This window comes from Pinus tabuliformis, chromosome 6 (assembly GCF_031772625.1).
Source record: "Pinus tabuliformis cultivar Carrire ecotype Pingquan chromosome 6, CPIR1, whole genome shotgun sequence".
Classification (NCBI taxonomy): Eukaryota; Viridiplantae; Streptophyta; class Pinopsida; order Pinales; family Pinaceae; genus Pinus; species Pinus tabuliformis.
In genome coordinates, this window is record NC_142292.1 from 664,494,565 (window position 1) to 664,566,653 (window position 72,089).

General features: G+C 38.4%; 1 protein-coding gene across 1 annotated transcript; it reads right to left on the bottom strand.

The window, feature by feature from the left end:
• Positions 1-36,622: 36,622 nt before the first annotated feature.
• On the bottom strand, positions 36,623-39,888 carry LOC149260354 (indole-3-acetate O-methyltransferase 1-like). The gene is made up of 4 exons (XM_089379934.1): positions 39,595-39,888; positions 38,980-39,423; positions 37,378-37,644; positions 36,623-37,123 (listed from the first exon to the last, which is right to left on the bottom strand). The coding sequence occupies exons 1-4, from the start codon at positions 39,679-39,681 to the stop codon at positions 36,755-36,757; spliced, it is 1,167 nt and encodes a 388-aa protein (XP_089236060.1). The 5' UTR covers positions 39,682-39,888; the 3' UTR covers positions 36,623-36,754.
• Between the last annotated feature and the right edge of the window lie 32,201 nt (positions 39,889-72,089).

Sequence of the window (72,089 nt, forward strand, 5' to 3'; positions counted from 1 at the left end):
GGAAGATAGCACCCTAGTTGGGTTTCCAGGAAGCAATTGTCGAAAATTAGTCTTTCGAAAGCCATCGGTTCATTTTTTCTACTCAAGGGAGTGACAATGTGTTTCATGTATCTTTCTGAATCCACATGGATCTGATTATTTCTACCCTTATACGAAATCCATAAATGTGACTAGTCAGTAGTAGATTACCCTTGTAGCTTGCTCAACTAGTCTCTTCTCAACAACACTCCATATGCTTCCAGAATGTCCATAATCACTATGTTGATACATAGCTAGACTCTCCCATCAAACGATAACATCTTTTAGTTCACTAATTTCATGGACATGAGTTCTATCCAGCTGAATAATCTGTGCATTTGTTTTATCCCATTTTATGTTGATTTTCTTGGCAATCGATAATGGCATTGCATTCACCGATGCCCTAGAATCAACCAACCAATTTGTACATTGAAATTAAAGATTTCAAAAGTTAACATTAGAGAGGGAAATGGTGCATTTTCATCCATCATTAAAGCATTAAGTATAGATTTGACAGAACTAGAAGACTTACCATATCCATTATATGAAGAAGCATTATTACCTACGAAGGATTTCCCAAGTGCTTGTAAGAGGATGTCCCGTTGACTCGTGATCTTTGTTAACTCAAACATTGAAATGTTCACATGAACCTTCTTCATGTCATCAACTATGTTGTAGTCCACAACAAGAAGAATTGGTGAAGTGTCTAGCGATGTAAATTGGTGTGTGGCTTCGAGAGTGATGATTTTGTCCTTATTGCTTGCGGAAGCACTTTTCATTGAAACTCCTTTCTGAGACTTGCTTTGAGTGTTCTGCGCTGAGTTGACAGGTGGACTGATTTTCCTCAACTAATTTTATTTAAGTTTCTACATCATCAACTCTATGGTAGTGTCTGGCCCTTGGCTTCTCAGGTTATACTAGTTGGTTTGCTTCTAGGCCGAACTATCACTCAGAGGCTACTTGTAGGCAATACTCTTTTGGGTTCTGAATATGTAATTACACATGTTCACCATGTGCTTGAAAATTAGAGTCTCTTTAGTTGTAGCAACTTTTGGCTTTTCTTCTGTAGGCTCGGTCTACTCCTCAACCATTACTACATCAACAAGATGCGTAGCGAGCATGCTCATGGCCTGATTCTACTGTGGGCACATTTTCTCGAAATGATTTTCTTGATGGTATGAACACTATTGATCTATGCCCAAGTGTTCAATATTCAATACGACATTGGAGCTCTACACAGACTTAGTGGGTTGGTTGCCAAAGCAAGGTTCCAGTTTTGCTGCTTAGAGAATATGTTATTTTTGATAATGCGGATTAGGTTCTTATTCGTTGATTCAACAAGACCATTCCCTCAGGGATAATAATTATCTGAATGTTTCAATACAATGTCATTTTCCAATGCAAAATCCTAAAGTCTCAGTGAGGATGAGTATGTTTCATTGTCGAAAACAATTGAAGTAGGAATGTTGAACTTGGAAATGATGTTCTGCTGCAGAAAGATAATGACTTCTTGATCATTCACCTATTTGAACGGAACTTCTTTTGTCCACCACGTGAAATAATCTATTGTAGTAAGGATGTAGTGATGTTTCTTTGATGAATGAGGAAAAATTTCTCCAATAATATCCCATCCCCACTATTGAAAAGGTTCTTCCACTACAATGGGATGCAATGGGGCGACTGACTTATTATTTCTCTCAGGACATCTCTGAGAGATCAAACACTTGTGGGCATAATCATGAGCATCTCTGAATATTGTAGGCTAGTAATAGCCTGCCCACATGACCTTATGCATCGTTGTGTTTCCCACAAAGTGATCCATGACTGGTTCGTCATGGAGATCATGCAATACTTTTTTTGAATCATGTTCTTCCAAACACCTGAGAAATACTCTATTGAGGTGCTTTCTGAACAACACCTCGTGCTCCAACTGATAGGATACTACTTTAAGTCTGAGTGCCCTCTTCTGTCATGTGGAGAAGTGGGGGGAATTGTGCCATGCTCAAGGTATTGGAGCACATCAGTGCACCAATAGCTTGTACTAGTAGTGGGGGGGCTCGCTCGATGTTGTACATCTCAATTTCTTGCTCCCATCTTGAAATATCTTTTTCTTCTTCCTTTGTGTTCACTAATTTTGTCGCTAGTTGAAAAAGATCATGACCCTTGATTGTGTGGACTAGATTTATTTCTAGATCATATTCCTATAACCCAGTCATCCAATTCGCTCTCCTTTCACCCAACTCTTGTTGAACGAGAAACAATTTGAGTGTTGGGTGCAGAACAAAGATAATGCATTGATTCTTCAATAGATAGGGCCGAAGTGCTTTACTGCCTTGTATACCACATAAGCTTGTTTATCCACGGCTGGGTAGTTAAGTTTTGGTCCTTGTAGACTCGCGCTCATGAAAGAGATAGGTCGCTCATTGTGCAGTTCGTAGTTTTGGGTGAGTACAATGGTGAGAGAAGTGTCAGAAGCAAAATTGTAGAGAAAGAAATATTTATTGAAGTCTAGGTTGTACAATGCAGGTGCTTCTGCCATAACCTACCTAATACGAGAAAATGTATCCATTTCCCTTTTATTCCATTTATAAACTACATCCTTCTTTACCATATAAAGTATCTACTTAACAATCTGGGCGTAGTCGGAGATGAACTTGTGGAGGAAATTTGATTTTCCCCAATAAGGATTGCATATCCTTCTTATTCACTGGGTAGGGAATCTTCGTGATTGTTTCGACCTTGTCTATCTCTACCTTAATCCAACATTCGGAAATAATGTGGCTGAAGATATTACCCTCAGACATCGTGAATATACTTTTCTTGGGATTTAAGGATATCTCGTACTTGTGACATCACTCGATTTTTTTTCAAGTGGCATATGTGGTTTGACCTCTATTTGGAAAACATGGTTACGTCATCAATATAGACCACTACACTCCGTCCAGATAGCCTATGGAAAGCGATGTCCATAGCATGTTGAAATGTTGCACTAACATTGATTAAAACAAACATCATTTGCTTGAATGCGAACGTGCACAACTTCATGCAGAAGGTGGACTTAAGTCTGTCAGGCTCTAAAACCGGAACCTGGTTGTATCCTAAATAACTGTCTAATAGAGAAAACATTTCTGACCCCGATACTATTTGTAATATTTGTTCCATGGATGGCACGGGGTAGTTTTCCTTGTCCAAGGCATGATTGAGATTTCAAAAATTGACACACAAGTGGATTTCCTCAGACTTCTTACTCATTGGAACCAAATTTGACACCCAAGTTGAGTGCAACACTCTGTATATGATCCGAGTATCCAACAGTTTCCTTAGCTCTTTCTGAATAAGAGGCTCAAGCATTGGGTGTACTTTTCTCAAATTCATTTGGAATGGATTGACCCCTTCTTTAATTGGTATCACATGCTGGATGATTTGTGTGTCATATGTTCTAAGCACATCGTACATCCATGTGAACACATCTCGGTACTGCTTGAATAAGCGGATAAAGGCTTGCTGCTCTTGTGGTGTAAAACAAGTACCAAAATTCACATACTTAAGATCTTTTTATGTTCCCAAGATAATGTGCTAGTGTGATAGTGTGGAACTATGGGTCTTAGGATTAATAGGCCCCTTGAAGCGATTCTACAGGTCATATAACTTCTCCAATGATACCACACCCTTTGGGATGATATTTACTTTACTTGCACTAGCTGCATCCTGCAATTCCTTTTCATGCTCGTCCTCATTAATCGCTACATCTTTAAACATATCAGCATTCGCCATGAAGAACAGTATCTATTGGTCATCATAAAAAAATGTGTAAATTAGTGATTATTAGGGACAGATGGCTTATAGACAATTTCAACAGAAAAATTGTCCCTCAATGGTGACAACCTAGCAGTGAAATTTTCTAATGCATCTGCAACTGCGTTACACATTCTTGGAACAAAAATAATATTAAAAGCTTAGAAATGTGAAATCAAATACCATACCCCTTTTTGATAGCTTCTAATATGAGGTGACACACAATGTATGGTAATGTGTACCTATCACACCATAATTTTTGAGTCACCTACTACTTTCAGGATTATAACGTTGAGGTCAATGGCTCTTTGTAAGCCCAAGGTGAGTGCTTCATACTCTGCAGTGTTGTTTGTGCACTTAAATTCCAAGCAGATAGAGATAAAATGCTTTCTCTGTAGCAGGTCTATTAAAATGCAACCAGCTTCAGAGCCCTCCTGCATTTTGGAACCATCGAAGTACAAAGTCTACATATCATTTGTAGAGGGACTGGGAACTACACTAGTAATATTATTACTACTACTAACTGTACAAAGGTCATTTTCACCAGTTGGATTAGGAAGGAGCTCCAACTATTTATCTAGTGGGATTGGAGGTGGTTGTGCAAGATAGCACCCGAGTTGGGTTTCCAGGAAGACATTGTCGAAAATTAGTTTTTTGAAATCCATCGGTTCATTTTTTCTGTTCAAGGGAGTGACAATGTGTTTCATGTATCTTTCTGAATCCACATGGATCTGATTATTTCTGCCCCTATATGAAATCCAAAATGTGACTAGTCAATGGAAAAGTACCCTTGTAGCTTTCTCAACTAGTCTCTTCTCAACAACATTCCATATGCTTCCGGAATGTCCATAATCACTATGTTGATACATAGCTGGACTCTCCCGTCAGATGATAAGAGGATGATCACATCTTCGAGTTCACCAATTTCATGGACATAAGTTCTATCCAGTTGAATAATTTGTGCATCTATTTTATCCCATTTTATGTTGATTTTCTTGGCAACCAATAATGGCATTGCATCATCAATGCACCAGAATCAACCAACCAATTTGTACATTGAAATTGAAGATTTCAAAGGTTAACATTAAAGGGGGAAAGGGTGTATTTTCATCCATCATTAAATCATTAAGTAAAAATTTGATAGAACTAGAAGACTTACCATATCCATTGTGTTATGGATTAAATCTACCTTAGGCTGAGAAAGGCAGGTCTAGGGTAACATCAAACCACGCTTAACCTAGTAGCTAGCCCTACCAGGTCGGGAGAGGGCTCTTTCCTTGTCAATATCACGAAAATATGGCCAATAAACCTTGATATGGCTGATATAAAGACTAATTTTAGGCTAGGTATGTGCTCAGAGGAGTTTGATTGAGTTTTATGTTGGTTTGTTGGATCAAATGTGAAAGGCAGTTTTGGGTCCGAGGAATGAACTCAGTCTTGTAGAGGTTTCTGTGGGAAGAGGTAGGCAAGTGATTTAGTGCTTTGAATTAAGTGAAATGGAGAGTCTTAAGACTGGTGAGGACTTGGAGAGGGCATGAAAGTGTCATGAGTCCTCTTCAAACAGTAGAAAACATGTAAAGCTAAACAAACCCTAAGGTAGAGGACTGCAACATCAATGATTTCCACCTTTATACTTGATTCATTTAGTTAAGTAGAAGAGAGAGAGATAATGGCACACATAAACATATGATAACTTGAATTACATAAGGAAAAACAATACTAAATCACCTTGCCACAAGAATCCCACAAAATGCTACAAACCCTGGTTTATTTCCTTGCCAAACTGCAGAGATGAATGTACAATAATACTCAAAGCATTCACAAGAGTCCAACCTTTCAAAATGATTGAAAAAGCACATGATATAGACCTCCAAACCACCTGTGCTATCCATCAGGGGTCGAATCCATGAGAAGATGGGTGGTTTCAACCATATCTAAACTAGGAACACAAAAATAGGTAGTGGAACAACTTGCCTCTTAAACCTAGGAAACTGATTCACTCAACTCCAAACCACCTACAAATAATGTATCTACCTTATCAAGTCAATTTTTATCATTTTTACATCATATACATCAATTTACATCATGTCACATCATGAATTTGACCATAAGAGAGAAAAAGTCAAACTAGAAGAAAACTAGGCGAAAAACAGAGTTTTTAAAGCAAAATTGGCACTTTTTCATCCTGTGCGTAGCACCACTTTTTCTGTGCGTAGTGCTTTTTCCCAGCTGAATTTGGGGGCCTTCACCTTCACCAAATTTTCTCCAAGTTGGCTTGTTGGAAATTTCTGTCTGTCTACTTTCTAGGACAAGTGGAATTTTTGAATGTGGTGTCTATTTGCCCCTCCAAAAATCAGTTCTCCCAACACTGCTTCCTGTGTGGCAAAAAAGTGGCAGTAAGGGAAATTTTGAGGTATTTTTGGCCCTTTTTGAGATCCAAAACTTGTCAAAATTTCCTATTAATTCCTGGGAATGCATAACCTTTCAGAAGGAATCCAAAAATGCAAATTTTTCTTCAAAAGGAGGTCACTATCAAAAGCGAGCGCCAGGTGGCACTACGCACCTGCCAGAAAAACCTTTTTTTCTATGAAAAATTCAAAATTGCCAAAAAGTTTACCAAATTTTTTGAAATTTGGCATCAGTGATCTACATCAAGTGATATGCTGGGCCAATGAAGCTTCAGCCAAGATCTTGAGCTTATCTTACTCTTTCTTGGTCCTCAAAGTATTCCTCAACTTGGCTTTTAGGCACCTTATCCTTTTTTTGCAAATCTTGTTCCATGCCAAATAGTGATAGGCCATGTGCCGCAACATATTTTTCTCCTTGATGGATTTCTCAAGAAGCTTCTCTAAGTGCATATTCCCCCTTTCTAGCCATGATTCCCGGTCAACATCAATCTCTTGCTCAAGCGGTGTCAATTTGACTTTCCTTTTTTTTTCTACTTGCTTGTTTTCCCTTATGGTTTGCAGCTCTATGATTGTCTATTTATCCTCCAACTGCTTGTTCCATTTCTCAAGGTAATTAATGATCCACTTAGCTCTTTCAAGGTTATGAGATAAGGCATGGATGTCAGCTTCTTGTTCTTTGATGATCTCCTTGAGTCTTGAGCTTTGGGAGCCCAAATCAGTATCCTCCTCCTGAATCAAAATAAATTCTCTCTCCTGACCTTCAGAAGACCCTTCCTCATGCAATGGTTGCTTCCCTTCATCCTGTACCTACTCTGCTGAAGAATAAGGCAAATCCCCTTTCACCCCAGGTGAAGATAGCATTTGCTTGTGGTCTGATGAAGGAAACGAGACCCCTTCCACCCCAGGTGGAGATAGTACTCGTTTGACAGTTGTAAATAATCTACTTGTGCCTTTTTCATAAGTGACAAATACTGGCACACCTGTAGTTTGAGTCTCATGAACCTTTGGTTGATTTGAAGGCCCTCCTTCCTCTTGAAATACTGATGGGTTCACTTGAGGCTTTTGATAACCTCATGTGAAATGAAAGTATCCCATGAAACATTCAACAAGCTCAGCTGGTGCAACACAACAATTTTGATCAGCGAAAAATGATAAATGTTGTTGAACTATTGATGAAGAGGTTTTCTTTGCACCAATGTAGCCATTTTCTCAATATTTCTGCATATGAAATAGGAGAGGTTCATCATCCTCACTCTAGTGAAATGCATCAATAATCTAACATGATAAGTGTACAAGCGAGAAAATCTCACTTCACAGGTGAAGTATTTGATAATGAGCTTCATGAATGGAGCATAAGTGTCCTGTAGGTATTTGAAAGGAAAGACCCTATTGATTTGTTTTTGATAACTAGCCTTGATATAAGGCTCATAATTCTCTTTGCCCACAAGCTTTCCTTTGTTCCACTGTTCACCCACATTTGGAATACCTGTTGCTGCAACTATAGTTTCAGGTGTCAAAGTGAAGGAAACACCTGCTAATTTCACCTGGCCATTGTGAAGATGAAGGAAAAATAGCCTAGCAAGTTCCTGATAGTATTTCACCCTCTCCACCATCTCACAAAACTGGTAGCAAGACTGATGTTTAAAACATGTTACTGTAAGAGGACAAGCTAATAACTCTATGAGTGTGGTGGGCTCCTCTTAGATGTGTTTTCCTCCCTTATGTGGTTTTCTTGGTGCATGAATCTCTTGAGAGGAATCACTCATAGTTTCCTCATCCCTTTCATAAGCTGAATCTGTTTCCATGTTTGCCAATGTATGGTGTAAAATGATGAGTATGAAGAGATTTTCTCAAGAATATGTGAATGCTACTTTCTTCTTTGGGATTTTATGAGTGGACTAATAATATAAGTGGAAAGGAAGGTTTTGATGTTGGCTGTAGGGTTATTAGGGAGTGATAGGGTTTGGGAAATGAAGATTAGGGTTTGGGGAATAGTAGGAATTAGGTGTTAGGGTTTTAGGGTTTGGGGATAGGGGGCAGGATGAGTGTCAATGAGAGAGGGAAAGGGGAAGAAAATTAAGGAAATGTAGTGAAGAGGGATGTGATATGGGGAAATTATGCAAAGGAGTAAAAAGAAAAAAAAAACAGCAATAATGACAAAAAATGCAAACCCTAGACAGTTTTGCAATACAACAGTGCAACAATTTAGGGTTTGAATTTTCACCTTTCAAAAAACCATCAAGGATGACCAAATCTCTTTTTATGGCAAATGGGAGGGTTTACTTACTTAAAGAGATTGTATTTGCAAAATTTGGAGCTTTAGAAAGCAAATTGAATGAGTTTTGAACTTGGTTGACTGGTGCGTCGCGCCTGGCAGGTGCACCGCACCCGTTCAAAACTATGTGTAAATCTTGCACCCATTATGTCGTGCCAATGCTTAGGTACGCCGCGCCCGTTCAGAACTATGTGTAAATCCTGTGCCTAGAAAGCTGCATCAGGCAGGTGCACCGCGCCAATGCCTAGGTGCGCCGCGCCAAGAGAAATCTCGAAACTTGCTACAATTTCCCTCTTTTCACCTCAAATGCAATTTTGTCTCTTGTTTTCTCTCACTTTAGCACAAAAATGATGTCTTCAACACAAATGATCCCTTTATATACAAGTGAATTTAATTTTTCATTTAGGAAAGACCCACTTTCTAAAGTTTCCTTTTAACTTTGCTTTTTAAAAACTCTGTTTTGTAGTTTGGCTCTTTTTTGTCATTTGATGGACTAATGCTTGGATTTTCTTGTCTCTTTTTGCAAGAGCTAGAGTGCAGGAGTTTGGAAAGGTGACCCAGGGCTGCAGATGATGCTTTATTACATATGAAAACAATAAATTACATAAAATTTATACAAGAAACGAAAAAACCCTATTTTCACCTCAAAATAGAGTTTTGAGGTAAAACCCTTTATGGAGCAAATCATGAGTCAAATTTGTGATTTTATGAACTTATTGAATATCCTCATGTGACTGCTGGATGGTTGTTGAGCTTTTGAAGATCATGGTGGCAAACCCTATACCTAATGAGAATTGAAACCTTAAAATGACTTCTGCAACTGAAATGAAATAAAAATGACAGCAGATGACTTGTACATGTGAAAATATGCCAGCAGATAAAAAGCATGAGGGAAATTGATAAAGAACCACTACCATAAGATGACCAATGACCTAATGGAATGCAGCTGATCGGATGAGACAACTAAAATGCATGCAAAAAGAGAATTTTGATCATTGATGGAGGGATGAAGATACTGACACTAACACATTGTATGGAGAAGCATTATTACGTACAAAGGATTTCCAAAGTTCTTGTAAGAGGATGTCCCATTGACTCGTGATCTTTGTTAACTCAAACATTGAAATGTTCGCACGAACCTTCTTCATGTCATCAACAATGTTGTAGTCCACAATGAGAAGAATTGGTGAAGTGTCTAGGGAAGTATCTTGGTGTATGGCTTCAAGAGTGATGGTTTTGTCCTTATTACTTACGGAAGAACTTTTTATTGAAACTCCTTTCTGAGACTTGCTTTGAGTGTTCTGCATTGAGTTGATGGGTGGAAGGATTTTCCTCAACAAATTTTATTTAAGTTTCTGCATCATCAACTCTATGGTAGTGTCTGGCCCTTGGATTCTCAGTTTATACCAGTTGGTTTGCTTCTAGGCCGGACCATCACTCAAAGGCTACTTGTAGGCAATACTCTTTTGGGCTGTGAGTATGCAATTGAACATGTTCACCACGTGCTTGATAATCAGAGTCTCTTTAGTTGTAGCAACTTCTACCTTTTCTTCTGTAGGCTCTGTCTACTCCTCAACCATTACCACATCAACAAGATGCGTAGCGAGCATGCTCATGGCCTGATTCTACTATGGGCATGTTTTCTCGAAATGATTTTCTTGATGACATGAACATTATTGATCTATGCCCAAGTGTTAAATATTCAATATGACATTGGAGCTCTGTGAAAACTTAGTGGGTTGGTTGTTGCTACTTCCAAAAGTTGCAATCATTCTAAATAGGTCGAACCTAGGAGGTTTGATGCTTGCGATGGCCTCACTTGGCCTTTGTTTGAGCTCTTCCATCTCATTTGACAAAGTCTTGACAAGATGGGTCAAGATTTCAAGATCAGAAATTTATTTCTCTTTGGCCTTGCTCACGAAGGCCTGAGACCTTTTCCCTGTGCCTTTGGAGTCTTTTATTGGTTCATCGTCTGAGATGACTCTGATTGCATGCAAGTCTTTCTCAATAGTGATAGCCTCTCCATAATTTTCCATTAATGTTTGTTTCATAGTTCACTTCAAAAAATTTGCAATGCTTGCTGGCAAGGCAGAAGTGTAGTAATTTATTGTGACTGAGTCATCAGGTTTCATGTTTTCTAGAAAAAAATTCAATATGCGATTGAACCTTTAATTGAAGTGTTTCACTTTCTCCTTTTTGTCTATCTTAAGATTACCTAGATCTTTCAATAAGATGGCGGGCGTCTTATCGTCAACAAATTTTTTAAGGAATATTTTCCTAAACCCCCTCAAGTTCTGGATGGAGTTTGAGGGAAGGTTGTGATGCCATACAATTTCTCTACCATCTAAGGCACATGGAAAAATTCTACATGCAACATCATCTTGGCATGCCTTAAGTGTTTGCAGATGTAGGTAAAATTTGTCTAGACAGTCTTAAACCTTCACTATTTTGTCAGGTTCTTACTTTGTTAATAACCTCTCCGAATGCTTTGGCATCTTGTGTAGAACACCCAAAAGTGAAAGTGGGCCCTGAGACATCCAATCCAGATCTTGGTTCGCCATGTCTTCTTCTTCGCTCTCCTCCTCTTCTTTGTCAAAATTTGATGGCTCTTCTTCCTCTTCCTCTTCTCCGCCTAACCCGTAGAAAGTTGTGTCTGAGAGTACAATGTTATCTCCATCACCACCATGAAAGAGTGGAGGATCTTCTACGTTATCCATAGAGTCTGCTAATTCTTCAAGGGTGGAAAGAACCAAATCTTCAAGAGTAGAAACCACTATCCCTATGGGGGTGGTTTTGTTCTTCTTTAGAGAATATTGAAGACTGATTACTCCTGGGATCAATCCAACAACTTTTACAAACTGGCGGGTTATAGGACGAATGGCCTGAATTTGATTTCACAAGTCCATTCAGGCTTGGGTTGAGTAGAGTCACCAACTTCAGAAACACAAGTAGGGGAGGTGAAATGAATGTTGCTACCTTGACCATAAAATGAGGGATTGGGTTCGGTGGGCTTATCATCCATAAAACACGGGTTTCCATCCTTCTAGTGCCAGAAATATTGACAGTACTGGACCCACCAACATTCAAGGGATCTCCACGATGTGAAGTCCTAATTTGACCTCAAACCATTTGGTGTAGGAGTCCCATCCAGTATGAAGGCCTGGTTGCTGAATCCTTAAATATTTTCCTTGGCTCTAAATGTTAGCAAGAGAGAGGATTGCAATGGTATCTTCAAAAAGAAAGAAGGTGTGCCGGATGAGTGTTTAGTTTAAAATGTGTCAAGCTTCTTCTACTATGGAGATGGGAGAAAAGTGAGCCTCCAAGTGAGAGGTAATAGTACCACCCAAGAAAAGAAACAAATGAACCAAAAGGGTCCGTCTAACATACATCGGAATAGTCCACAGAGGATGCGACAATCCCTACAACCAAAAAATGAGGAAAGATCTATCTAATATCGTGCATAATAGTCCACAAGGATGGGACAATAATAACAACCATTAAGATACATTCTCAATAAGATAAGTACTGAATAACCGAAATAGTTCAACTATATTAACACATGTTAAAGAAAAACATGAAATACAAACATTCATATAATAGTCTTACAAACATTCATAATCCATGCATGAAGAACGTGATGGCCTTGAAGGCTTTTGTTATTAAGTAAAATTTCCAAGACACATGTTTACAATGTACATCACTAGTTCCAGTAGTGGAGCATTGGAGCCACTCCTTGCTCCTCAAAGAACTAGTTGATCTCTCTAATGCCTTGCGGGAGGAGCCAAGGTGAAAATTCCTTTGCTCATACAATGAGGAAGTATATAACCCTGGGTGACTCTTTGACTACTCTCATGAATGTTTGAATTCCTCTGACTTTTCAAATTATATGACTCTTTACATTCCATCTGTGTCCTTTGGACTTCCACTTTATAATAAATTTTAAATACAATATATATGATCCACAATAGTGATGTGGAATATGACCACTTGTTACATGACATGACATGACACTGTTGACATGGACTACTTCATGATGTGGAAATGTCAAGTCACTATTGCTACTAAGTGTTGGATGTATTTTTGAAGATGATTTCTCTTCACCTCTGCATGAATTGGTGATACAAAATCTTCAATGATCTGCATTCTTGGATAATGGTCACAAACTGATGTCCCTTCGCTTTCTCTTGATCGATCAACTTGTAATTTCAACTACAAGAGAGTATTTAAGAATGATTCCATCCTTCTTATCCTTCTCCATCATCTTTCCATGACATGATAGGGTACCTATTCCTGCAATTCACTCATGACGATATGACATCAATATGAAAACCCCCTAGTCTAAGATAATGCATTATGATCCACCAACTGAGCTCGTAACAAGAGATAGGCTGGGAAGAGGGACTCAGTGATTACACAGTGCGTAGTTCCAGCAGCTAGGGGAAATGCTTGAGCTCTAATACTACGTAGTGTGCAACCTAGGGAGGCCTGAGGGACAAGACTACATAGTTTCCACAACCAATGGGGACATGTTGAGGGAATGGACAATGGGAGAGCTAGCTATATAGTTCTGGGAGTTAAGGGAGGTTGTGATACTTCGCAGTGGCACAATTCAAGGAATTAGGGGATGCGCTTAAGGCTTAAGGATGCGAAGTGCACAATTTAAGCTGGCTGGGGACATGACTGCACAATTTTTAAGGTCAAGGTCAGGGCTTGGGCATAGGAACTACGCAGTGCAGCAGTCATGGGTGATAGGAACTAAACATTGCGTAGTGCCAAGCAACAATTTTGAAACTAGAGGACTGAGAATACGTAGTGCACAACTCAGGAGAGGCCCAAAGAGGCTTAGTTGGGAAGTTGGGAAGCTTTTACGAAAATGGCTATGTGGAATCAGCTAGATCAGTGATGGACTTTGACTCTGATTATAAACTTAGAATACTTTGACAACACTGCAATGTAGATCACGTGAATACATGAACAAAGGATTTCCCTTCGTATGATAGCTTTATGACAAGTGCGACACTTAAGATAAACTTTGGGACGATCGTAATGACACTTGTGCGACTCTGCTCAGAGCTTTGTGAATGAGTGTGACAAATGTTTACATTGTTAGAAAGAACAAATACAAACCTTTGAAACCATCAGAATAGGATTGTACACATTGTGCGACAACGAAACATGCCAAAAGATGACAGTTTACCCAACATGCAAAAGGGAACAAAACACTACAAAAAAGCTCATGAAATAAACTCTAATGTTTGCGACAACAATGTACAATACCAAGGAAGGCTCCAAGATTCAGTGAAAGCCAAAATTTTGGAGGGTGTTGCAACAACTACAACACACGTATATTGTGATAATATGGACTAATCTGTGTAGACGAGATAGCCTCCCCTAAACTTCACTAAGGTATGTTTGATTATGTTTATATTTAGTTTATTTGACATGGTATGTTTGCAAGTAGAATGGTGGATTATAGTTCAGGTGGCTCTCCTTAAAGATCATATGACTAGAATGAGGAAGATTATTCCCTTGACATAACATATACCTTGAGAAGTATAAAGGAAGAAATAATAAGTTGCATGGAAAATAATGACATGATAATGCAGTGACAGAAAAGGCTTTACAGGGCTCATGGAAAGAAATCTGAGGCCAATTCAGTCATCGTTCAATGCTTATCAAATTTGTAGAGATAAGGATAGCCAAAGATTAGTTATATTCAAGAGGACATGAATAATGGGGCATATGGTAGTAGGTCTCATGGAAGGCACATGTCAAACAATGATGACATGTCAGAGGTGGATGATGGATGGATACACCTAACAAGAGAGGTAGTGGTTATGGGTTCTATTCTAGTTTGTGATTAGAGAGGCATCATTGTCATCAGCTCTATCATCCTTACAGGAGGAGTTAGATGGGATATTTGTTAGATGAGTTCAAGAAAGCAAAGCCTCCTACATTTGATGGTGAGCTGAAGAAACCAGAAGATGTAGAAGCATGGATGCTTGGGATGAAGTTGTTTGAGTTGCATGATTATTTTGAGAACATGAAGGCCATGATAGTTATTTTTAGTCTCGAAGGGAAAGAAAACATCTGGTGGGAAGATATGAAGCATGTTAGAGGCATCATAACAAAGGAGTTGAGTTGGAATGAGTTCAAAAGACTCCTTAGGAAGAATTACTTGCCAGAGAGATACTATGATAGTAAGGCTAAGGAGTTATACAAATTCAAGGTTGGGTATATGAAAGATGAAGAGTACACAACTACTTTTATGGAGTTGTTGAGGTATGTGCCTTACCTCAAAGATGAGAATATGAAGGTTCAAAGTTTCCTTAGTGGAATACCATTAACATTAAAGGATCAAATTGAGTATGATGAGCCTCGGTCATTAGAGGAAATCATTGGGAAGTTGAATCACTATAATGAATAGTTAAAGAGAAATACTGAGGTTGAGTGTGACTCGAAAGGAAATGACAAGACCAAATGAAAATGGCCTCTAAACTGGGAAATACGTCAAGATGCAGGTGAGAAAGAAAATGTGGCCCCTTACAAGAAGTTTAGTACAATTGAGATGGGACATGGATCTCACCCTGGAGAGAAAAAAAATAAAGCCAGTGGAAGGGAACCAGTGCAGTGTTGGATTTGTGGAAAATATCCTCGTAAGAAGGATTTTCCATTGTACTAGAGTGGAAAACCTTATATCTATAGTGCTTAGGAGGCATAAATAGTTGGTGATGTTGGGAAGAGGATTCCTTGAATTTATGCAGAATTTGATAACAAGCAGGAATATTACCAGACATCCATTATCGAGATGGAAGGTAAGATCTGTGATCAAGTTGTTTCCATTTTGATTGATCCTGGATTTAATTATAGTTATGTTAATCCTAGCCTAGTGGATAAGTGTGGCTTGAGAAAAGAAGTGCATGTAAAGTCTTGGTTGGTGCAATTGTCTACATGGACCAAGAAAATAGTTCATCATTGGGGGAGATATTGTGCATTTGAGCTTAATGGTATGCATACATTAACACATCTAAATGTGATTCCTTTGGGTTCATATAGTATTATTTTGGGTATGGATTGGTTGTACCTTCACAAGACTAAGGTATATTGTTACGAGAAGGCTATTGAGTGATTGGATGATGATGGATGTAAGAGAATCTTACAGGGAAAGAAGAAGCCTACATCAGTGAGAATGGTTAGAGCTATGTAGGCAAAGTGTAGTTGCAGGAAAGGATGTGTTTTTTTTTCAATTCACGTTTCCAGTGACAAAGGGAAGGATGTTGAGGATGATTAATTCTTGAAGAAGTATCCAATTTTGTAGCAGTATCAAGATGTTTTTCCAGCAATATTTCAGAGTTACTGCCTCATAGGGAAGTGTACTTTTCTATTGAGTTGGTACCAAGAGAAGCACAAACATCAAAGACACCTTATAGGATGAGCACTTCAGAATTAGGAGGAGCATGCAAAATATATTCTAAGAATTGATATATTTGAAGAATGAGGAGGAGCATGCATAACACCTAGATGAAATGTTGAGATTGTTGAGAGAGAATTAGTTATATGCCAAGCTTAGTAAGTGCAAGTTCTTTTAGACTGAAGTTCATTACTTGGGACATGTTGTTTCTAAGGAAGGTATAACAGTGGACTTAGAAAAGATCAGAGCTATGATGGAGTGGGAAAATCCTAGGAATGTGGATGATTTTAGATCATTCACGGGACTAACAAGTTATTACAAGAGTTTCATTAGGAAATTCTCACATATTTCCTATCCTGTTAAATCTTTACAAAGGAAAGGAAAGAAGCTTGAATGGACTGAGGAGTGTGCAACTAGTTTTGATCAGTTGAAGCATACGATTACAAATGCTCGAGTCTTGAATATTGTAGATCCTGATACAGAGTTTGTGGTATGTACAGATGCTTGCAAAAAAATACTTGGTGGAGTCTTAATGTAGGAAGGACAATTGGTATGCTATGAGTCAAGGAAGTTGAATGGGCATGAGAAAAACTATGTGACTCATGATCTCGAGTTAGCATCTATCATTCATGCCTTGAATATGTGGAGGCATTATCTTCTTGGAAAGAGGTTTATTCTGATGAGTGATCTTAGTGGAATGAGGTACTTGTTTGACCACCCTAATATAAATGCCATGAAAGCTAGATGGTTGGCTAATCTCAATGAGTTTGACTTCAAGATTAGGTACATTAAGGGAAAGGAGAACAGGGTTGCAGATGCTCTTAGTAGAAGAGTGCAGGTGAATCACATTGAAATAGTGAGTTCTTATGGGACATATTTGCAGGAGCAGATCTTGCAGGCATCACAACATGATGATAGGTATCAGTAGTTGAGGCACATGTTACAATAGTAGGGTGAAGGTGATAGGGGTGAGGAGTATCATCTCATGGCTGATGGCTTGGTCAGATTCAGGAACAAGGTTTATGTACCAGATGACAGTGAGATCAGGATGATCATCTTAAGGGATTTTCATGTCAAGTCATATTCAAGTCACCCATGATATCAAAAAAAAATGATAGTTGTTAAGAAGTTTTAACATTGGATGAACTTGATGAAAGAGGTGGTTGAGATTTTTGTTAGATCATTAGGGAAATTTTGAGGTCTAAAATGGGCCTCCTAAGGAAATTATAAAATAATAGTTGAAATAATAAAATAAGATTAGATTACATCATCAAAATTTAGAGGGAAAAAAGAAAAACTATTTTTTCAGCTCGTATTTTCAACTTATCTCCCTATTGGTTTACTAAAATTTTGAGCAACACTTGTTGGATGAAAAATTTGATTCCTTATCCAAGGAGCACCCATGTTGCATACTTTCGATGAACCCTGCTACATGAAAAGTGAGAAACACATGAAAAATGTGATTGAAATCACTTTTTTCATGTATTTCTCATTTTACATGTAGCAGTGTCCATTGAATGTATGCAACATGGGTACTCCTTGGATGAAGAATCAAATTTTGCATCCAACAAGTACTCCCACTTGAACTTTGAGTAAAACCTTAGGGAGATAAGTTGAAAATACAATGTGAAAAAGTAGTTTTATTATTTTATTATTTTTTAAACTTTTTACTTTTTTACTCCAAAAATATCATAAGCATTTAGGTGGTTTATTACAACTCATTCTGATTCTAAAGTGGAAATGGGAGGTCATTTCCATGGACTTCCATTATAGGTTTGTCAAGGAAATTGATGCAACATGATTCCTTCATGGTTGTGGTTGATAGGTTGAGTAAGGTAGCTCACTTCATTGAAGTTAAGTCTACTTATTCATCAAGTGAGGCAGCTCTTATTGTCATCAAGGAGATAGCAAGGTTGCATGGTGTTCCTAAGAAGACCATCTCAGAAAGAGATGCCAAGTTCACTTCCAGGTTTTGGAAATAGTTGTTTGCAGGTTTGGGGACATAGTTGGCTTTCAATACAACTTATCATCCACAGACATTTGGATAAACAAAAAGGGTCAGCAAGAATCTTGAGGAAATGTTGAGGATGTATGTCATGCATTAATAGAGGAAGTGGAAGAGTATCTTCCATTGGTGAATTTTGCATATAATAATGGGTATCAAGAGTCCTTGAAGATGAGTCCATTCGAGGTTCTTTATGGGAAGAGTTGTAATACTCCCATAAGTTGGAGTGATCCAATGAACAAGGTATTGATTGTACTGGATATGTTAGCAGAGATGGAACATGAAATAAAGGTTATTAAGAGGAATTTTAAGGAATCATAATACATGAGGAAGAGTTATGCAGATCAACACAAGGTTTTTAAGGAGTTTAAGGTTGGGGAGCATGTGTACTCATGCATCAAGCGCAAGAGGAGATCCTTAAGGATTGGGTCATGTGATAAGATAACAACTCTATATTGTGGGCCTTTTGAAATACTTGAGAGGATTGGACCAGTGGCCTACCAACTTACACTTCCTCTTACAATGAACGTCCATGATGTTTTCCATGTTTCATTACTTAAGAGATATGTGCAGGATGCTAATCATGTGATTGAATAATCTGTATTGCATGTGCAACCAAAGGGATAATTCTAGCCATAACCACAATGCATATGTTGGCATTGTGGCACTGATTTAGAGCTATGGCACAGGTGTTGTCCTTGATGGCGACTCTCTTTGGTGACAGATCTCAATTCAAGCTTTCAGAATGAAGGAAAAGACATATACACAGGTTCACCTAGATGAAGATGTTTATACACGCGGGTTATACGTTACGAAGGTGCGTATGCATATACACGCACTTTCACGCAAGGAAAAGCGCATATATGATGGAGAACTTACTTTTGGTCCATGGTATCTAGTCCTTGGTAATTGAACCTATGGTTTTGGGCCATGGTATCTCATCAAGAGTGTTGATCCCAAGTATTGGGTCCATGGTATTGTTTGTTATGGTTTTGGACCATGGTATTGTGGAAGGCCTAAGACTATAAAAGAGGAAGGAGATCACTTGGAAAAGTATCATCGGAATTATTGAATATCTAATAGAAGGGCTAGATCTAGAATATTGGTGATTATGTTATGGTGCAGATCTGGATCTGAATGAAGGAGGAACCTGAGCGCAAAGAGAAGGATAAGTTCTATTGATGGGTCATAATCTTAAGGCTTGAATAATAATATCTTTGTATGATTTTGAGCTGTTATATGTGGCACATGCTTGATCTATAAATCTGGTAATCTGGGTTAATTAAGGTCTGAATATTTGAAATTATCCTTTATAGATATGTACACAGGTTCGGTGAAGTGAAGGCACGTATACACGCTGGTTCTGTGAGTAAAAACAACGTATACGCAGGTTGGTCCAAACACAGAAGCATATGCACGCAGGTTTCTAGTTATTGAAGTAGCGTACATCTATTGATTTGTGTTCTAGCTGCTTCTGTTTGATTGGTGTAGCGTTCTGGGTTCAGAATTTGGTGTGTGATTACTGTTACTATGTTTTGGGTACAGCTGTCAGAGAAGTATCTACTTGATTCAATTCTAATTGATGAAAAGGAGATTGTTTGATGTAGAAATTCTTTATGATTGATTGATGTTCATGGATCCAGTCTGAAAATTTATGAAACGTGGTCCCTGGAAGAAAGAGAAGGTTGTAGCCTTCTGTAGACCAGCACCTACGTACTAGTATCTTGGCTAGTGCAATAGCTAAGGGGGTTGTAGCTCCGTTCCAGGAGAAGCTGGAGAATGAGAGAGGGTTGTAGCTCTCTGCAGGTAGAAGCCTACATACTAGTATAAGACTGCACCAGTACAGAACTATTGTAAAATGAAGTTTCTTATTAAAATAAGATAGAGACGACTTGCAGCAGGTGGTTTTCACCCACATTGGGTTTCCACCTTATATCTTGTGTTCTTGTGTGTGATTGTCTTCAGCTCTGTTTTACTGTTTCTGGCTACTGTTTAGTTGATTCTGATACACAGATTAATGATCAACATCTGTAAGATAAATTAAAATTATAAGTCTGCATTGTATACATGGGTTTCCTTCTCTGTAGTTGCGTATATACGTGGTTCTATCTAACTAAAGTAGCGTATATGATCCGGGTTTAAAAAGGAAATAATTGACTTGATAATATTGATTCACCCCCCCTCTCAGTATTATTTAGAACAGCATATTGCAATGAAAACAACTCATGCTCAAAAACTGAGCAATAGAGAAAGTTATGGTGAAGTGCAAGCACTTTAGGCCCGATGAAGCTACATGGGAGATGTCTGATCAAATGTGGGCTTTATATCGTTCATTATTTGTTGGTTCGAGAAAATGATTTTTTGGTATATGTATATGAATGTTGTTGTAAATACTGAAATGAGTTGTGTTATAAGGATCCAATAAGCAGTATGATTGTTATGTTTGTCATGTTGGTCATGTTTTGTAGCAATTGTTCATTGTAAATATTGTATCGAGCTATGTTATAAAGATCCATAGGTAGTATGTTTTATTTTCAACGATTTGATGGTCATAGGTGTCATGGAACACTAAGGATGGTGTTCCCCTATTAGGAGGGTTTTGTAACAACCTTAGGTTAAAGTTAATGTAATAAAGGTTAATAAAGGAAAAATAAGACCAAGGTCATGGGATACATATTCCAAGTTGAATTTTGGGCAAAGCACTATAGTAGGCATCACTTTCAATTTATTAATGGCTAAGGAAATTGGCAAAGGAATAAAGGCATTAGTTGGCATTTATTTATGAGAAATAAAGGAAAATAGGAGAAAAGGGAGGTGAAGAGACACATATTTTCATGTTAACAAAAATAGAAGGAAAATTAAGGAAAATGATAAAAAATAGAGACATCAATAATAAAAAGGCTTCAGAGAACTAGTTCACAACTTTGGTTAGTTTTAGCCTGGGTCAAGTGAGAAAAAGAGAGAGAGAACCAAGAAGAGAAAGCATGCAAGAAAATGAAGGAAAGAGGATGAGCAAGGACAAGCAAGGAAAGCAAAGGAAATAATGGATAAGGTTGGATCAACAACTTGAGTAGGAAGATTTTTCAGGTAACATGTTGCATGTGTGATTTCCTAGCTGAGGTGTGAATGCATGGTTCATTCACGTGTGTATTTGGTTCATTTGTTGTCATTAGCATGGGATTTTACTGGTTTGACAGTGGTTTCAACCTTGCCTTTCCATTTCTTGGATAGCCATGGTGTGATGGAATTGATTTCTTGGTTAAGTTTTGGATTGTTGGAAGGTTTTCGAACCAGGTGAGGTCAGGAAAATTCTCGAGGGTTGGAGGTGGAGATGGTTTTCTCTGGGAAGCCCTCATCAAGTGGGTGGAGACAAGAAAATTCCTCAAGGTGTAACATCCTTGATGAAAATTTCATGTAATAAAAGTTAAAAACAATAACCATGGATGAATGGGACACTTATTCCAAGCTAAATTTTGGGCAAGACATCCTAGGGGGTGTTCATTTGGTTTTTTATGGCTAAGGAAATTGGTAAAGGAAATGGCTAAGGAATTAAAAGGCATTTTTGGCACATTTATTTATGAAAATAATGGAAATTAGGAGAAAACTGAGGTGAAAGGTCACAAGTTCAATGTGAGGAGGAAAATGAAGGAAAATAATGGAAAATGAAGAAAATAGAGGCCTCATTCATAAAAAGGATTTTGAGGACCAGTTGGTAACCTTTTGCCAGTTTAGCTTTGGAGCTCTCTCATTATTCTCTCTCTCTCTCTCATCCTCTTGGACACTTCGAGTTTTATTGGAGCACTTTGGCATTAGAGCGAGAAAGGAAAAGAAGGTGAGAGGAAGCAAAGATCAAGCAGGGAAAGGTAGGATCAAGAAGGGAAAGGAAGGATAAAGCAACTACATTAGACTTCATTGCAGGTATCGAATTTCTTGTCTATTTTCTTTTCTATATTTGGCATGCATGTGTTTCTTTTCTACCATGGAATGGGTTTTTCTAGGTGTGACAATATTTTCAGCCTAGCCTTTCCATTTATTGATAGCTTTGATTATATGGGTTCTCTCATGTAGTTTATGTGGGATGGACTGATTGGATTCAAAGATGAGTGGGGTGGATCTCCGAATTAACAAACACATGGTGGTAGTGGTCCCTGAACTAGACTAAGGATGCATGAATCCACTAGCCTAGTAACCCTTGAACCAGACTATGGGTTGCGGTAAAGCCAAATTGTGTGCCTTGGCGGGCCTAGGAATCCTTGTTGGTGAATGGTGGGATATACAATAAAGCCAAGAGGTGGATTTTATCTCTGTTGGGCCTAGTGATTCCAGGATGGAATGCACAGTAAATCCTGGAGAGTATGTCTCGGTGTAGGGCCTAGTGATCCCTATATCGGACTGTGGATGCACGGTAAAGCTCGAGAGGCTAGGAGGCACTCAAATTCCTCACGGTGTAGGTAGAGAACTCCAGTGGCATCCACATTGGTTGGTGTTTTTGATGTGTTCTGTGAGTCCCACATTCATGCGTGTAATATGGAACGGGGGTGACTGGATGAAGAGAGACTTGGATCAACCAATCTATGGTTGGGTGGAATGTGGTAGTCCCATCACCAGTTGGTTCATTGTATTGATTAACGAAAAAATCATTCCATTGATGTTCATGTGTAAACGTAGAGGTGTATATATGGATTTTGATGGTTGATATGTTTATTGTAATTATGTTCCTATTATGTTGGTTATATCTTCATTTTATGGTAGAAACTATGTTTGTCCCTCAACATGTATTTACTTGTATTTGAATGGATATTGTATCTATGACCTAATAAGTGATAAGGCATAAAATGACATGAGGAAACAATGGTTCATGGAGATTCTCAGATAAGTAAGATATCCCTACACTTAACTCCGTGGTTTACACATGTAAGTTACTTGTCGATGATATGTTTGATGAAATGCTTGTCATGGCTAGTAGGGGTCTGGTTAAGGCCTTGATCAACTATTTATTTCTGCATCATTATTTCCATGTACTATACTTAATTCCAAGATTTCATTCCATTCTGGGCAGTGGCTTGGGCTTTGAGCCTGAAAAAGTGGCTCAATTCCCGGAGTCGCTGGCATAAAACTGGCAAGCTTGGACCACAGTCACTGGCAGGCATGCCTATGAGAGCGATTTTAGGTCTCTGGTCGCTTCCTTGCCCATATCATGAGAATGACTAAGCCTTAAATTGTCCAGAACAATAGTAGGACCCAGGGACAAGCTATCTGAATGGCTGACTTGTCTCCTAAGGGTTCTGTTGATGGTGTTGGATGGATGTATGTGATGTTCCGTCGATTCCACTTCCTTCAGGTCACATAGGAGGTAAAATATGATCATAGTATCCTCTCGTCTCATGTTTAACCCAGTTGGCATGGTAACTTGGATGGATGTGGGAGGAGGGTGTTATAGGGAAGCCCTCAACAAGCGAGTGGAGACAAGAAAATTACTCAACGTATGGTGAATAAATTCTGAGGCATCCAAGCTTGGTTTGGTTTTGTGATCTCAAGACTAGTTTAGGTGAGATCACAGTAGTATGAGGGTGTACGTGGTTTAGCATTTGGATTCCCTTGGTTGTTTATGTATTAGTTTATCCCATGAGATCCCACATTCATGCTTGGAGTATGGAACATGGGTGATTTATTGAAAGAAATATTTGGTTCACCCTAATCTATGGTCAGGTTGTACGTAGAAGTCCCTGACTTGGTTGGATTTTGCATATGTTAATAAGAGTTATTTTCCCATTGTAATCTATGAGCGCTTGTACTTGTTACTATGCTGATTTGATGGTTGTTCTGCCATGGTTAATATTATGGTTATATGTTGGTTATAAGCATGGTTCTATAATATGTTCTAGTTGTCGATCTTGTTCATGAATTTATATGCTAATGAATGGTTTATGAATGCATGAGATATTGAGTGTTATTTTAGCTATTATGGGAGGGAAATATATCTTCTCAATGCTTTTATTTTTAGCTAAAGTACAAATATTTACATTTAGATATGCATTCATGATCTATAGCTTACATGTTTACCATATGTTTGATGAAATGTCTAGAATGTTTTAGTTAGTCTAGGTCAAGTTATGGATTCAATTTTGAATGATTAGCATTGTCGTTATGAGAAATATGATTATGGAAAGTTATAAGAAGTTCAAAGTAGTGTTCTGGAGGATAGCCTAAAAAAGTGGCTCAGATCTTAGGATTGAAGGCACATAACTAAGGATATTAGGTCATAATCGCATGGGACCAGGCTTGTGAGTGCAATTGGAGGCTCACAACTACATGTAGGTAGTTTCAAGGGTGTGGTTATAGGTCTAGGTTAGAGAAAAGGGTTCCAGCTCAAGGATTTTTCATCTGCGGTGGTTCTCACGTGGTTGTTCAACATATGAGTGATATGTGATTCCTAAGGAAGGTGAGTAAGTGTCAGTTTTATGCCCCACTTCCTTAACTCGAACTAGGAGGTTGGGTTATGTCATAATAGTTGTAACACCCTCCCCCCACATTTACCCAAGTTAATTGGTCTGTTGTGGCAAACATGTGACGAGAGGGTAATACAATCTAATTCAACCTTCCAAGTCACCTTAAGGAAGTGGAATTGAGAAAACACAACCAATCTGACCTTTTGCACATACCACAAAACCTACGGGAGCCAACCAACCCTTCCATGTGATCAACCCTTGCAAAAAATTGACACTTCACTTCCCTAGAGCCTCATTTGCTCCCATGTCATGAGAATGCATGTGATTGGGCCCCTCCAATCTCTCTCGCAGCATGGGCATGCAAGGGACTGGGGTCTTTTTCAATTATTTCTAAGCCTACGACCCAAAATTTTGTGCTAATTTTTTAGGGCTAGAAATCAGGCCAATTCCCAGAACTCCATGAAACTTTGAGGAATGAAAAGTAACATCGAAACATTGATACAAATGAAAATAATTGAACAAAGACTTGAATGTTCTCCTACTAGCAATGACATGCATTTTTTCAAACATTTCATAAAGATGCATTCTATAGGTCATAACAACATATTTGAGCATAGTGGTCTCATATTTATATTAGAATCATTAAGAAGCATTGATGTATTATCACATTAGCTACATTATCATCTATTAGGTCATATATTCCTTGTATATTCATTTACAAATCAAAACATGATGAGAGACATACATCATCACTGTCATAAATCATGCTCATAACAAACAATAACCAGCATAAATAACAAGGATACATAAGCCATAAATGCCTCATTTGAACTAGTACATTTTCTCATAGAATACCAAGGAGAAATAGCTTTCATTAATGAATGCAAAATCCAATCCGGTATGGGACTACCATGTTCCACCTGACCGTAGATTGGTTGAGCCAAGTCTCTTTTCAACCAATCACCCCCGTGCCATATTCCAAGCATGAATGTGGGACTTATAACCAAAATCAATTAGGGGTTCATGAGGCTACACCACCTCACCCTCAACAGTAGAACTAAGCTTTACTACAATCCCCATCGAATCAGTAGGCCATAAACAATAAACATACAATACCAATCTTTACCGCAATCCTCACTGGATCACTAGGCCAAAAAAAGCATGGATTCCACTGGATCTCTCCACCTACACCATGAGGAATTTTTTTGTCCGAACATCTCAGCTTTATCGTGTATCCCACCATTACTAATCAAGGGATTCCTAGGCCTACGAGGTCTCCACCCCCCGGGCTTTACCGCATATCCCATCCCGGGATTCCTAGGCCCAATAAAAGGTACTCACCACTGAGATTTATCGTGTATTCCACCATTACTGGTCAAGGGATTCCTAGGCTCAATCAAGGTTTTCACGGCGTTACCATGTATCCCATCCTGAGATTCCTAGGCCTTGTGAATAATCATGGGACCACCCCACTCAGCTTCAAGTCCATCCAATAATCCATTTCAACCACATATAAAATAACCCACCACACCATGGCTATCCGGAAATGACAAGGAAAGGATGAAGAACAATGTCACATCTAGAAAAATGCATGTCCATGACAACAAGAGAACCAAGAACACACATGCATAACCATGCATGCCAAAACTAGCAAGGAAATCACACATGCAAATCGATACCTACATATGATTCTCATTGTAGCTGCTTGATCCTTCTCTTCCTTGATTGATCCTTGCTTTCCTCTTGACTTATTTTATTTTCTTGATCCAATGCTGAAGTGATCCAATCAAACTCTAAGTGTCCAAGAGTGTGAGAGAGAGAATAAAGAGAGAGCTCCAAAACTGAACTAACCAAAAGCCATGAACTGATCCTATGAAGCTTTTTTTTTATTAATGTGGCCTCTATTTTCCTTCATTTTCCTCCTGACATGCAACTTGTGACCTTTCACCTTACTTTTCTCCTAATTTCCTTTATTTTCATAAATAAATGCCACTTTGCCTTTCCAAAGCCTTTTTCATTTCCTTTGTCAATTTCCTTAGCCATAATAATGAAAATGAACACCCACACTAGGATGTTTTTCGCAACATTCAACTTCGAATATGTGTCCCATAGTCGTGGATATTATTTTTCCTATATTAACTTTTATTGCCTAGTATTTTTACCAAGGATGTTACAGAAACCCCCCCGGGGGAACATAGTCCTCGGTGTTCAATGACACCTACAACCAACAAGACTGCTAAAATCAAAACATACTTCCCATGGACCTTTATAAATTAGCTCGATGCAGTATTTATAATGATCAACCTGTTGAGAAGAAAACCAACATGATAGCCATAATGATATGACACCCATACCGCTTATTGGAGCTTTATAACACATCTCATGGTAGTATTTACATCCATATACATATACATACACATACTAAAAACATCATACCAAACATATACAAAAAATATTTGTTCAACCAACGAATAGAGAAGGATACATAGCCTACATCTGATCTGCCATCTCCCATGTAGCTTCATCAGGCCCAAAGTGCTTCCACTGCACTGTAACCTACTCGATTTTTCGGTTCCAGAGCACGAGCATATTTCTCTGCAATATACACTGTGGTTCCGGCTGGAATTCTCCTTCCGGATCCACTTGCAATACAAACTAGTCAATCACATGATCAACATATTTAACATCTTAAGAAATGACACATGGAAAACTTCCTGGACTTTCACTGTCATAGATAGGCACATGATCTAATCTGCAAAAATCTTTTCTTTGGTTTGGTGCACAAGTACACATGTTCCCCAACCTGAAACTCCTTAAACAACCTGTTCCAATATACATAGATTTTCTATTTGTCCTGTGCTGCCTTTAGATTCTTCTTGATTACCTGCATTTCCTATTCTGTTTCTGCTAACATGTCCCATCCAATCATTACCCTGTTTACCAGGTCACTCCAACTGATGGGAGTATTATAACTCTGCCCATAGAGTGCCTCAAAGAGACTCATCCTCAAAGACTCTTGGTAACCATTATTATAAGAAAACTTGACCAATGGAATATACTCCTCCCATCTCTTCTATTGATGCATCACATACATCCTCAACATATCCTCTAATATCCAGTTGACCCTCTCTGCATGTCCATATGTCTGTGAATGATAATTTGTGCTGAAGGCCAACTCTATACCTAAATCTGCAAACAACTCTTTCCAAAATATAGAAGTGAACTTTGCATCCATGTCTGACACAATCTTCTTCGAAACACCATGAAATCTGACCACATCTCTGATGAAAACCTGTGCCACATCACTAGTTGAATAGGTGGATTTCATTGGAATGAAATGTGCTACCTTTGTCAACCTGTCCACCACAACCATGAAAGAATCATGTTGTCTAGATGTCCTTAGAAAACCTATGATGAAGTCCATAGAAATGGCCTCCCATTTCAACTATAGAATCATAATCATCTATAGTAATCCACCTAGGATCTTACACTCTACCTTCACCTACTGAAAGCCCAAGCACCTAGCCACAACTCTGCCACATCCCTCTTCATGTTTGGCCAATAATATAACTTCTTCACTTCGGTCAATGTCTTTTAATATCCTTGGTTTCCTGAATACAATTTTTCATGAAACTCCCTCAAGATAATCTTCTTGAGCTCACTACTTTCTAACACACATATCATGTCCCTTACTCTGATCAAGCCATCTGCTGAGAGATGATAGTCCACATCATATGCACCTGCACTTGTACCTGTATTATGTTGTAACCTGTGAATAAGCTCTCTATACTTGTCATCCTACTGACCTACCTGTAAAATCCTATCCTTTAAGTCTGTCCCATAAGAGATCATAATTGCTATATGATTCACCCATACTCTACTGCTAAGAGCATTTGCAATCTTATTCTCCTTACCCTTGATGTTCCTAATCTTGAAGTCAAACTTGTTGATTGTGGCCAACCATCTAACTTGTTCAGAATTAAGATTTGGCTGGTCAAACAAATATATCAACCCATCTTGATCACTCATCAATACAAACCTCCTGCCTAGAAGATAGTGCCTCCACATGTTCAATGCATGAATTATAACTGCTAACTCAATATCATGTGTCAGATAGTTCTTCTTGTGCTCATTTAGTTTCCACAACTCATAGTGTACTACCTGTCCTTCTGGAATAAGGACTCCACCAAGTACTCTCTTGCAAGCATCTGTACACACTACAAACTCTTTGTCCGAGTCTGCAATCTTTACCACTAGAGCGTTTGTCAATAACTTCTTCAACTACTCAAAACTTGTTGTGCATTCCTATTTCCACTCAAATTTCTTACCTTGCCTTTGCAATGACGTAATAATATATGCAATTCAGAAGAAGTTCCTCATGAACCTCCTATAGTAACTTGCTAACCCCATAAATGATCTTACCTCATCCACATTTCTAGGAGATGCCCACTCCATGATAACTCTTATCTTCTGTCTGAAAGAAATTGCATTTGATGAGATTAGCATACAACTGATGCTCTCTCAAAAATCTCAATACTGCTGCTAAATTCTCAACATGTTCTTCCTCATTCTTAGAATATATCAAGATGTCATCAATGAATACAATAACAAACTTGTCCAGATAAGTACACAACACACTATTCATCAAGCACATAAAGGTACTTGGAGCATTAGTCAAACCAAATGGAACTACAACAAACTCATAATGCCCATACCTGGTCTATAAAGATGTCCTGTAGATGTACTCTTCTTTAATGCGTACCTGATGATATCTAAATCTCAGATCAATCTTTGAGAACACTGATGATCCCTTTAATTGATCGAACAAGTCATCAATCCTCAAAACCGTCTACCTGTTCTTGATGGTTACCTGATTCAACTTCCTATAATCAATGCATAACGTGAGAGTACCATCTTTCTTGTTCACAAACAATACCGGTGCACCCGAAGGAGATACACTTGGTCTAATGTATCCCTTTACAATCATTTCCTTCAACTGCAACTTTAACTCTACTAACTCTGGAGTGCTCATTATGTAAGGTGCCTTTGATGCTAGTGTTGCCCCTGGTACCAACTCAATAGAAAAGTCCACTTCTCTGTGAGGCGACAACTTTGAAATCTTTGTTGGAAACACATCCTGAAATTGATGTAGAACCGAGTACCTGCTCAATACCTCCACACCCTCATCCTCATTACCTTTATCACTAGAGATACATACTGCAAATAATACACACCCTTTTCTACGGCTACACTTTGCCTGCATATTTGTCACCATCCTAACTGATGTTTCCTTCTTCTTACCCTGTAAGATTCTTTGCTCTCCATTGTCATCCAAGCACTCAATGGCTTTGTCATAAAAATCCACCTTAGTCCTATGCAGATACAACTAGTGCATACACAACAACATATTGTATGATCCCAATGGAAATACATTCAAATGTGTTGATGTAGGCATACCATTCAGTTCAAATGCACAAGATTTTACCCAATGATGAACTCTCTTCTTTATACCTGTATCCAACTGTACTAACCAAGATTTTGCATGCACTTATTTCTTCAAACCACACTTATCCACCATGTTAGGGTTAATATAACTATAATTAGTTCCAGGTTCAATCAAAATAGAAACAAAGTGATCACAAAGCTTACCTTCCATCTCAATGATATATGTATGGTGATATGCATGCATGTTATGTAGCGTCACATAGATATGAGGAATTCTTTTCCCAACATCCCCAATAGTTTACGCCTCCTGTGCACTGGAATTCTGAGGCTTACCACCCTAATACTACAGAAAATATTTCTTGAGATTCTCTTTACCACATATCCAACACTCCAACCGTTTGGTAGCTTCACCTCTATTCTGTTGTTGTGACCCATGTCCCTGTCTAGCTACATTGAACTTCTTGTATGGTGCAACATTCTCTTTCTCTTATGCATTCTAAGGTCTTGTTATTTTCGGCTGACATTTACCTTTAGATTTGTCTTTTCATTTCCAACATTGTTGAGATTTTGTCCTATATTTTGACTGTTCATAACAATGCTTTGGTTTCCTAGTAACTTCCTCCAATGACTGAGGCTCATCATACTCAATCCAATCTCTAAATGTTAATGGAAATACACTGAAAAATGTTTTAACTTTAGCCTTTTCACCTTTAAAATACAATACATACCTAAAAAAATCCAAGAACTTGGTTGTGTACACCTCATCTATCATCGATCCCACTTTTAGCTCATAGAATTCCTTGGTTTTGCTATCATAGTACCTCTACAACAAGTACTTCTTCCTGAAAAATCTCTTGAATTCATGCCAAATCAACTCTTTTGTCCTGATGTCTCTGACTCGCTTCACATCTTCCCACCATATGTATGGTTTACCTTTCAGGTTGAAAATAGCTACTCTAGCCTTCATATTATGTGGTTAATTACGAAACTCAAAGAAATTCTTCATCCCAAGTAACCAAGCCTCTGCATCCTTCGACTTATTCAAATCTACATCAAAGGTAGGTGACTTTTCTTTCTTAAACTCATCTAGAAAATATCCCCTATCACTCCTCCTATAAGGGTGATAACAATGATGATCATAGTTCCCATCAGAACTAGAACTATAATAGTACCTGTGTCCATCACCTCTCTAATCTGGAGTATCCAAGAACCTTCCATCTCTAACCGTGTCATCCATAAATGACATGTTCCCACAATTAGATCTACTTCCATATGCCCCATTAGTCCTATTCTCCTATCCATGGCTGATTTGAAGTGGTCCCTGTCTCTGCAAGTCTGACAAACTCTGAAGGATTACTGCATTGACTTTTTCTTGTTTCTCTTGTGCCTGCGCGATTATTTCATTATCTACCTTGACACTCCTTGTTTCTTCCTTCAAGCTTCTCAATGTGTCTGCTAAGTCAAAAGAGTGCCCTAAACCATGCTACTCATTTGATCCATAGGGAGAGTCTCATGAACTAAAGTCTACCATCTAGTTAGCCATCTTGACCTCTTTCCTACTAAACATTCCATGTCAGCTAACCCAAAATATAAACATAATCAACATATCTTAGTGTAGCTTGGGGAGGATATCTCATCTGCAAGATCAACTAGATTAAAAAAATACACGTACAAACATAATCATAACAACATATAGGTATAATCCTAACCATATTCGAGTCATCAATGCATGACCATATCAACCACGCATCATGACCTCATGCATGACAACTACAGCCATGTCAATGTATGCATAATCAACATATGAATGACATGCATGCATACATGATACATACAAACATTGACATGCATAACCAGGGCATACTGACCTATACTCATGGCAAACACATCCAACAACACACCATCCACTCTCACATGATGACATCACTACAACCATGACCAACACCATGCATATGCAACAAGTGCATAGACCAAAAGTATAAGTAACATATATGTGATCGACATGAATGCATGACGAACACACACTAGCCATTTAATACAAGGCATGAACGATGCTCTGATACCACTCTGTAACACCTTCCTCCCACATTTACCCAAGTTAACTGGTCTGTTGGGGTAAACATGTGACGAAAGGCTACTACAATATTATTCAACCTCCTAGGTCATGATAAGGAATTGGAACTAATAAAACACAACCAATATAACCTTCTGCAGATACCACATAACCTACAAGAGCCAACCAACCCTTCCAAGTGATCAATCCCTACAAAAACTTAACACTTCACTGCCTTAGAACCTCAGTCTCTCCCATGACATGGGTATGCATGTGACTGGGGCCCTCCAGTCACTCTCACAACAATGGGCATGTAAGCGATTGGGGTCATTTTCAGCTAGTTCTAAGCCTGCGACCCCAAATTTTGTGCCACTTTTTTAGGGCCAGGACTCAGACCACTGCCCAAAACTCCATGAAACTTTTAGGAATGAAAAGTAACATCGAATCAATGATGAAAATGGAAATACTTGAACAAATACTTGACTGGACCCCTACTAGCCATGATAGGAATTTCGTTAAACATGTCACAAAGATGCATTCTACATGTCATGACAACATATCTAAGCATAGGGGTCTCATACTTATTTGAGAATCACTAAGAAGCATTGATGCCTTATCACATTAGTTGCATTATCATATATTAGGTCATATATTCCTTGTACATTCATTTACAAATCAAAACATGATGAGAGCCATACATCATCACTATCATAAATCATGCTCATAACCAACATATAACCAACATAAATAACAAGGATACATCAGCCATAAATGCCTTATTTGAACCAATACATTTTCTCATAAAATAGCAAGGAGAAATAGTTCTCATTAATGAATGCAAAATACAATCTGGTATTGGACTACCATGTTCCACCCAACCGTAGATTGGTTGAGCCAAGTCTCTCTTCAACCAATCACCCCCTTGCCATATGTCAAGCATGAATGTGGGACTTATAATCAAAATCAACTAGGGCTTCCCGAAGCTACACCACCTCACCCTCAATAATAGAACCATGATTTACTGCAATCCCCACTCGATCACTAAGGCATAAACAATAAACATAATATATCAGGATTTACCGTAATCCTCACTGGATCACTAGGCCAAAACAAACATGGATGCCATAAGATCTCTCCACATACATCATGAGGAATTTGTCTGTCCCAACCTCTCAAATTTACCGTGTATCCCACCATTACTAGTCAAGGGATTCCTAAGCCAACGAGCTCTCCACCCTTTGGGATTTAACATGTATCCCATCTCATGATTCCTAGGCCGAATCAAGTGTACTCACCACTGAGATTTACCATGTATCCCTCCATACTGGTCAAGGGATTCCTAAGCTCAATTGAGTTGTTCACATTCAGGCTTTACTGTGTATCACATCCCAAGATTCCTATGCCTTGCGAAAAATCCTGGGACCACCCCACTGAACTTCCAGTCCATCCGGAAATCCAACTCCACCACATACAAAATAACCCACCACACCATGGTTATCCAGAAATGGAAAGGCAAGGTTGAAGAATACTGTCACACCTAGAAAAACCCATGCCCATGACATCAAGAGAACCAAGAACACACATGCATAACCATGCATGCCAAAAATAGAAAGGAAATTATACATGCAATTGATACCTACAAATAATCTCACTGTAGTTGGTTGATCCTTCTCTTCCTTGATTGATCCTTGCTTTCCTCTTGCCTTCTTTTATTTTCTTGATCCAATGTCGAAGTGCTCCAAGAAAACTCTAAGAGTCCATGAGTGAGAGAGAGAGCTCCAAAATTAAATTGACCAAAAGCTATGAATTGATCCTCAAAAGCCTTTTTATTAATGTGGCCTCTATTTTCTTCAATTTTCCATTATTTTCCTTTATTTCCTCCTCACATGAAACCTGTGACCTTTCACCTTGTTTTCTCCTAATTTCCTTTATTTTCATAAATAAATGCCAATAAATGTCACTTCGCCTTTCCAAATCCTTTGTCATTGCCTTTGCCAATTTCCTTAACCATAATCAACCAAATGAACACCCACACTAGGATGTTTTGCCCAACATTCAACTTGGAATACATGTCCCTTAACCGTGGGTATTATTTTACCTTTATTAACTTTTATTACATGGAATTTTCGCCAGGGATGTTACATAGCACCTAGGACAGTAGCAATCAGGCGTTACAACAAATCAAAATTTTATAGGTTTATAAGGTTTACTAGGTTTACTAGATTGATATATCACATTAATGAACATGTAACATTTACTAGGTTTATTGTGTTGACCATGTTTTACTAGATTTATTACATTTATTTACTTGACCTAGGTTTACTATATTGATATATCATGTTTACTAATGTTGAGATTGATGAACAAGTAATGTTTACTAGGTTTAGTAGTTCTACTTACTATGGTTTACTAGGTTGACCATGGTTGAACAAAAATCAAGATTACATTCTCACAAACAAAATCAACATCACACTTACTAAGTTTACCATGGTTTATTGGGCATACTAAGGTTGATATAGCAGGTTTACTTGGTTTACTAAGGTTGGTATATCAAGTTGGTGAACATGTATTGTTTACTATGTTAGCCATGGTTTACTAGGTTTGCAAGGTTGACCTAGGTTTTGTAGGTTTACTAGGTTGGCCGAAGCTTACAAGGTTAACTAGGTTTGCTAGGTTGACCTAGGCTGACAAAGTTGACTAGGTTAATTAGGTTTACAAGGATTACAAGGTATACTATGTTGATATTTCATGTTTATTAGGTTTACCGAGGTTGGTATATCAAGTTGATGAGCATATAACATTTACTATGTCTTCTAGGTTGACCATGATTTAATATGTTGAGCTATGTTTACTACATTTAGGTTTATCTAGGTTTACTAGGTTGATCTTAGTTTAACTAGGTTTACCTAAGTTTACATGGTTGAATATGGTTAACTATTTTTTACCACAGTTGACCATGGACAACATAGTCAACCTTGATCAAACATGAACAACTATGGTGAATCATAGTCATCCATAACCTATCATAGTCAACTATAGTTAGATGTGGACAAACATGGTCATCCATAGTCTACAACCATAATAATCCCTCCTCAACCCTAACATTAAAGTATTTAGCCATATTTAACTGCAAGCAACCATGGTCGACTAATCCTCCCCACACAATGTGATTGTATGTCAACCACCATATACACCTCTTCATGTATATCGACCACAATTATTAATTTGACTGGGATTATTTGAAAGGTTTATTAATAATTACTAACTTGATTATATTATTTAAAGCTTCATAACTTTATAATAATACATTAAGATATATATGAACACATAAATAATACATTAATTTACAAATGATAAAGCATTAATAGTCTTTTAATTTACACATTAACATATTAATCTATATATGTTATAAAAGGTGGAAAAAAACATATTAATGTGGTTGTGTTAATCTTTACATAATTTGTATCTTAAACTCCTATTTACAAATATAACAGGTATACTAATTGCTTTGAAAGATGTGCATCATATTTTTGGTATAATAATATGCACATTATATATATGCAAGCATATGAGATTCTATACAATGAAGTTTACGTATTTTATGTTTTCATTTTTTAAGTTAGAATAAGATGATATAATTTTTTATAAGATTGTGATTTTTAGTTATGTAGACTCATTTTTTAAATGTATAAATAGATTTAATACTCTAAAAAATCTATAAAAAAACTCTTATTATGCAAATTAGATACCTTAAATTTATGACTAACAAATTCTATCATATTTTAAACAAAATTGAGTAAAAAATACAACTTGAGTGGGCTTAATGGTTAAGAGCATGTGTTTCCTCCTAAGTGGTCACAGGTTCAAAACCAGAGGGGGGTAAAGTATGTATGCCTTTGTAGATTTAGCAGTCAAATCGCGCGGAGGTGGGTCCCTTGTCCCACAAACAAGGGGGTCTCATACACCAATTTGGTGTCCGGCTTGGCTGGGTCCCTTGTCCCACAAAGAAGGGGGTCTCATACACGAATTGACTGGGTCCCTTGTGCCACAAACAAGGGGGTCTCGGCTTGGCTGGGTCCCTTGTCCCACAAACAAGGGGGTCTCATACACCAATTGGCTGGGTCCCTTGTCCCACAAACAAGGGGGTCTCATACACCAATTCGGTGCCCGCTTCCCTGTGACCTTAAAAATGGATATTATTATTATTATTATAACAAAAAAAGACCAAAACTTATAAAAATTAAATTATGAAATATTATCTTTTTATCTATAGTCATATAAATTAAATGACCCATAAATAAATAAACATAAGTATCAAAACACTTACATCTTACGTTATCAAAATTAAAACACATAATATTTTTTTAATAAATATATTTATATAAAAAATTATTGGTTATAAATATAATTTTTTAACTATATTTAAAAAAATTCATTATAAAAAAAAAAGAATACCATTTACTTTTTATCCTTAATATTTTTTAAAGGAAAAATATGATAGGACATAGTATGATAGGCCAAATACTTACACGAAAATTTGTTATAATTAAATAATAATAATTACTATTTTTTGTATAGAACTACTTTTTTTTTTTTTTTTTTTTTTTAGAAAAATACATACCTTTAATCATTAAACCCACTTAGCCCACGGGGCTTTGGATTGACGGTGAATGGGTGTCTTGTTAAGGCACTCCTTGCGATAGGTCACCGGTTCAAATCCCACGTGGTTACTTAGGTTAGTCTTAACATAGGAAAAAAAACCATTAAACCCACTTAAACTATATAATATTATTCATCTTATATTTTTGAAATTAACAGAGTAAAACTCCTGGTTTTTTAATAAACCCTTATTATACAACCGGCATGCAAGATGACCTAAAGAGTGAATCAAGAAATCAAGCTCTTTTGCGAATAAGAACGGCAACAGCGACGTCGAGTTTATCGAGAACGAACTCTTCATATTTAGCAGCCGCTCTCTTTGCAATTCTCTTGAAAATTTCATCCACAAGATGCTCATCCGACCCCAAGTGAGTTCCCACAATATTCTCAAATGCGGCTCTGTAAACGTTACTTACTATTCTCCCAAACCTCTCCTCTCCCCCTGCTCCAACCTCCAACAATGGATGCAAAGGAAAACCAGTGAGAAGCCTCATGTTATCTATTTCGAATGACTGCTCCGATTCCACGATGCTCTGCAGCTCTTCCACACTTGGACAGTAGAAAGGAATGTTGAAGGAGTCTAGTTTCGGTTTATCAATCAAACTCTGCCAGTTAAAATGAAACGTCATTAAGTTTAGTTTGTGTTTGTGTGATTGTGCAAAATAGTTGTTATTCTCCCACCATTTTAAATTAACATATTAATACTTACTCTCTTAAGTAAATCTATACTAAGTAACTTCTATAAAAACTTTTTTGCAATTAGCCAAAAAAAAAGAGACCAGACCCAATGCCCAAATAAATTTTATGTTTAAATATCCAAATGTAATTCTGAGATATTATATCGATTTATCTATTTTACCTCTTTCACTAGCTCCTCAAATGCTGCTTCCAAGTGACGAGCGCAAGCTCCTAACCCGCCTTGTTGCTTTATGTCGCCAGAATTACGAGCCGGGAGCGCTATGAACATGCATCCTCCACGAACAATTTCCTGTGCTCGGGCTTCTAAAAATGATGCCAAGCCTTGTCTGAATTGGTTGAGATACGCATCGGCCACTGTATCACTGGATATATAGACATGACCCTCGTTCCAAGCAACAGAATTTGTGTCCTCAACGATAGCAGGAACCTGAAATTGAAATCCATTTGTATGCCATCTCAATCACATGAATAAATTTGGTCACAGTCGTCTTCGTTTTTTTTTTTTCAAAATAGACTTAATTTTATTATCAATAAATAAAATCATAAAATTATACTTATTTAGTAAATTTATTTAAAAATAACAAGAAGTAAGTATATTTATTTAAAAATAAATAAAAGTAAGTTTTTGAAAATCTGTTAGAAGGAAAGACAACCACTTTTACTACCTAATTTATCCATAATAATATAGGCATAGCTCTCATGTATTGGAGAGCACGTACTTCAAGATCTTCTTGTGTTCCCCGGAGTTGTTAGGAAATGTTCTAAAATAGTCCCGAGCTTCAACAAGTATTTTGAAGGTTTTTTTGTTGGGAGTTTTACTACAAGAGATTTTCACATTTAGGGTATTTATTTTGAGTAGAGAAGGTACCATTTGTTTATATTCTAAGTGATATATGTCAAGGGGCTGGAGACGTGGAGATGTAGCAAATCTTGAAGTTTAACAATTGCAAATAAGTGTACTTTCTTGAAGTCTATCTTGAAGCTTTAATGATAAGAATTAACAAATTACATTGATGATTAGAAAGAGAAAGAGTAGCGTGTTAGTTTCATTTCATAAATTTCCAAACTTGAATTTCTAAGTTGAATATATTATAGTGTTGCATGAAATCACATATAAATCAAGTAATAATAGCCTTTTGCCAGTTTGAGAGTTCCCATGTTTCTTTTTTGGCAGGAATTTCATTAGCAAATTGTTAATGGATTAATATTTTGATTTTTCTGGAGAGTGTTTCAAAACTCAATATATCACTGCCTCTCCCAACTGGACTTTCCTATAAATTTGGGCAAAGCTTCTATCCGTGCTAGATACCCCGAAGTACCCAAATAACTGAGTGCAACATAAAATCTATCCAAAAAAAAGTAAAATATCTTATAAAAGTGCTGAGCCAAAAATGAAGACATATAAAGGCTGATTTAATTTATTAAATAGTCTACTTATATTTAATGCTGACAGTCAAGAAAGACAAGCAATGGACCTTTCTCTTATCCATCAAATTCCGGAAAGATTTTGGAATATTTCCAGAATCTGCGTCCCTTAAAATCAGTTATTTTAAAAGTTCATATCAGAACATTTAAACATCTGGTGCTTTTAGATAGCTGAACTATGTTGCTGGCAAATAATGGAAATATATCTAAGAATATGAGAGTTAGAAAAAATAATTATTTAACTTTTTAAAATATTCCAAAAATCTAAAATAATTATAAAATACCTATATCATTAAAATATCTATGATAATACTCAATGTGTGCGTCACTCACTTACTCGAGAGAGCCAGTGCAGGCTAGTGGAGGAGTGGCAGAAGTGGAGGGTTTGCCTTGGGAAAAGGCGTCCGTAATGCGATCCCGATACCGCTGATGCGAAGTAACATCTAGTCGCTGGAGGCTTATCTTCATTGTGCTCTGCTGCTGTTATTCCATCTGCGCCGCCTTTCAGTGGAGGCAACGTTCGAAATAATGTATTGAAATCATTTGACGGGAGATCGGCGAAGTGCACCTGGAATTCCGGCACGTCCATGGAATGCCGAATGAAAGTTAATTTCACAGCATTCACGATGGTGTCTACTGCGAGCAGAGTATTGATCCCCGTTGCGCACCCCAAATCTGCAATACGAAAGACGTTATCTACCTCCCTCATTCCCATGACAGATGTCACGTTCTCGTAGATCGAATGCTCCAGAACGGGCTTCATGGCCATAGCCATATTTAACTGCACGACCATCATTGCAATGAGTGGATTAGTGGATTCTTTTGGGTGGATTAATGTTTTACTGGATAGAACAATTATTTCATAAATGCTTTGCCAGACAGAATGAATTAGTCCATTAGAAATATTAATATTTCTAATTATAAGATTGCGAGCTCAGATTAATGGGATTACCTGGAGAGATGAATTGTTGACATAGCTCGAATCCCCGTTTCCACCCTTCATGCACAGAACATTCTGCAGGTTTTTCATGGTCTCCATTGGATAGACGACCCAAAAGGCTCGGCGATTATTTCGCGACACTGAAAGCTGAATGCAATACGTGAAACCAAGCAACTTCAACTACGAATACTTATAGCACCCCAGGAGACTATTGAGTTGGTAATATCAGCATTTGTGATCTTAGCCACAGGATTCGAACACGAAACGTCGTTAAAAAAAAGCGTGCAGTGCATAGGAGATGGATTAGTCCATTTCATTGACACTGGAAGCACAAGAAACATTCTTATTTTATTCATTGACAATTGAGCACGAGAAACAGGTTGAATTTAAGAAGATGGATTAGTCCATTTCATTGACAATTGAAGCACAACAAACATTCTTATTTTATTCATGTTGAATTTAAAAATGGATTAGTCCCTTTCATTGACAATTAAGCACGAGAAACATGATGGTTCATAATGGAAAATTAGAAATTAGATATTGAATAGGAATATAAATTTTACGTGGTCTTATTTGTTTTCTTCTATCTCATTTCAAAATATTCTTCTTTGTCTTATTCTGTTCTATTTCAAAATATTCTCGTTTGTTTTATTCTATACTCTTCCAAAATATTCTTAAACTTAACAATTAAAAATAAAATATTCTTATTTGTTTTATTCGGTCCTATTTCAAAAGATTCTCGTTTGTCTTATTCTCTACTATTTCAAAATATTTGTAAAAATAAAAATAACTTTAAAAATATTATTTATTTATAAACCATTTTAATTTATAAATAATTATTTAATAAAATTTATATAAGATATTTAGATGTTGTTTAATAGGCAAATAAATTTGTGTGTTAAAGACCGAATACGACAGCTGAGAATGGCAAAGGGCACGGGGTATCATGGTTTTAGTAAGGAAGAAAGAAGGTCGTCTCATTCAGTTAGAAAAATAAGACTCAAATAAGCAATTCCTTTGGTTTAAAATATCAGAAAATGGAAACCACATCAGAATTGTAGCATGATATTTTGCGCCGCAAGTTTCAAAAATCTACAAAGGTAGAGGGCTTGACCACAAAGATCCATTTGCAGCCTTAAAAGCGGATATTGCAACATATTCACAGCTAGGTGAAGTCCTTATAGTTGGTGATTTCAATGCTAGGACTGCAAGTGAGCAAGCTAACATTCTTTGCTGTAAAGATGATTTTGACCCTATTTGGCTTACAGAAGAGAGTAATCATTAGTGGGAAAGAATTTCAGAGGACAAGGGCTGAAATTTCTTTGGTGAGCAATTGCTTACTCTATGTGGGGCCTTTGATTTAGTCATTTGCAATGGCTTGACTAGATGGGCAAAGTCTGGTAATTTCACTTGCAATACTTAGAATGGAGCAAGTGTAGTAGATTATGTAATTTGCTCGCATGGTTTGTGTGAGAAAATGGAGGAAGTTTTGATTGGAGATCAGATGTGGGACTTAAAATCAAATCACGAACCAATTATTTATGTTTCTCTTGGACTGAAAAGAAACAATTAGAGTAAAAAATTCAGCATGTCCAACAAAATCTCTCACAGGGCATAATTCTTTTGACCCCAGAAAATTGAAATACCTTCAAAATGATGCTAGACAGGCCCTTCAAGAAGGAAAAAATCACAATTCACAACCTTCATAGCCATGAATTAACACATTTAATTCAATGCGCACTTGCAAAGTGTAAAAGAGAAAAAATTAAGAAGTCTGAAATAAATTGTTGTCCGATTAATGCTTGGTTTGACGAGGAATGCAAAAAGGCAAGGATAATGTGGAAAGAGTCAAACAAGGATAACATAAAGCTCAAAGCTTACAAGTAGTTATTAAGCAAGAAAAAGACCAATTTCATGGTTTCAAGGAGGGAAGAACTAATCTTCCTTGGGAAAAATAATCCCAAATTATTTTGGAAGGAGCTCCAACCAAAAAAGATACAAATTGGAAATAGTATTACAACTTCTAAATGGTTTGACTATGCAAGACAACTCTATGAGCAGGTTCCCAAGGTTGACACTCCCCCCTTGGTCAACACTGATACTGAACTCTTCAAGGTGCAAGAGGTAGAGATGGGTATCAAGAAGTTGGGTGTTGGAAAAACAAAAGACTTAGCTGAATTCCAAGAAGAATATTGAAAGTGGGGCTCAAAGATTCTTGCACCTCACATTACAAAACATTTCAACAACACCATACAATAAGGGCTCCCCACATATTGGACAACTAGTCTGGAAATACCTTTTTTCAAGAGCGATGACGTCAATAATCCAGGACCATCATGATAAACCATTTGTTTGCAAAGTTATTTGGAAGCATGCTAGCAAACAAAATTAGAAAGTGGGCAAAAGAAAGAGATAAGCGTGCTAAACGGAACGCATATTTTAGACCTAAACATTCCACAGTTGATCATTGTATAACTTTAAGGCACCTCATTGAAAAAGTTTGGGAGAAAAAGGAAGAAGTATTTTGTTGCTTTGTTGATTTCAGAAAAGAATTTGACTCGGTTCCTAGGGATAAGCTTTGGCACAAAATGGAGGATCTTTGGGTTCCTATACATTTGAGAGCAGTTGTGCATAGGCTATATGAAGAGGTGAAAGTCAAAATTAGAACTTCAGTAGGCATTTCTGAAAGTTTTAGAAGCGATATCACAATCAAGTAAGGTTTCCCACTGTCTCCTACCCTTTTTGGTTTATATATCGACAAGCTTGGGGAGTGGTTAAATTTGCAAGCGGGTGATGGTATCTATTTGGGCAAGTTTGTTATAAGGCTTCTTTTGTATGCAGATGACCTTATTCTGATTGCTAAATCGACCCTTGGTTCGCAAGAGAACTTACTACCCCTTGAGCATTTTTGTAGAAGTGTGGGGATGCAAGTTAATATCAGTAAAATAAAAGTAGTGGTTTTCTCTAAGAAAAAAAAAAAAAACCAACATAAATTCTACTTTGAAGGCAACATTCTGGAAGAAGTTGTGGATTACAAATACCTCAGAATTGACTTCAACAAAAATCTAAGCTAGAATGGTTGTAGAAAGAAAATAACTTTGGGGGTTTGGAAAGCATTTTATGCTTTTCAAAATAGGTGTAGAGAGGCAGAGTTATGGGACTGGAAAACCACTCAAACTCTTTTTGGGCTTCTAGTGATTCCAGTGATTCTCTATGGTTGTGAACTATGGGCCAACAGTACATCCGACATGCAATGGAGACAAATTGAGAAAATTCAGAAGCGTTTGATTACAAACAAATTCAAGATTAAAAGTGCAGTTCCTTATGCTATCTTGTTAAGTGAAACATGGACTCCTCCTATTGAAGCAATTGCTAGGGTGTGAGTCATAAGTTATTTAAAAAAATTTGAGCAAATGGAAGAGGGTAGATGGCCTAAGGTTGTCTTTAGTGATAGATTGTGCAAGAGAAAAAAAACTTGGATGCAACAAAATAGCAAATGGTTTAGTAAATGGGGTATTTTCTTGAACGAGTGTCCCATAAACAACAAAGAGATAAAAGCTTTTGTTATGAAAAAGTTCCACAAGCGTACTTGGGATAAGGAGCTAGGAAGAAAGAAAAAGTACTATATTGAAGTCTTTAATCCCACTCATAGTCATCAACCAAAAACATACATAGAGGCCAATATCTCTTGGAGAGACAAAATTATTATTGCTCAGTTAAGGACTAATTCTCATCAACTCTGTTGTGAAACAGGGTGCTAGAAAAGGCCAAAAGAAGTGTGGAAGGAAAGAGTATGCATTTTTTGTTCTCCCAGAAAAGTGGAAACAAAAAAACATTTCATTTTAGAATGTGAGGCCTTCAAAGACAACAGGGAAAGTTATGGAGATATGCTGGCAGATATCTCTTGGGATAATCTATTTAGCGAAGGGTTTGTCGAGAAGCTGGGATAATTTATTTTGAAGCTTCACAGAAAATGGTTGAATACATCAAGCAGATGAAGAAACAATTTGTCCCATAGGCTATCTTTAGCCTCATGGACATTAAAATAATTTCTTTCTTTCTTTGTCTAGTGTAGTGAAATCTATGTGCGCAAGCTTTATTAAAAGTAGTCATAGCCATGCAATATCCAGAAAATAAAATGCCCATCCCAATTGTTAAGCGTTTTTGGATTTTTCGTTTTTCCAGAAATTGGTAACATAATTTTAAGTGTAAAATGTAAAATGTAAATATGATTTCTTGTTATTTAAAAAATATATAAATTTAATATTAAAAAAAAAATTATAAACAAAATTTACTTAAAACTCAAAAATAAAATAAAATCCAAAACAACCTCTATTATCATAATTAAAAGACGCTTCAGAAAATACATCTATACATAGTATGTAATAACCCATGTTAGATTCCTATAAAAAAACATCAACATCATATATAAGGATTGTCCTATATAGACATGGGATCTAATAATAAAACAAAACATAAACTTAGCAAGTTTCTCATCAAATCAAATTAAAACTATCAACAACATATCGAGAAGTGCTCATGAATAAGAAATCTTGCCAAAGCTAAGTAAACTGCTACGACAGAAAGCATACTTTGTCTCACCCATATGATATGATAAACCTTTCTTCGATTTGGGCATACACAATAGTGTTATGCTCCTTGTATATGGGAAAAAGTGAGATCTTTGAAAACACCTAGAAGAGGATCTTCAAATGAAGACTTATAATTGACCTAATTAATAGCGATTTTGGAATCCTAGAACACAAACATAGTTTCGATAGAAAGCCAATGAGTACAAAATAGAAATCCCCAAAGAGTCTTGATCTCCGCCTTGGAACTTGTCCCTGCACCACTATTCCAACTAAAATTATAATATTGTCTTGAGGATAATACGATATATTCCTCAAGGCTACATACTTTTTTTTGTGTATCCCCATCAAAAAAAGCCAACATGGTATTTTCCCCAACAAACATAGTTTTGATAGAAAGCCAATGAGCACAAAATAGAAACCCCCAAGAGTCTTGATCTCCACCTTAGAACTTGTCCCTGCATCACTATTCCAACTAAAAATATAATATTGTCTTGAGGATAATATGATATATGCCCCAAAGCTACACACTTTTTTTTTGCGTATCCCCATCAAAAAAATCCAACATGATATTTTCCCCAACAACCTATAGGTTGAAAACTTCTGTTAATTCCCTTTTTAGCCATCAATTCATATTCCTTGAAGTATTATAAGATGTTGTTTCCATTTTGTCAATATCTAAGGAAATATTTTCAAAAAATGAAAGCATTCATTCATCTCTAGATTCCCCAAAATATAAAGAAGGGGAGTGCTTTGACTATCATGTATTTAGATTTCCATTCCATAAAGCACTCATCAATTGATGAATATATTCAGCCACCTTCAATGTTTTGTTAAAACATCAATCCAAATGGACACAACAAATGGGAATTTGAGGAATAAGTGAAACATTATTGAAACCACTATGACACATATGACATCTGTTAGGTTCGTGGAAACTCCTCTTGCCCATATTCTCCTAAGTAAGAATCTAGTTTTTCCACACCATCCATCCAAAGCATTTTATTTTCATAAGCATATGCCAAGACCAAACTTTTTTATACCACCTTTTCACTGAGGAAACCATATGATAGAAAGACAAATGGTAATATATCTCCTATGTAGAAATAATACCCTGTAGTGTATGCCCATCCCGCTTGAGAGCATTGACCTCATCTCGAAACGAGATGCCTGCCATGTATAAATTAGCAACATATTGATCCCATAACTTCTCTAATGCATCAACTAAACCCAACTCACAGGACCTAATCCATATAATATATAGACATTTTGGATTATTTTTAGACCGTATTTGGTTTAGGATAAAATATCCCTTGCCATGTATGTGATGAATGATCTCCATGGGCAGAGAGTGATTGCCTTAATCCCCTGATCAAATCCATCTCAATCTCCACTTCGGCACCTGGACATATCCCCCATCGAATATTGCCAAGCAACCAATTCTTTAATTTCATAAAGCTATTCCAAATGTATGAATTTTTTTTTGTTAACCCAACTCTAGTTTTGATCCATACCAGAAGAGATTTATCTTTTAGATATTTTTCCTTAATGATCTATTGTCATTAGCAAGATCTGAATAATGGGTGCCAAAATCTCTTAATAATCATTAACCATCCAAATTTATCCATGTATTTGATTCCCCATCCACCCTATTCTTTCCTTTGGGAGAGAACCTCCAGGCGTATTAGATGAATGTTTTCTGCACCCCGAGCACTAGACCAAATAAAATTTGGGATAATGGAATTGATTTTTCTTATGAGATGCTTAGGGATCAAGTATAAGTGAATCCAATATAGAGAGATACTTTGTAAGATTGATGAGAAAGGGTTAATATTTTGCTAAGCCCTTGCCATGTATGTTCCCATGTCCTCAAACAAACATCATTTTTAATCAACCACTGCCAATCCTTGATTTTATATCAATTTGGTTTTTAGATTAAAACCAAGGTATTTGAACCCGCCATCCAATTTAGAGACATCAATTGAAAATATTTGTGCAATATTTGAATTTTGGGCTTGGTCTTACGAAGCATGAATTAGTACGCATATTTTTTTATTCCTGTACAACCCAGAGGCTTCCCCAAATTTAGAAATGATATGAAATATATGCATCCATTGAGCCATGGAAATCTAACAAAAAATAAGAACATAATCCACATAGCCACATGCTTTATGCAAGTACAATTTTAAAATTAAATCCTGCTTCCTTCAAACCTTCATGGAAATTATATTTTCCTGTGCAATGGCCACAACATCTTGAATTTAGCGATGCTTTAGAAAACCAAACTATTCATGGGAGATAAAGTGGGAGAGTTTATCTTTTAAGTGAGTTGTAATACTCTTTGAAATAATTTTACAAAATATGTTACACAACGAAATAGGCCAGAAGTCCAGGAAAGAGGTATCTTTTGAAGTCTTTGGTATCAAAGCAATAAAGGTCGAGTTTAAAGTGCTTGAAATTATACATCCAGTCCTCACCTCTTAAGCCTTAACAAATTAAGGCCCATGATATCCATAAAGTGAATAAATACTTACACTGTCCATCTTTTCGGCCATGGGCATTTATCCTTGGAAAAATATTGTAGAATGAAATTCATTTCTTCAATAGAGATGAGACCACAAACATACCCATCATCCTCCACAAACAACATCTAGATATGACTGAATAAAATAAAGTTGATTATAAATATCCACCTCTGCCCTTTCCTAATATAGACCCCTGAAATATCAAACAACTTTCTTACGTAGATCATGTATTTTAAAAAAACACATCTCCTAACCATCCAACATTTCCCAAATAGTGTTAATCTTCCTTATCTAACAAGCAAAATTGTGAAAAAAATTGTATTTTTGTGACCACCAATGATCTAGGTGGTGTGACTCTTTAATCTCCATTCATGTTCTTGCAGTGTCAAAATGTGTTTCTTACGGCCCTTCAGATCCATGATCAATTTTTGAGTTCCTTATTTAACAATTCTAGGACAATAGGGTCATATAGCCTAGACATATTCTGCTCAATTTCCTCCAGTTCTTTTCTATGACCCAGCTTTTTTTCTCTTTCCTAGAATCAAATCGCCTTTTTTAATACTTCTATTTGTCGCAAACAAACTCCATCCATGATGACCCCATAGAAAAAGTCAAGGTAGTCCATGTACGTTTTACCAATTGCACGAAATCTGGCTCATCTAACCATGAGCGATTGTATTTGAAAGAGATTCCTCACTACACACTTTCTCCTTTCCATTGCAAAATGATCATAGAGTGATCTACAACAGGAAATATAAGATCGCATATAGGGCCAAGACTTTCCAGCAAATTTTCGTGGGACAAAAAACAACCCAATCTCTTTGCAATACTCTTGGGGCCAGAGTGTCCATTTCTCCATGTTTTAATGAGTGGGTTCGATAGAATGTCTAGAAGGTATTTTTTGTCAAAAATATCCCATTGGGTCCATTCTACAGTGAGACCCCAAAACTTCGACCCCAGTGACCATTGTTGGAGAGGTAAATCCCCTCTACGGATAGAGGCGATCCCTACTAGCCCAGAATGGGTCTAGCAACAACCAGTCAATGCTACTATGCAAGTTCCTAATTGCAATTAAAAGATAGGCAATGGACACCTACTTGGATTCCAACGCTATAGTTTGATGAAGAGATGCCGCTCTCGCTCCTTCGCTCTGGCCGGTCACAATCCTTCGCGATCTCCGTGAATAGATACCTGCACACACGAAGAGAAAGACAAACACAAGCGTGAAATCTAATAAAAGCAATTATACATCAGTCAGAAAGGATGTAATTCACATTAACCATTACAAAGACAAATGAGAATGGAACCATAATAGTAGTCATCTATTATTAATCAATAATAGAGAAGAGTACAACCAAATGTTCTGACGTCGATATCCTTCTCAGGGGGTCCAGCCAGCAAGTCTCTCAAGCATTCACCTCTAGAAATGGATCTCCCAAGACAAGAAACTCTCTCTTTCACACAAGCAACACTCCACAACCTTCCCCAAGCTATCTAGCACTTCCACACTTATCACACCAACTACCTATAGCAGCAGCAATCTGAGCACTATAAACTCCACACAATCCAAGCTATCAAAAACTAGCTGCTCATGGCAATGGTAGAGGCTTAAATAGGAGAAGGAGTCTCCTTGAATGGTGGAAGGATGAGCTTATCTTCAAGGGAGGTGGTTTCAAATGATGAACAGACATGCCATAGAAGGGAGGCGACACTCACAAGGCCAACAACCAAGCCTGTAGTTATCTGGAAGGCTGGCTGTTGGAACAAATTCGCCCAAACTGGATCAGCGCGGGTGCAAAACTGGTCTGTCGCGCTGACATCGCAAGGTAGTAATAGGCAGGGCCATGTCAGCGTGACTTAATATAAACAGAGGCTGCGATGGTCATGAAATTCGACCAGTGCGGGAAAGTCGTGTGCTTCCGCGCTGGCAGCGCATGCGGTCTGTTATGAAGCGCCAGTCAGCACGGTTATTTTAATAACAGTCGCGCTGATGATGAAAACTCTGGAAAAGTGGGTTATTTGACCAGTTCAGAGGGCATGAACTTGATTATTGTGAATTTCTGACACAGTAGGGTGGCTGACAGGGAGACAGTGAGAAATTACTGTGTAACAACCATGAAGTTCAAATCCCTAGCCATAATAAGGGATATGATCTTCAATAATCCATAGACATCCAACTTGTTCCAAAAGTCATTTCTAGCTTCATATGGCACATACATATTGAGGATGTGAAATATGTCCAGGGATCCCCTAATGAAAATTGTTAACAAAATCCCTGCAAAATGTTTGAAAGCCATGAAGTCAACCATCAAGAGATTCCACAAAGCAACCACGCCCCTTGAAAGTCTAGTAGCATTAGTAGAGACAAGATTCCATTGAGGACACATTTTCAAGAAATATGTCTGGGCTTTATCGCCCACCACCATTGTTTCTAAAATTAGAATAATCTTTAGACATACAATTTTGATTAAATTTTAAGGGAATTTTTTTGGGGGCATTCCCTAGTCCTTGAAAATTAAGGGAAAAAACATTCATGATGGAATGGACACAGCCACCCAGCTAAAGAGACCATAGTAATGATAAGGTATGGTCGCAGCCATCCATGAAGACTCAGGTATGGGCGCAGCCATCCATCAATGAGTCATGTAATAATAATCCACAAAATCGCAACCTGGTTTGTAGCAGGAAAAAACCAGGGTCTTGCGCTCTATCCCAATCCGAACAAAGTACAAGTTCAAGCACGTGAATACATGAGCTGAAGTCGAACATGCATGAACATCATCTGATTACCAGTCAGTGATGAAAACTGTTAACAGACGTGAGAGGTACCACCAATAATGACAATGGTCCTCAAGGTACTTATAGGTACAATCCACGGCGTGTGAATCAATGAGCTGGTGTCGAACACCCGCAGAATCATTCGATCGGTGGCCAATGATGAAAACCTTGCGTCGAACACGAAGAGCCTGCCATTGAGGCATGCAGACTCTAAGGCACCTGAAGGGAGTCTCTAGGTCACTATCCTGGATAATGAGCTGAAGTCGACAGGAAGTAACCTTGATCAAAGGTGGGCCATGATGTGTCCCACATCATCGACACGAGACAGAGAAGGATAAAATGTTTTGTGTGAGACATCAGAGGGAGGTGGTAAGCTTGCAGAGGCCAACTTCTCTTGAACACATCGGCGGCACGACAGCGGATTTGGCAGTATCTGACATCAAATGAGCAGAGGTCATGGTGACAAAGCAATGAGCAGATGAGAGGTCAAAATAGGGTAACCCAAACCCATGGAGGCTTAGTGTAAAACAAGATGAGAAATCCCCACCCAGACACGAATGCAGACGAGTGCCATGTTCAAGAGTGACATACTGGCGATACGCCCATTATTACAGTTCCATTTTCCCCACCATTCCTGGCAGGTACCCCGGTTATTTTTGGATGACAAGCTTGATGGGGATAGCATATGCTTGGAGAGTGTCATTTCAACAATGCCCAATGTCATTAAGTTTTAACGAGTCTGACAAAGGAAGAACTCGGCGTCTTTTCTTGTTTAGAGAGTCTGAAAAGACAGCGGAAAAGAAAAACTCCAGGGGGTCCTTTTTCGTAGAGTTGTGTCTCTCGATCCCGAAAAAGTATAAAACAATGCTCGAAAGAACTGCCCGACCAGTATGATCGAGGAGTACTTTTCGTAAGTAGTGACTTCGACCCGAAAAAGTAGAAAAGCGGTCGGAAGTACGTCGTTTTGGAGCCAATAACGAGTGTGAAACGACAAACACCCGGCAATCTTTTTTAGTTTAAACGGTCGAAAAAAGAGCTTTAAAGGCAACCGCCTCTCATTTCTTTAACGAGTCGAGAGGGGGACTTGGCAATCTTTTCATCTTTAAACGGTCGGAAAAGAGCTGAAAGCAGACCTCCATTTTTATTCTCTTTAACGAGTCAAAAAGGGAAAAATACTCGGCAATCTTTTCACATTTTACGAGTCAGAAAAAGGCTTAAAGATGACTCGTCCTAGAGGAACGAGTGGTATAAAAGGTAGCAACTAGTTCCGGCAATGGTGGAACTGCTCAAACATATAATGGTCAAGAGGCTAGCTAATAAAACCACTCATCGCTGTGGTTCCTCAGGAAAGGATAAACAACCAAGTGAGAGCATATGATCGGCCAAAGAGATGGTAGCAATGGAATGGAAACAACCAAGGCTCATCTAGCAGAATTCAGCGGATAAAAATGGCAATCACGAGATGTAAATCGGGTATGGGTTCATTTTTTCACAAGCTTGAACCGTGGAAAACTTCACTTGGATTCGGTTTCATGTTTACACAAGCTTGAAACAAAAAACTATGCTTTTTATAAGTTCACATGCCCCCAGTATAATAATGCAAATCGAGGTACATGCCCCCCAAGCTTCATTGCATTCAACAAAGTGAATGGAATGAAGGTTCACTCTCGAGATCGATGAAAGACTCGACTTGTATTTTACGAGATCTTAATCAAAAGACTCGATTTGGAAAGGGAGGTGTTTCATTCTTTTAATGAGGTTGACACAGTAAAAGAACTATCCTCATAACCCTTGTTTCATTTTTTAACGAGCTTGACACAAGACAAGGAACTGTGCTCCGGACACTTTGTTTCATTTTTTAACGAGCTTGACACAAGACAAGGAACTGTGCTCCAACCAAGCCTAGTTTCATTTTTTAAGGAGCTTGACATAGGAAAGGAACTATGCTCCGACCAGACCTAGTTTCATTTTTTAAGGAGCTTGACATAGGAAAGTGAACTATGCTCCGACCGAACTGCATCATAATGAATAGGAAGTCGGTGCTTCCAAGAGTGTTATTCCTGGTGGAAGGACCACATCTTGGAAGTCAGGACCTAATGCCTCCAGGACACTATGCACGACGGTGTCATCACTGGATACAGGCACAGGGCAGGTGGCCACGTAGTTGATCTGCGGTGGGGCAGATACAACTGGTGGATAAAAACTAGGAGGGGGCGACAACTGTGCAGGAGGCATTGGGGGACTAACGAACGACAATTGATTGATAGTCACAATTCTTCCATCGTGTGGAAAGCAAACCACACGGAAAAGTGAAGAAACGAGGGCCCCCATGGCGTAAACATAGTCGCAACCAAGGAGAAGACTAAAGTCTAAAACACCTTGGGTAACCAAGACATCTATATAGATGGTTTTTCCTCCCAAAGTAATAGGGAACTTCGGGAGAACTCCTAGAGATGGGTAGGCTCCTCCGTCGAAAGCCAACAGATTCTGAGTGACTGGCCCAAGCTGCGGGGAACCTAAGGCTTGCCAAGTAGTGTACGACATAAGACTAACAGACGCCCCTTCATCCAAAACAGTGCCGGGTACTGCCATAGCACAGGCATGTACTGTGATCTGGAAAGGCATATGGGATGGAAGGCGACCGGCGATCAGGTGATTCCAATCAAAGGAAGCGACCAGACTACTTGATGGGGGAATCGTATGATTGCCCCCATGTGCCAAAGGAACCGAAGGAGAACCTTCGGGAGCAGCTAGGTTAGGAGAGTCATTTCGGGACTCAAGAGAATCCGAAGAGACGAGAAGAACATGGGCGTGGTTCTCTTCTGAAACAGAGCAAGCGAGCGGCGGACTCGAGTCGACACTCTCTCCGACCAATGTTTGGTCTGGAACAGGCTGGACACAGCCGGGTTCGGGAAGAGGGGCCTGGACAAGAGAAGAATGTGAACCAATCTCATTGTCGGGAGGCGAATGATCTGCAGCTGCAGAGAGACGTTGATATCCAATGGGGAGTTGGGGTGAGGGAATTGGGAGACTTTCCAAGACACTAGAGGCTTTATCCATTAGTGGACAAAGGTGAAGGGGATGATTGCCTTCACAAAGTCTACAGGGGATTCGAATCTTCCCTTTTCCCTTACCATTCCCAACTGATAAGGTAGCATCGCCGTGAGCTTCAGAGGACGATGAGGGGTGGGCCGGATCACGAGACCATACTTCTAGTACCCTGGGAATGCCAGGACAATCGCGAAGAAGATGGTCCTCCTTGCATAATCAACAAGGAAACTTAACCTTCCGCGGAGGAGCAGAAAGTGGCCCGACTTCAGGTGTACTCGAGGGAGTAACAGTTATACTTGTAGCCTCTCCCTTAGGAGACTTCTTCTTCTTGGTCTTCTTCTTCTTCTTCTTAGCCACCTGGTTATTCGAATCGAGACTTTCACCAGGCGAAGTACAAGAGGAAGACTTTCACCAGGCGAAGTACAAGAGGAAGACGTAGAAGTAGGCGTCGAAGGGGAGAGATCCACCTTAGGATCAACATGATGTTGTTCAGGTGGAGGGACTGATGGACTAGCAGCTGATACGGTAGGGACCAAAGAGGTTGAAAACAACCAAACAGGCAACCCGACAGTTAACCCCGGAAGGGATAACGTTGCCATATAAGGAGCACCAACATTCTCGAGAGGAGGGAAATGACCAGGTTTCCCGTCAGGAGGGGAACTTGGGTTGGTGAACCCAGGAAAAGTTGCCATGGCAAAAAAAAAGAAGCCTACTCAAGCTAACGCACACAAGATCTAACCAAGTAATGTTATCGTGGCCGAATAAATTTTTAAGACACAGGAACTGAACCTGACCTTTTCATGTTTCAAGAGTCGAGAAAAGGACGAAAAGATGACTCTAGTCTCCTTCGAATGTTTAATGAGCACGAAGTGACAAGACGCTCACTGGCACCTTTTCATTTAGGGAGTTCAAAAAGGATCAAAAGTGACTACTCTGGAGATTCTAGGCAAAGGGTTTACCAAACAATCCGTAAAACTGCTTATACACCTTGGCAATCGTATGAGAACCAAGGACTTTCCGTACTGCAGTCAATCTTCCCGAATGCTGTGTTCGGTGCGTTACGGTTCACAAGGCGGCAGACTCGGCTTCCTATGGATCAAGGATAAAAACCTAGTGGGGTCTCCCTATATACGCGACGGTACGTGGGAGCACAGTCCGTGTTAGACCACTATCGAGTCACAGAAGGAGGAATCACCCAACCATAATGTGAAACAATAGTGACTATGTTTAAAGATGCCGGAACACGTCTCTAACCTAGACCTCTAGATGTTTGCGTTAAGTTCCAATTCGTTTTTAGGTTTATTCAGTTTATTTTATGGTTGATCTTGAATTTAAGTTTCGATTTCAGTCCTTATCGTGTGATCTCTCACAATTACCTAGATGCAAGCTATATGCCAAAGAACACCACTTCGTTCAATGAATTCTAACTATGAGAGGGTTAAGAGCTTTCAATCAAACAAAACGAACTCAAACAATCAAACAATCTAATGCAGCTAATGACAAAGAAATGAAATTTTTCTTTTGAGAACACAAATCAATGAAATGCTCTTCTTTTCATTAACTATTGAATGCAAAAGATATTAGTTCGATTTCCTTTTCAATGGCATAATGCACTTACAATGAATTTTGAGAGACAACAACACCGAGTAAAAGAAAGAAAATCACTCAATGAAAAACACAACAAGCGTGAAAAGAGCCGGTTGAACCCAAGCAATTGTAATCTATGTCTGGGTGGCGGAAAGTAAATGAAACAACCGAAGGACTGGTTCGAGGACAACCACCTAAACAACCAAGCAAAGAAAGCAAAAAGGAAGGTTTTCGCAAAAGCAAAGGCAAGTAGCAACGGATCTTCGTGAACAAGCGATAAAGCAAAATCAATCCAGCGAAAACGGGATGACAAAACTAGGTCACCGGACACAAAACCAAAATCCGCCCGACAAGACTTCGCAAGCAAGTGTCTCACAGTTCAAACAATGAAAAACAAGCCACAAACCAAGTGGAAAGAGTAAGGGACAGTCAAACCAACAGGCTCAGGAGGCAAATTTGAATCAAAAAGAATTCTACAGGATCAGCGCGGGTAGAACTCAGCAACAATGCGCTGACATGAGGTCACGCGTAGCAACAATGCGCTGTCAGCGCGGAAGGACACGGGTTATCCGCGCTGGTTCGATTTCAGAACCGTCGCGACTGTTCAATGAGAAAGCGCGATGACCGCGAGACTCAAGAAACAGGCAAGCGATGTCAGTGCGACTGTTTCAATTAAAAACGCGCTGAGGCTAAAAAACAAGCAGAACCAAACAAAAAGCTCCCAAACCAAGGCAAGGGTTCTTCAAACAATTCAAGCACTTCCCAGATTGAACCAGGAAATCCAAAAGCAAAAAACCAACCCCTTAATCTTCAAAGAGAGAGCAATCAAGCAAGAATGAATGAAAAGGGACAGAGGCCAACTCCCCAGTGGAGTCACCAAATTGTTGGAGAGGTAAATCCCCTCTACGGATAGAGGCGATCCCTACTAGCCCAGAATGGGTCTAGCAACAATCAGTCAATGCTACTATGCAAGTTCCTAATTGCAATTAAAAGATAGGCAATGGACACCTACTTGGATTCCAACACTATAGTTTGATGAAGAGATGCCGCTCTCGCTCCTTCGCTCTGGCCGGTCACAATCCTTCGCGATCTCCGTGAATAGATACCTACACACACGAAGAGAAAGACAAACACAAGCGTGAAATCTAATAAAAGCAATTATACATTAGTCAGAAAGGATGTAATTCACATTAACCATTACAAAGACAAATGAGAATGGAACCATAATAGTAGTCATCTATTATTAATCAATAACAGAGAAGAGTACAACCAAATGTTCTGACGTCGATATCCTTCTCAGGGGGTCTAGCCAGCAAGTCTCTCAAGCATTCACCTCTAGAAATGGATCTCCCAAGACAGGAAACTCTCTCTTTCACAGAAGCAACACTCCACAACCTTCCCCAAGCTATCTAGCACTTCCACACTTATCACACCAACTACCTATAGCAGCAGCAATCTGAGCACTATAAACTCCACACAATCCAAACTATAAAAAACTAGCTGCTCATGGCAATGGTAGAGGCTTAAATAGGAGAAGGAGTCTCCTTGAATGGTGGAAGGATGAGCTTATCTTCAAGGGAGGTGGTTTCAAATGACGAACAGACATGCCATAGAAGGGAGGCGACACTCACAAGGCCAACAACCAAGCCTGTAGTTATCTGGAAGGCTGGCTGTTGGAACAAATTCGCCCAAAATGGATCAGCGCGGGTGCAAAACTAGTCTGTCGTGCTGACATCGCAAGGTAGTAATAGGCAGGGCCATGTCAGCGTGACTTAATATAAACAGAGGCTGCGATGGTCATGAAATTCGACCAGCGCGGGAAAGTCGTGTGCTTCCGCGCTGGCAGCGCATGCGGTCTGTTATGAAGCGCCAGTCAGCACGGTTATTTTAATAACAGTCGCGCTGATGATGAAAACTCTGGAAAAGTGGGTTATTTGACCAGTTCAGAGGGCATGAACTTGATTATTGTGAATTCCTGACACGGTAGGGTGACTGACAGGGAGACAGTGAGAAATTACTGTGTAACAACCATGAAGTTCAAATCCCTAGCCATAATAAGGGATATGATCTTCAATAATCCATAGACATCCAACTTGTTCCAAAAGTCATTTCTAGCTTCATATGGCACATACATATTGAGGATGTGAAATATGTCCAGGGATCCCCTAATGAAAATTGTTAACAAAATCCCTGCAAAATGTTTGAAAGCCATGAAGTCAACCATCAAGAGATTCCACAAAGCAACCACGCCCCTTGAAAGTCTAGTAGCATTAGTAGAGACAAGATTCCATTGAGGACACATTTTCAAGAAATATGTCTGGGCTTTATCGCCCACCACCATTGTTTCTAAAATTAGAATAATCTTTAGACATACAATTTTGATTAAATTTTAAGGGAATTTTTTTGGGGGCATTCCCTAGTCCTTGAAAATTAAGGGAAAAAACATTCATGATGGAAGATTGAAAACAAACATATTTTCTCTAAGGGCCCACGCTACAAAGTCATTAAGAATGGAAACATCATGTATGTCACCCATCTTAGCCAACAAATTGAGGGATTTATCAGGAGTATTCGAGTACCCTCGAGGAGTCGACTTAATTCGACCCCTCTACTTCCTACTAATCGTAATGTTCATAGTGGAATTGGGACTAATTTGTGGGAAAGGAGGAGATCCAATGTTGGAGTGGATAGTGAGTGACACCATATCCAGGGCTTGGGATTGCCACAAAAATTCAAGGTTACTACCCACTGAATTAGTGGGGGAGAGGGAACCAGAAAATGACCCAAAATGAATATTGGGGGATTTACCAGCCAAATAAAATTTTTATTTCGAGGGGATGTCATTAATACCACCACCCTCCAATTGATCTGTGAGAGCCTCAAGAGTCGGCACAAATGTACAAGACTCCAAAAGAGGAATATATTTGTGGAGAGTTGAAATGCACACAGAAGCGGTCAAACCACCGAGTTTTTAGAGGATGAAGGGTGTTCCATAGGCATATTTGTATTAAAATCTTTTTGCACATCCACATGTATAATTTCCAAGATATCATCATAGCAACCAGAAGGAAGGGTGGGACAGAAATATTTATCTGTAGTACCTAGAGATGTGAGAGGAGACACCATGCAAAAATGTTCCTTTTCCGCCTTATCTGAATAGGAGAAATCCCCATCCATAGACCGCATAGAATCCACCATACCAAGTGTTGTGTGTGGAGCATGATTGTTCAGAGGTCTTTGTTTCAGCCAGATGTATACCCCAGGAAGTTTGTACACCCCTCCACGCGGGGGGGACTTGTCCCCCCCGCGGAGGTCCGGGGGGCTGATCCCCCCTGGCTGGGGGGTCCGGGGGCCAGCGGTCCCCCGGTGGGGGCTTGGGGGCAGTGCCCCCGAAGCTAAAAACAAATGTAAAATTGCCTTGTAAAAGTATAGTAATTTCTAGTCAATCTGGGCCGTTCATTAGGTAGATGATCTGACGGTAGAACTTATGTTTAGTTTAGGGTTTTTTGCCCTAGAAGGCAACCCCCTCTCTTTGTATGAGGGCATTGTATTTTGAGGCTGAGACATAGATGTGTATTCTGTGAGCGAGAAACAGAGAGGTGAGACTGTGAGAGAAAACAGAGGATATTACAATGGATTTGCTGTAGGTTGTGTCTCTTCATTTTGCTGGATAATAGAAAGGAAGGACTGGCTGTTCAGGGTGGACGTAGCCCAAATTGGGTGAACCAAGTATATCTGTGTCTCTCTTGTTTTGTGCATTTTCTGTGTTTATATTTCTGCAATATTTTATGTGTTCCATTGCTATGTAATATATAATTTTCTAACAACTGGTATCGGAGCCGAAGGTCTATTTGGCTGATAAACTCGCAGGAAAGAAGGGTTCCTGGTTCGAGTGGGAGCAATGGCGGAAGATGGTAAGTTTAGGGTCGAGAAATTTAACGGCCAAAACTTCTCACTGTGGAAGATGCAGATGGAAGATTATCTGTATCAGAAAGATCTATACCTACCATTGGGCGGAAAAACAAAGATGCCGACGGGTATGAAAGACGAAGAATGGAACCTTCTCGATAGAAAGGCACTCGGAACAATACGGTTGTGCCTTGCTGCGTTAGTCGCCTTCAACATTTCGAAGGAAACCATGACAGAGGGTTTGATGTAGACGTTGTCGAAACTATATGAAAAACCCTCGGCCTCAAACAAGGTATTTCTTATGAAACAGTTATTTAATATGAATATGTCGGAAGGTGGATCTGTTGCAAACCATTTAAATGATTTTAATACAGTTACAAGTCAGTTAAGTTCTGTAGGGGTAAAATTTGATGATGAAGTTAGAGCTCTGCTATTCTTGTGCTCATTACCAGAAAGTTGGAATGGTTTGGTAATGGCCATTAGTAACTCCATTTCTAGATCTAGTACTTTGAAGTTTGATGATGTTGTCGGTGCTATCCTTAGCAAGGAAATGCGACGGAAAAGCTCCGATGAGACATCGGGAAATGCTTTGAGTGCAGAGTCTAGAGGAAGAAAAATGGAAAGGGGAAAGAGCTCAGGATATCGCAGTAAATCAAGGAAAGGTAGATCCAAGTCCAGATCTGGGATAGTGTGCTGGAAATGTGGAAAGAAAGGACACGTAAAGAAAGACTGTAGATCTCGGAAGGGAAAAGAAGGAGATGCACAGCAAGAAAACAATCATGAAGCAAATGTGACAGGTGAGGTGTTACAAGATGCTTTGATTCTTTCTTTCAAAAATATTACTGATTCCTGGGTGGTAGATTCAGGGGCTTCATTCCATGCCACACCTGATAAGAAATACTTTCATGACTATGTTCAAGGAGATTTTGGACGAGTTCGTCTGGGTGATGATAAACCTTGTAAAATCGTTGGAATGGGTAAGGTTCTTTAAAACAACAGAATGGAAACCAATGGCTATTAAAGGAGGTAAGGCATGTTCTAGATCTAAAGAAAAATCTGATTTCAACAGGGCAGTTAGGCGGTGAAGGTTGTGTGACAACTTTCACAGATAAAGCTTGGAAGGTCACCAAAGGAGCCCTGGTAATAGCAAAAGGTGAAAAGGTTGGTACATTGTATTTATGCAATGGTATTTCTAACTCTGTTAATGCTTTAACTTCCAAAGGAGCAGATGCAGCATTATGGCATCATAGGCTCAGACACATGAGTGAAAAGGGGATGAAGATTCTTCACTCAAGGAATTTGTTGCCGGGTTTGAAGAATGTTGATTTGGACTTCTGTGAGAACTGCATTTATGGAAAATAGAAGAGAGTCAGATTTCTCAGAGCTGGGAAAGAAAAGAAGAACGAAAAATTAGAGCTTGTGCATACAGACGTATGGGGACCTACTCAGGTATCATCTCTCGGTGGCTCTCGTTATTATGTTACCTTTATTGATGATGCAACTAGAAAAACTTGGATTTATTGTATTAAGAATAAATCTGATGTATTTGATACTTTCAAGAAATGGAAAGCTTTGGTTGAGATTGAGATAGGAAAGAAATTGAAGTGTCTTAGATTAGACAATGGAGGTGAATATTGCAGCAAAGAGTTTGATAAGTACTGTTCAGAACATGGAATTCACAGAGAGAAGACAGTTCCAAGAACACCACAAGAAAATGGTGTGTCAGAAAGGATGAACAGAACAATCATGGAGCGTGCAAGGTGCATGAGATTGCATGCATGATTTCCTTTACAGTTTTGGGCAGATGCCGTAGATACTGCTGTTTATCTAATAAACAGAGGGCCTTCAAGTTCCTTGGATGGTGGTGTTCCAGAGGAAGCATGGACAGGTAAAAAGGTAAACTACTCTTTTTTAAAGCCTTTTGGTTGTGAGGCCTTTGTCCATATTGATAAAGAAAATAGAACAAAGCTTGAGGCAAAGTCAAAGAAATGTACCTTTATTGGATATGGTGTTAATGATTTTGGTTATCGGTTATATGATTATGAAAATCACAAAATCATTAGGAGCAGAGATGTAATATTCAATGAAAAGGTCTTGTATAAGAATCAGTTGTAGGAAAAGAAGAAAGAAAACGAAAACAAGGAATACACAGCTCTTGATGACATCACTCAAAAGGTAAAGGTGCCTGAAAATAATAATAATCAACAACAACAACCACCACAACAGAAACAGGCACCCCAAACACTTGAAAGTGGTGTTAAAAGATCTACCAGGATAAGTAGACCCCCTGAACGATACTCTCCTTCATTATATTATTTATTGTTGACTGATTCTGGTGAACCCGAATGTTATGAAGAAGCAATGCAGGAAGAAGTGGGAGGTAGCCATGGATGAAGAGATGGACTCCTTAATGCATAACCAGACTTGGGATTTAGTCAGGTTGCCTGTAGGAAAAACTACATTGAAGAATAAATGGGTTTATAGGCTGAAGGAAGAAGATGGAGGAAAACAGAGGTACAAAGCTAGACTTGTGGTGAAGGGGTTTGCACAGAAGAAAGGTATTGATTTTGATGAAATATTTTCTCCTGTTGTTAAAATGACTTCAATCAGAACTATTTTAAGTCTTGTAGCAGCTGAAGATTTGCATCTTGAGCAAAATGACTTCAATCAGAACTATTTTAAGTCTTGTAGCAGCTGAAGATTTGCATCTTGAGCAGTTAGATGTAAAGACAACCTTTCTCCATGGGGATTTGGAGGAAGAGATATATATGCAGCAGCCACAAGGATATGAGGTGAAAGGGAAGGAGAAACTAGTGTGCAGGTTGAAGAAGAGCTTGTATGGCTTAAAACAAGCTCCAAGGCAGTGGTATCTAAAATTTGACAAGTTTATGTCTGAACAAGGTTATACTAGATGTCACTCTGATCATTGTGTTTATCTGAAAAAGCAAAATGATGGCAGCTATATTATATTGTTATTGTATGTGGATGACATGCTTGTTGCAGGATCTAACATGCAGGAAATAAATGTACTAAAAAGAAAATTGGCAAATTCATTTGCAATGAAGGATTTGGGAGCTGCAAAACAAATCCTTGGTATGAGAATAACTAGAGACAGGAAAAATCGCAAATTAACATTGTCTGAGAATGAGTACATACAAAAGGTGTTGAAAAGATTTAATATGCAAAATGCAAAACCAGTTAGTACACCTTTTGCTATCCATTTCAAACTTAGCAAGGAAATGTGCCCAAAGACCCAAGAAGACATGGATTATATGTCTAAAGTTCCATATGCATCAGCAGTTGGAAGCTTAATGTATGCAATGGTCTGCACAAGGCCTGATATTGCACATGCAGTGGGAGTTGTAAGCAGGTACATGAACAATCCAGGAAAGGAACATTGGATGGCAGTGAAATGGATTCTCATATATTTGAAAGGTACCACAAATCAAGCATTATCCTTTGGTGGTTCAAACATTTCTCTACAGGGATACGTTGATGCAGATATGGCAGGTGACAGAGATAACAGGAGGAGCACTACAGGATATGTATTTACTGTTGGAGGAACAGCTGTCAGTTGGGTTTCAAAAATCCAAAGTGTTGTTGCACTTTCAATAACAGAAGCAGAGTATGTTGCTGCTACAGAGGCTAGTAAAGAAATGATTTGGTTACAAAGGTTTATGGGTGAATTGGGTAAGGAGCATGATATGGGCACGTTATATAGTGATAGCCAAAGTGCCATTCATCTTGCAAAGAACTCAGCATTTCATTCTAGGACTAAACACATATAGCTCAAGTACCATTTCATACGATCAGTGTTGGAAGATGGAGAGTTGAAGCTGGAAAAGATACACACTACCCAGAATCCTGCAGATATGCTAACAAAAGTTGTAACCAGGGAGAAACTGAGAATGTGCTCAGTTTCAATTGGTCTTCAAGGATGACGATGAAGATGAGAAATAGCCAGGTCTAAAGAGGAGTCATTGTCCAGCAAATGAGAAGCAGTGGAGTTTCTACAATCATTCCCCAAGTGGGAGATTGTTGTGTGTGGAGCATGATTGTTTAGAGGTCTTTGTTTCAGCTGGATGTATACCCCAGGAAGTTTGTACACCCCTCCACGCGAGGGGGTGTGGGGGGGACTTGTCCCCCCTGCAGGGGTCCGGGGGGGCCGATCCCCCCTGGCTAGGGGGTCCGGGGCCAGCGGTCCCCCGGCGGGGGCTCGGGGGCAGTGCCCCCGAAGCTAAAATCAAATGTAAAATTGCCTTGTAAAAGTATAGTAATTTCTAGTCAATCTGGGTCGTTCATTAGGCAAATGATCTGACAGTAGAACTTATGTTTAGTTTAGGGTTTTTTTCCCTATAAGGCAACCCCCTGTCTTTGTATGAGGGCATTGTATTTTGAGGCTGAGACATAGATGTGTATTCTGTGAGCGAGAAACAAAGAGGTGAGACTGTGAGAGAAAACAAAGGATATTACAGCGGATTTGTTGTAGGTTGTGTCTCTTCATTTTGCTGGATAATAGAAAGGAAGGACTGGCTGTTTGGGGTGGACGTAGCCCAAACTGGGTGAACCACGTATATCTGTGTCTCTCTTGTTTTGTGCATTTTCTGTGTTTATATTTCTGCAATATTTTATGTGTTCCATTGCTTCGTAATATATAATTTTCTAACACCAGGTCTAGAAGAGTATCCCCCAAGCTGATGGGGAAATTTTGCAAGAAGGTGCCTCACGTTAGGGAAATTTTGTGGTCTAAAATGGGTCTCCTAAGGAAATTATAAAATAGTAGTGGAAATAATAAAATAAGATTAGATTACATCATCAAATTTTAGAGGGAAAAAAGAAACAAACTATTTTTTCAACTCGTATTTCAACTTATCTCCCTATAGGTTTACTCAAATTTCGAGCGTAAATACTTGTTGGATGTAGAATTTGATTCCTCATCCAAGGAGTACCCATGCTGCATACTTTCGATGGACCCTAATACGCAAAAAATGAGAAACTCATGAAAAACATGATTGCAATCATGTTTTTTCATGTATTTCACATTTTTCATGTAGCAAGGTCCATCGAAGGTATGCAACATGGCTACTCCTTGGATGAGGAATTAAATTTTGCATCCAACAAGTACTCCCGCTTGAAATTTGAGTAAAACCATAGGGAGATAAGTTGAAAGTACCAGTTGGAAAAGTAGTTTTATTATTTTACTATTTTTTAATCTTTTTACTTTTTCACTTCAAAAATGGTGAATCATCCCCCATTGTTGACATCATCATCTTGAATCCTATTGGTTCTTATAAAGTTTATTTTGGTTGTACATTTTTCTTAGGACGCCCATTTTAGACCTCAAAATCCCCCTAATGTCTAGTGGCATGCAAGGCAGTGAAACGGGATGCCGCAGTAGTTTATTTGTTGTCAAAAAGTAAAAATACCCCATCATAGGTCCACCTCCACCAATAACTAACAAAAGAAATCTAGTTCCACCAAGACCCAAGCGATTCACTTGTCCATACCATAGAGACTACCTTCGTCCATGTAAATAAACCTGCCAATCAAATTCCCACTTTCTGTCATGGCTTGTCGCGTCCACAGTTTCAGCGGGAGGCCCAAGAGTTTAACCCAAATCAAATGTCGGCAAGGAACCTCAATAAGCGGGTTAAAGCCAATATACTAGTGGTGGAGATTTAGAAAACTGTGGCTTCATACCCATGGAGTCTTCATGATCTTCTTGGCATCTTCCTGATGAAGAAAGTGGAAACGTGAACATTTATTCATTAGCAGGTTGACCTTGGGCATATACTTCAATATTGGAAACCAATATTTTTCCACCCACTTCTTCATCCCATCCCCATCCTTATGTACAATTTCTCAGTGACCTATGGGAGCCTGCTTTTGGAGCCCAAAAATCCTCTCCCAATATAAATCTCTTCCAAAAACCAGTTGTTTACCTCTGTGGAAGATTTTACATCCTTTGATTTACTACCTCGACACGCCTTAGCCTTGTTCCTTCCAACATTTTTTTTCCCAGCAGAAAAACATCTTTCATTAGTAAACGAAAGAGGTTGTACATAATCTCAAGTCTTTGCTTCTTATGTTACAACCATATTCAAATGAAACACTACATCAAGATGATAGCGGATGTTCTACAACTAGATAAAAGTAGTGGAAATCCTCCCTTCCATGAAACAAGAACAAATAGATAAAGCCCTGAAAAAACTATCAATGAGTCACTCTGACTAAGGGCAATATGAGATAAAGAGATTGGCCTCCAGTTAAAAAAGATGACGAGGAATAGCAAGCAAAAAACACTGGAAAGGAAAGAAAGGAAAAAATAGAGAGGCAAAAGCATCTTCATGAAAGAACGAAGGTACGAGAACTGATGACGATGCCCTGGACTAGGGATTCAAAATGAAATAGACCAACCGAAGCAGAAACACCATGATTAAAAAGCTGACTAGCATAAAAATTCTACTCCTGAAAGATGTGATAGAAAGCTATAGAGGTGAGCATGTCTTCAAGGAATCAATTTGCTTGAGCCAATGGATTAGAGAAGGCTCATAGAGAGATGCCCCAATACCCAGTCAATGACCACCTTTGAATCCCCAACAATGAGGATCTCATCTAACGCAAGCCAAGAAGCATACTGTAAGGCTCCCCCATAAGGCCAACACCTCTGCTCTCATGTTAGTGCCTCTACCACTAGACCAATAAAAGTGGAAAGGACGGATTAAGGAAGATGATGGAACCACAACTGCAAAAGCTACCCACTGAGGCACCATCGAAGAAACCAAAAGGGTGATTATGTTTTAGGGGTTTGCGAGACCAACAACCCCTGATGGAGATGGGTTTCAAAGGGAAAATTTGCAAAAAATAAGCCACTATTTTGAGTGCAGTGGCTCTTAAATCCGGGATAGAGTTCTCAAATATGCAAGCATTTTGACAACGCCAGATGCCTTAGAAGATATATATGGGCATGGTTATGAAATCCAACTGTCTAGAAGACCAGTAGCGAAGACATGAAATGACGAAACTTTTATCTAAATATAAAGGAATCTTAAGGAAGAATGAAAACTCCTCCCAAAGGGAAATAACAAAGGGACAGAGCAGAAACAAGTGTGCGAAGTCCTCACTACAATCTACAAAGAGGGAAAAAACCCACTCCCTAGAAACATCACTGGCAAATTTTTCCCAAATAAGAATATTATTGTGGACAACAAGCCAAATGAAACACTTGATCTTCAATGGAGCATCCCACTTCCACATGCGGAAAGCCAAATGGTAGCAGGGTATGTTGGAGCATCCTTCCAACATACCCCTGTCTTTGACCACCATTAAGGCACTGGAAATTCCGTGGAAATTATTATTATTATTATCCAATTTTAAGGTCACGGCCAAGACATAAACCAAATTGTTGTATGAGACCCGCTTGTTTGTGGGACAAGGGATTCACCTCTGCGCAATGATTTGACTACTAAGTATACGAAGGCATACATACTCTACCCCCTCTAGTTTTGAACCTGTGACTTCTTAGGAGGAAACACATGCTCTTAAACATTGGGCACACACAAGTTGTATATCAAATTGTTCCTGAAACAACTCACAAGCCTTACTCTACAAAAAATCGACACCCAGATCATACAGGAATCAAGCTTCAGTTTCCAAAGTAACATGAAACAATTCATCCATATGTGGGTATTCGAGCCCATGCAAATCCATGCCACCAATGTACACCAAATATGCCACGAATGCCATATTTAAAGACGATAGGAGATATAAATAAACAAGATATATTAAACAGTGTCCATCGATCCTGGCTGTCACGGTCGGGGCTCAGAACAAACTAGAAAATGGAATTTTGTGGGAATACAAATTTTTAATGCAAACCATTATCCTCACATGCTACAATTTTTTACATCTATAACTAAGTTCTGCAACTACTCAAAAAATGCATGGTTGGCACCATCAAAATCGATTAAAATTTATCTGGGTGCAAGGCACCTGGATGAAGACCAAGAGATTTCGATACCTACATCGACTTCTCAACACTTGGCGCTTCTCTCCTTCGCTTAGCTCCATGAAGTCTCTTTCAAGGATCATGTTGGACTAGGATTTTTTCAATCTCAGACTTACGTCCATGTGATAACAAGAGTATTTAAGTGAACTTCCCCAGTCGGTTGTCATTTCGCCTTGTATGGTCGTTGGTGACATGTCTAAATTGCTGCAAAAGTGATGGGAAGTGATGGCTCCTCGTCGTCATTCTTACACTCTTTATAGTAGATACAAAGAAATATTCATCATTTTTAAGTCATTTTTTATGGTTTACAAGTGCCATTTTCAGATAGGTTAATTGTTTTACTTTTACTTATTTTCATTATAAATAAACTAGAAATTCCACCAAATGTTGCAAAGGAAATGTCGTAAGGTGATAGGATATAACACTAATTAATGCTTTATCCTATAGCACTAATTAGTGCTTCTTTGACAACTATGGAAAGATGAAAAAATATCAACAAAAGGCAAGGACCATGCTACAATGAAATCTTAATTGCATTTTTGCAAAGATAAAATCCTTGTAATGAGGACATGTGACATGGAAATAGAGGTATGGAGACATGTGATATCTGGTACAAATATCACAATTTTATATAACAACCTGGGTACAATATGGGTAGGACACAACCAATTTATATAGAGAAATGTGTGTTTGCAAGCAAAAAGGGGAGAAAATTTTCGGAATGCCATTCATGAATTTAGAAATAAAGCCAAACAGATAGTTGTTACATGTCAATTTTTCGCCATGACACTTGATTAGTTTATGGTCTTTTTACCATCCATGAACATGTTTGAACCAATTCCTTCAAAAGTCAAACAACCCAAAATATTTTGAAGTAGATGAGGAATTTGGGGAAAATAGTTGTCACACCTTGTTAAGTTCCATCTGCGCTGATATTTCTAAAGTTTCCCACAGATTCACTGGAATTAACTCTGAGAATAGAAAAAAGTCGCGCTTTGTCTGCCACTATAAACCCGCATAGGTGAATTCAAGAAAGTAAAAATAAATAGTACATTCTAGAAACATATTTGGTCAAATATTTCCCAACTAAAAGCTTCCAGGTGATGACTATTCGAACTACAACCCTCAGATGATGCATCTTAATCCCTTTTCTCATGGTAACCTAATCCCTCAATTAAGGAGTTTCATCCTCCTCTTTTGGATATGGAACTTCTTCCTATTGGCCTATAAAATGACTAGAGGGTAGAGGGATTGAGGAGGTCAAAACTCAGAGAAGACAAACTTATGATATTGGTTTGAGATTGGAAATCTTTTCATCTGAGGAGATTGGAGGCATTTGCGAGGGACCTCATGGCATCAAGGCGAAGGTTGTAAGGCTCCTCTTAATATTTGATTAATAACAAATGAAAACTTTCTCTCATTGATTTGTCTTATTGGAATAATGAATGGTGTACAATTGTTTCACATGTTTATTAAGGAAAATTCAATTCCTAATCTCCTTGATCATTAGGTTAAGTTGTTTGGATTATTGTATCGCACGTGCTTTTGATCATTTTATGGTTGATGTTTGTAGGTCTTATCAAGCATTGAAGAGTTACATCGAATCACAACAAGGGGTCTTCATCGAGCATTTCATGAAATAGGTAAGAGGCTCATCCATTAGCTTTAATTATTATAATTCAAACAAGTTCAACTTAGGGAAAGGGTCAGTTTAATTGTCTTTCCTATTTCTAGTTTCCGTCAAGGATCTAGGGAGATCGCTCTTGTCTGCAAGAGGGATTTGTAAGATGTAACAAATTGGTGACTCCACTGGGGAAAATCTCTATTCTCATCTTTTTCCTTAGTTTTGCTTTCTAATTCTTTTGATTTATACAGACCTGAGTCTTTATAAATTAATGACCTTTTAGATCTATGTGGTTGATTTTTTGAATTTTTATTTTTTCTTAAGTTTTTTACCCCTGCGCTGTTTCTATTTGCTAACAGAGCGCAGTTCTGTGCCAGTTTTTCCTTAGCAACAGAGCGCATGTGCTCTATTTGCCACTATTTACCCATGCAGGCCTTGAGAATTTTTGAAAATATGTTACGTCCCTATACTACTAGTGTAACCCCTTATTGTTATTAGTACAACCCCCTTATTATATTTTTGTGCCCATGTAGTCCCCATATTGTTATTATTGTGCCCTTACATTATTATTGTTATGTCATCTATGATTATATTATGACCCCTTAGGCTCCTATATATAGAAGGGAGGTCTTGTCATTTGTATCATCCAAGAATTGTTCATTTGTGTATTGTAAAGGAGGTTTCCTCCTCGAAGAGGCTTATTTCTAAGGTGTTGATCTATCTTTTCTATCTTTTTGTGAGCTGGTTTCATAACAAAATATAGATTTTGCTACAACCCAAACCTGAGTTTGTTTTTTTGGAAGTGTCATTATTTTTGTTTGGTCTGTGTTGTGTCTCTTCTGAACTCAATTGAGTGCTTTGTTAATGATTTTTTAGAATTAGGTCTTTTGGAAAAAATTACTCAGGGTTTTTCCTGGTTGATTTGATGATTGATCAAAACAAGATAGATTGTCCTTTTTCTTATGATATTCTTATTTTGTTCTGTCAAATACACTAGTTAAGCCTTAGTTGTTTCTTATTTGTAGTCAAACTCATTTTGAATTGCAAATTAGGGTTTCTTGAGACCTAGTGCTTTTGTGAAGGAATTGTGGTCATTTTTGCTTGATAAAGGAAATTGTTGCTTTCATCTTGGAAATTTATCACAATTACACTGTTATTATCATTAAATCAAAGCATTCATAGGGAAAAATGTGTTTTCTCCAACTCTCTTGATTGATTTATGTGTGCTTGAAAGTTTTGAGTGATTAGAGATAAAGAGTATTTTGGCTTATTTGATGTTTAGGGAAATCTAGAATTTGGTTTGTTGATTACATTTTCATTATATTATAGTGAAATTAGTTGCTTTAGAAACTCTTTCTTTTCTCTAAATAGGATTTCATCGAATTTGAAAGTTTCTATTGCATTTTTGAGTGCATTAATATTTCGAGTCGTGTCATAACATCATAAGTTTCACCTTCATCACCTATTGAGTAAAGAACAACTTAATAATACAACGTTAATTAAAATTCATCTAGAATTTTACATTTTTAGGGCTCTTGTCACCTACAGTAGATTAAGTGTAGGGCTTTGGAATAGGGAAGTAAACTTTCCAAAGCTACAAACAAACAATAGAATCTTGAGTTAGGGAGAGAAAATCCAATTATTTCCGTTTTGCTCTAGGAATCTCTTCTTGTACATGAGTTAAGCACGAGATCGTGTCGAATCTAGTGAAGTGATCGTACCCACTTCATCATCCTAGATATACTGATTTGCACATATTACAACGGTACCAAAAGGTACTTGGGGTCACTTGAAAGTAAACCTCCAATTGATCATGTGGAGGAGCCTTCAAGGGGATTGATCTTGTTACTCTGCCCTTACGTATACGTCCGATCTGTGATTGCCCCCCAGGTAAAATTGTTGTATTTGGTAAACTTAGTGACTATAATCGTAGGGATCTGCCTAAGGTGACGGCAGAGGGAAGGTCTTGTTGTACCTGGAACAGAGATTGACTAGACTCACTTGGAATTTTTGGAGGGTAATATTTGCTGGAGATGGTTTATAGCAGAGTTACTTGAACCAGACTGTTTCATTAAGCAGGTTGTCAGGGTAATTGGTTCTAGACACTCATTTCTATAAATATTTTCACCTTCATCACTAGGACATTGGATTTCATCACCAAATAGTAATTATTGATCTCTATGAAGAGTCAGTTTGTATGGTTTGAACTCTTAGATTTTTAGCGCGTGTTATTTTCTGTGTTGTATTTTTACTTTTTAGAGACTTTAGGTGTAATTTATATATTGTGTAATTGATCAATTGAAAATTTTTCATTTTAGAGGAATTACCAAGACAATCACGTAGAATACTTGGGGACCCCCCTAAGTATACACCGAGTCAGTTAGAAAAGATAAAAGCTGGAAAATCTAAATCATCAAGATCCGAAACTGCACTAGAGGGACTCGTCCCTCAGGGTTATCAATATCGATCTCAGAATCCTAACCACTAGTTGCATTTCATTTCAACTTTGGATTTTCCTAACCTCTCTCAATTAACTAATGATCCACTTCTTTATTTACCATTTTGGCCATCCATTCCTAAGTTTCCCAGTGATATTCCTAAGTTTGAAGGTAAGTCAGGCAAAGATCCATCCAACCATGTTATGACTTATCATCTTTGGTGCGCGTACAACTCATTAATCGATGATTCTATTAGATTACGAATTTTTCAACGGACCTTAACCGATTCGACAGCCAAATGGTATGTAGAATTGTTGCACACTTCCTTCAACACATTTAATGCCCTTGCTACAACATTTTTGACCCATTTTCAATTACCTATTCGATATGATAATGGAACCAAACTTTTAACTTCTTTAAAGCAGTCAACATCAACCCATATCTCATATCACATTCATGAATGGAGACGAAGACGTCGCCTAGTTAAAGTTTACATTCCAGACTAGATTTTGGCCGAATGGTTCATAAAATCTCTTTTACCAGTAATAACTGAAGATGTGGCCAAAGGAGGTGTTGTAACTGAAGAGAAAGTAATTGCTCGTGCATAATACCTTGATCTTATTTATACTCGGGCTGGTGCTTTGTATTAAAAGATCCCAGATTTACCCTAACCTGCTCAGACTAAGCCAACCCTTACAGGATCACATGTTGCAGATGGCATGATTGGTTCTGTGAGCCAAAAATCTAAGAACAAAAAGAAAAATTCTAAGAAAACTCAGATTTCGGCTCTATCTGATTCACCTGAAGAAGATCCTTCTCCTAAAATTACTTCCTAAATTAACACCATAGAATCATCTATCGGCAAGGGTAAGCAATCTGGAAATAAGAAAAAGGGAAAAGGCAAAGCTAAACAAGACACTCGTTCTAAGGAGAAATCAAACAAGAATGAACCGTTTGATGAAAAGAATAAACCTCAGTATCCTTGCCTAATTTGTGATGAAGATCATTACACCAACGAGTGCCCACAATGTGCCAAAGTTTCCAAATTTGTTAACAATTCACCCACTCCCGCTATTTTGAAGGATTCTTTTCCTCCCCAAGACAATAAAATGGTTTCTCATGACCAATCCTCCTCATCCACATCGACAAATATCATGATGATGTCTTCCAAAGTTATGGTAGCAACGAGATCCAAAGATTACACATCAAAGAGTCCTATTGAAGATGGAGATGACTCCAGTCCAGCTGGTCAAACTTCCACATCTACTCCTCCTTCTTTTGAACCATTACATATTGAAAAACCAAACCCTGATATGATAATTCGTCTGCCTCCTAAGGGTATGCTTCAAAAGTCAACCTTTAATCCTCATGCTAGGGCTGCTCAAAACTATAACATTGTCAAAGATTTGGCTATGTCACCTTCAGAAATGTCGGATCTTGAAGTGTTGTAGACTTGTCTAGCACAAAGGAAGTTATTATTATCAGCCATAGGAGTAGTAGATCCTCATGACTCCAATTTGATTGTTTTTGATCTCGAAAATCATGTCCCACGTCTCTCGCACCAACTGGCTTTTTAGATACTAGTTCATGTCAAAACTCGACGATTTTTTCAAACAGTGATTAACGAAGGAGCATCAACATGTATTATGCCCATTTCCTGTTGGAAAGATTTGGGTTCTCCAACAATCATTCAATCTCCCATGACCTTGAAAGCCTTTTATGGAAGAGGTTTTCTTCCATATGGACTTTTAAATGATTTTCCAATCAAATTAGAGGGCAAAACGGTTGCACTAGACATTGAGGTTGTTGATTCTTAACTTGACTATAACCTTTTGCTTGTTTGGAGCTGGACATATGCCATGGCAGAAGTAGTCTCGTCATATTTTAGGATGATCATGTTTCTTCACAAAGGAAGAATTGTGAAAGTAGACCAATTAGCCTACTATACCTCGGACCCTAATTCCACTGGTAGTGTGCCTTTTGTTGGAAAATCAATGA

Coding starts and splice junctions, on each gene's coding strand:
- LOC149260354 (XM_089379934.1), bottom strand. CDS start 39,681: ATGGAGACCATGAAAAACCTGCAGAATGTTCTGTGCATGAAGGGTGGA. Junction 37,645..38,979: donor GCCTGCACTGGCTCTCTCGA/GTAAGTGAGTGA, acceptor TTTCAATTTCAG/GTTCCTGCTATCGTTGAGGA. Junction 37,124..37,377: donor TTGAGGAGCTAGTGAAAGAG/GTAAAATAGATA, acceptor TTTAACTGGCAG/AGTTTGATTGATAAACCGAA.